Below are 72,089 nucleotides of genomic sequence, written 5' to 3'. Positions count from 1 at the left end.
CCGTGAACGATTTTCACGGAAGCAACGCGCAGCCTGAACCTCGTCTTCACAGAAGACGGCCGACGAACAACCGACGAACAGCAACCAACGAACACCAGTTCCTACATTGGCGACCCTGCCTTTGCGAACGTATTCGCAAAGGAAGCGCAGCCTGGAGGTGATCCCGTTTTTCATGGACAAAACGCAGCTGGACCCCGATTTTTGTGAACAATTTTCACAAAAGAAGCACGCCATGGAAGCACCAGCCGTTCCGCTGTCGCTACCGCAATTCAGGGAGAAACAACTGCCTTCGTGCTTTGTAAAAGTAGAAGCCCTGTTCGCTGAGAACATCGATGCGTCGCAGACCACGCACTTGCTTACGGTCTCCGTATCCGACTTTTCTACCGCCACGCGGGTCGTCCGCCTCTACGTCCAACGCAACAGCAAGTATAAATCTCTCCAAGCGCGGGGTACAGCATGTTCGGGCCCACAAGATCGGAGCGTGCCCTGCGGGGATACCACGAGGACTCACCCCCGCGACCCACGAGGACTCGCTCCTCTTGAAACACGAGGACTCGCTCCTCTCGAAACATGGGGACTCGCTCCTCCCGAAACATGAGGACCCATCCCTCGCGAACCACAAGGACCCATCCCTCGCGAACCACGAGGATCCATCCCTCGTGAAACACGAGGACTCATGCCCCGCCGACGACGCAACAGCCCATCAGCCTGCTGGTTGTGTTACCTACCACACTTTTCGGCGAGACAAGAAGCGTGCCGCCCTCCCAGCTGTTTTCTCCTATAGCAAGAACAACTACAAGTGTTGCCGCCCTCCAGGCAGAGTTTACTCCTACCGAAATTAACAACAACCAGGACCGTTGCCGCCCTTTCTCAGTTTTCTCCTTAACAAACGCAAACATCTACTGACGCTGCACACATCGAGGACGGGTCCAACTGGCATCTCGCGGCCGCGATCAGCCACGTGAAAGTTGCTGTCCTCACCGATCACTGATCAACACAGCAACTTTTCACCCTCCGTTGTGTTATCGTCGTAGCACTATGGCACGCACCGTTCCGTGCGTTCCAGCCTCCCGAAGGTTTCGCTCACCTGTCGGCGACTTCACCGACCTCGCCTGTCAAGTCCTTCTGGATCGCTCGTTTGGCGTTCCTGCAGAGTTCGTCAGAACAAGGACTTGTTTCAACATCAACGGAGACATCGCCCGTGTCCGCCCAACCTGCCCGTCACTCTGACAAGGCCTGCTGTTTCGCACGTCTCCACGGTCCTTCACCTGACGGATACGTTTTATTCGCCACGACTTGCGTAAGGATCTGCTCACAACCAGCATCTTTAGACTTAGCTCGTCAAGTCGAGACAGCACGCCCGCTGAGACCACCAGCTGGTCAGACCATCTCATCTTTGGACTTTCATTAAAGCGAATTCTGGGGGGGCGCATGTGGCGGTACCACTGGTTGTCCCTTACTAACTATGTACATAATTCACTTTAACCTAACTAGTTTGTATGTAACTGACCTGTTTGGGCCGTTGCCCCTTTAACTTACCTGTTTGGGCCATTGCCCCTTTAAGACGCGCCCTAGCGCGCTGACGTCACGTCACGTTTCACGTGACGCACCTAAACGTGTCGGCCGCCGGCCTATTTCGGCCGTCCGCTCCCTCAACGGTCACAACGGCCAGCCACAGTGCCGGGTGCCTCTCCCGCTCCTGCGACTTTGGCCGCAACGGCCAGCCTCAGTGCTGGGTGCCTCTCGCACTCGCGGCTTCGGCCGCAATGGCCAGCCTCAGTGCCGGGTAGATGCGTCGACATATCGGCGCGGGTCACGTGACTGCCCCAAGCGCGGGCGAATGTGCTGACGTCACGACGCGGTCACGTGACGCCCGAAGAGCGGGAAAACACAGCCAAGCGTGATGACGTCATCACGCTATCCACAGGACTGCGGACTCAGTCCTCGTGGCATCCCCGCTGGGGAAAGACCTACTCTACAGCGCTCCTGCAACCATCTCACTTACCTGCTGTATTTCGTCTGCTTCTTGTATTAAAGAACTTATTTATTGTTCTCCTGAAGTCGAACTCGATTATTTAGTAGGCATTCGTCCAATACCTGCTGAGGTCAACCCGAGTTCCTACAATATGCTACATAACTGTCGGATGCTTACTTGTAATTTCTTACTGATTTTTAAGTAAAAGAAGTTTTCCACGGGTTCATTGTGTTTTGTGTTGTTTGGAAACTGTTGGACGGGGCGAGGGGTGATTTCCGCACATCTTACAAATTGCATGATCAGTTCTCTCCCTCTACCTGATGTTCTGTGCTCTCTTCTATCTGCAAGAAGGGAAAGAACAGACCTATGAGTGAATGTAATGGCATGTGTTCATCCAATGGATGGAGTGCATTTGGTGAGGGTTACTATGAGCGAGTGGCAGGAAATTTCATAAGGTGAGGGTGAGGGGGGGGTGGTGGATGGATAGATGGTGATGTGAGGAAGTGCATAGAAAGAGAAGGATGGGTGCACCAGCAAGGTAAGAGGGTGTGAGGAGTGATGTGATGGAGTAGGCTTGAGAAGGCAGAGTGAGAGTGTGGGGTGACGTGCACAGCAGGATGTAGGTGAATGTGTCACTGTACTCACCTTTCCTGACCTGCTTAGGTCATTAAACTGTTTCCGACACTGAATCCAGGAGCGTGACACTAAGCTCCTGCTGCTGACCTCCTGTGCCACCTCCAGCCACACCTTCTTGGTCTCAGCTGCAGGCTTCTTCTTCCTGTTGCTAGGGAAGAGTATCTCTCTGCCAATTTTCACCTAAATCAAAATCGGGAGAGGTGCCTAACGGGCGGCCAAATTGATAGTACCTGTATTACATTATCACCCAATGTCTTGTCTGGAGAAGCACAGAAAAAGTAAGTCTTTCTAGTATGTTCTGTAATATATGAGTTTGATTTTCAGTAAAGTTTACCAGCCTTCAGAAACTGAAACATAACCGACATTTGCACTATAAAGCTGCTCCTTAAGACATGGAGATTTTGGGAAGTGGCCATACTGACACATCAAAATTGAGTGTACTTGCCTAATACTGACAAATTTGGATAGCACTGTACATGTCAAAAGATAGCTACAGTCTGGTCTGACTAGAAACAACTGCTCTGTTCCAATTTGATCGGGGATTATTATCTCCACATAAAGTAATCTGGTTCTGGTTTGATACTTGTGTGCTGTGCTGCTAACAATTTGGTATTTCAATTGACAAAAATGGTAGTGTTATTTCAGCATGATGGCTTGTGATGTTTATGTAATGTCTTTACACTTATATGATATTAGACACAGTGCAGATGGTTTATATGAATAAACCAAGCAATGTATCCTTTGGAACGATTAAAATGAGCTTTGAAAAAGCATTATAGTATGTCTGTTCTGAACAAGGAATAAGCAAGCTGGTCCTGGCAGTTTATAGTGAGGAAAGTGTGCTTGATAAAGACAGTGATGTTTAAATATATTACTGCTATATATTCATAACCAAATCTTGTCACAATAGCTCTATCTTTTGAACATGTGCTGATTGTTGCTCTATTAATAGCATTTTACATTAAAATTGTGATTATTCCCTCAAAACAAAGTCATCTGAAGTCAATCTAATTCCATTCATATAGGAGAGTTATTATGGCTGTTGGTAACTAATACAAACACAGTGGCCCTGATATTAATATGAAGGTAGCTTCCGAGCGGGGAGCGGGGGTGGGTGGTTGAAATAGCGTGGGCAAAACCCAGAAGTCAAGTGAGGGGGTCGGAATCTGCGGTCTCAACTCAATTGTACCAATTAATTTTGACTTCCGGGCTTCACGTCTCCAAGCTGCGGAGTGGGCGTGATGCACACCAAGGTGATGCGATCTCAGCTGTATTTAAAGGGACAGTGAACAAATGGAAAGTGGAGGTGTTCAGGATGGAAGGTGCACATAGAGCAAGGGCAGTACCCAGATGCAATGACACATCGCTGGAATTACTGCTGGATGCAGTCAGGAGCAGGAGAGACATATTTTACTCCAGCAATGGGAGGAAGAAACCTGCTGCTCTCATCAAGAAGGCATGATTGGAGGTAGCTGAGGAGGAGAGCAGCAGGAGTGCTGTGCCAAGGTCTTGGATGCAATGTAGGAAGCAGTTTAATGACCTAACTCACTCAAGAAAAGTGAGTAAATTTGCTGATTCACCTACATCCTGTGGTTTAAGCACCCTGCCCCCTTCACTCTTCTTGCTACGCATAATTCATCACATCACTCCTCACACCAACTCAAATTTCAACAGCACCCAGCAGCACCACTCACTTTATATGCACTTCATCGCCTCCCCATTTAACTATCCATCATTGCCACTCACCACAATCCTTCTGCAATGTGGTCCATACATCTCAGTCACCCTCACCAAATGCACTGCAGCAATCTGGTGAATACCTGACCTTCAGTCACTCACAGATCTGTTTTATCACCTCTTGTAGGAGAAGAGAGCACAAAACACAAGGGAGAGGGAGAGGACTGTAGGTGGCCTGGCACAAATAGTTCAGCTCATAGATGCAGAAGAGGAGGCCCTGGAGATAAGTGACACATCTGTATCCTTCTCAATCAGAGATGGAGAGACAGGGAGCTTACAGATAGCTGGTGACAAATTCCAAATATCTTTGACACACATATGCTGTCTTTAGTTCATCTGAATGACCGATGAGAAGATTGAGTATGGAGACTGTCAAGGTTGTGACTTTGCCACAAGTAAATCTTTTGTCTTCCAGGGCCTTCATGTGTACAGCAAGTGTTGCAGGACATCCATGAGGATGATTTCTCAGAGGATCTCATTCCTTCTGAGGGTGCACTGTCACAGGAACTACAGCCATGCAGCAGCGCAGATACCCACACTTCAGTGGGTCCACTTAGAGAGTTAGTTGGGTTTTCACCTGATGATTCATACCTCACAAGTGAGCATGAGCAGACATTGGTGGCAGGGACAGCTGTGGAGAGTCCTCATCGGGGGGCACAATCCTTTCCAAGCTCTCCTCAGCTGGACACAGATGTTGAACCCCGGCAGCTATCAATGAGAAGGAGAATGCTAGACGTGCATCAATAACTTAGCCAGGTACTGATAAATGTTCCATGCACACTCTACACAATAGCAGAGAGGATGGAGTAGTCCAACTCGATTGTTAGTGGATTGGTGGTGCAGGGAATTGAGCTTCAAGCATGGCTGTCAAATGAGTCCATGCAGGCCATGGCCACTGCCATGCAGGAGATGGCTGCTGCCTTAAGCAGGATGACAGGTACCGTATTCATGGCCTTGTAACATGTCACTGATTCCTACCTAGCTGGTCTGCTGCATAGTGGTAAGAGCGCTGGTTCAGGAGAGGGATGATGGCAACAGGGGACATGGAAATGGGAACTCCACCCAAATCGCTCCAACTTCTCACTCGTGCTGCACAAGTTAAATTTAGAGCCAAGTTAAAAAACAATTTGAAAATTCCTCCTTAATGTCTCCTAAGGATATTAATTATACCAATAAGTACCCGCCTGCATGCTATAATTAAATTCCGACTTCGGCAAGTAGGCTTCTCGTCGGCATCCAAACATACTTCCATTAAACCCTATAGTGGGCACGTTGGAGCCAGGTTGTGCCCCCGCTTTAAAAATAAAAAATTTTAACCCCCCACCTGCTCCCAACTCACCCATTCTTCGGGGTTAAATTCCCCCATTGACACATAAGTAGATGGGTCAATCCTTTAACATTTTAATGAATTTATGTTTTTGTTTCCAGTTTTTTAAGTAGCTATGAAAGATGTAAATTTAGGTTTGAAGTAATAAGAAAACCCCTTGGCCTAGAAATTCGGTGGGCTGCGCCACCAGTTAGCGCCCAAAGAGGGCACTTAGTGGGTTTAGCGCCACTGGCCACGACTCCCGTGAAAATTAGCGGGGCGCTAATGGCGGCGCTAGCCGTTAGCGCTGTGCTGCCACCGATGATGTCATTGGTGTGCGCAGCGCCCCGCTACTGCCCCGATCGCAAAATTTGGTAGCGCCCCCTGCTGTAACGTTGGTCGCAATTTGCAACCGGTTCAGGGAGACCTACCTGTGGCGGTAGAGGCGCGGTGGTGCGGGGCGGCCATTATTTTTGCTGGCAGCCTGCCAGCACCTCTCCGCGCCGCCGTCCCCGGCCTCCTGAGCCACCCCCCCCCCCACGTTGTGCCGGCTGTGTCCCAAGAGTCCGGCACTTCTCCTCGGTGCCGGGCTCTTTTGCCGGCACTCGCGATTGCCGATCGCGCTGCAACAGGCCCCTCCCCTTTAAGAAGGGGAGGAAGGCCTGCAGTACCGCAGCGCGCCATGCCGCAGTGTGTGGCGCTGCAGCACATTGTGCTGCGATTTTCAGTTGCAGCACCCCAAGAGGGATGCGGGGCGCCTCGAGTAGCTCTGCGCTTCCGTCTGGGGCGCTGAAACTGACTTTCTGGCGGGCGTTAGTGACTCCTTCCGGGGCGGTACTTCTGGCGCCCTGGCGAGACTGGTGCCCCAAACGGGGCGCAAGTGAATTTCTAGGCCAATTTTGGTCCTGTGCCAGTGATGCATTCTACTAGGATTTTCTAGAAGTATTCACTAGGGAGGATATTGCAAGGTCTGAGCTCCCTCTCCACCACTTTATAGCCCCCGCACAGGATCAGTAAACTCAATCTTCTCTTGTTCCGTTCGGCTTGTATATTCCAAACCTCCTGGTTAGCTGAGCAGCCAGTGATGTTTGCGGAGCTACTTGCTGCTGCTCTGCACACCTCCCCTGCGCTTGGAGATGAAACAGCAGGTTCCCAGGGTATAGAAGCACTGGCCCTTAACCCTTAACTCTGTTCAGGTGGGTGGAGTGTCCGCCTCAGGTGACTGCGCTGACCTAGCATTGGATGGGCTGATTGGTCCTCCTCTTTTCTAAGCAGTTTGGCTATTGCTTCTTCAGCAATTAATCATTTCCAAATAAAACCTCAAAAGGCAGAGTTGTTCAAACTCCTACTTCTTTCATGCAGGAGATAGAAACATAGAAACATAGAAGATAGGAGCAGGGATTCTAGCCAAGTCCTGGCCAAAGGTACATCTGTGGCCCCTGAATATAAGTTGATTTTTTATTCATTTTGTAGGTAGGTGAACCTGCACCTCCCATCTTATAATTCCAGAATCCAACTTGAACCCCTTCTGGGTGGAGTAAAATGGTCAAGGCTCACAAACTCAGTACAACTCAGTATGCCTTTAACTATTTACTGTATTGTATTACAAATAACATACAAACGTCAATGCACTGTTCCCTTCTAACTCCAAACGATACTAACATATACTGTCCCCTTTAACTCTTCAATTTCAAATACCACTCACCCCGACGATCATGTGGAGCAGTATGTTTCCATCTGTACGGGTGATCAAATCCATCCACAGTTCCCTTGCAAATTGCTACCCTCTGTTTCTAAACACACCCTTTAATAATACCAAAGATCAAATTGACAATAGATTGACGCAAACCCTTCCCCTTTTGATTGTACCATCTTAATCTTGTCTTTCTGCCATTCTGTTCAATTTCAAACCATACAATACAAAAAGAAATGTCTTCATCCTGTTTGATGTTCGACCATTATCACACAAAGAAACATTTTGATTAGACGCTTCCTTGCTTATCATCAGTTTGAAAGGTTAGTGAATGGGTTTCAATCCAACGACAATCCTGGCATTAACATTTCCAAAAGATGAGGGAGCCGTCCCAGACTCGGTGGAACCAATTGTAAGTCTGGTTAACAGCTGGACCAAGGAGTTTCACTGGACAGGATAGTCAGTTGAATTTACACAAACACATGCCATTGTGTGGTTTGATTGTTCCAGCCACTTCCTTGGTTAACACCTACCTACAAAATGAATAAAAAATCAACTTATATTCATGAAGTAAAAGGCGTCGTATCTGTGGTTCTTAACCTGTTTAATCCAGAGTGTGTATTACAAATTCCTTTTAAAAGCCTTGTTTGTTCCTCATGTTATGCTGGGATACGAAGTTTGGTCAGTTTCTTATGATTGGTCAATTTCACAAAACTGCCTTTACAGTACATCGGTTTGACCCTTTAATGTTGGTATCATTTAAGTTGAATGCTTGCTGCAGGAACTGGCTACAATTCACAGGATGTGGGCATCACTGGCAAAGCCAGCATTTATTGCCCATCCCTAATTGCCCTTAGAAGTTGGTGGTGGGCTGCCTTCATGAATACAACTGCGGCACAGGGCAGTTAAGAGTCAACCACATTACTGTGGGCCTGGAGTCACAGACCGGGTAAGATGGCAGATTTCCTTCCCTAAAGGACATTAGTGAACCAGATGGGTTTTTACGACAATCCACTAGTTTCATGGTCACCATTGCTGATACTAGCTTTTTATTCCAGATTTATTTAACTGAAGTTAAATTCTCCAGCTGCTGTGGTGGGATTTAAACTCATGTCTCCAGACTAGTCCAATAATATAACCACTATGTTACCATACCCTCACATACTGGTTGCTCCATTCAGTTGTGTTTGAACTAACATAAGATTACACTCTATGTTATGTAACAACTTTGTCTACCTTGTGTTCACCTTGTAGAAATTGTGATATCTTTTCCATGTCAGTGATCACTGCCCAACCAAATGTTTCATACCTTAGGGATGCACTTAGATTCCCTGACTGTATTGCAAACTAGCAATTGTTTGCTTTGTGACCCAAACGGTCACGCTTAAAGGCCGCGATTTTGCCGGCACTCAGAGGGTGGGTTTGGAGGCGGGTCAGAGGTTAAAATATTTTTGATTGACAGCGGGTTCCGACCACGCCGTCAATCCGCCTCCATGCAACTTTGCCAAGTGCCGGCTCTGGGAGTCCCGATTGGTCCTGCCACCAAGCGGTGGGAGAGGCTGTTAACTGCATGGATAATCCAATTTTAGCAGGGCCTTGCCATTTTATTACATTTTCAGCATGTTCCACGCCGTTCGCAAACCACGCCAGCTGATTGTGCCGGGTTCACCAAATACCTGACTTCTTGACAGCTGCAGCTCCAGCATAAAAATGGAGCTCTAACATGGCTGACTTTCAGATGACAGAACTTTGTTTTTTGAAGGTGTTGGAACACTTTTTGCAGGTCTACTGATCTTGTAAGTAGTGAAGCTGAGATCCATCTCCACTGTGACCTCCTGGGAAAACCCTCTCCCCACATTGACTGAGCACTTATAACTTCTAGTCCGCAACTGAGATATCTACCAGCAGCATGGGAACCATTTATACCCTGTCATCCTGGTCCTCAGATTCGGAGGAAGAGCAGCCACAGCAGCAGCAGAACCAGGCACAACAGCAGCACCAACAACAGGAGCGCCAACCTCCTCTTCACCCACCTGATGCTACACAGGGCAGAGACCATCAGCGCTAGACTGCACCTCGTCGCAGGAGGTACCCCCAATACAGGGTTTACAGGCCGAGGATGAGCTTCCTCAACTTGACTGAGCAGCAGTGGCAAAGGAGGCTGAGATTTTCACGAGAGGTAGTCGGTGACATCTGCGCAATGCTGCACCAACCTGGAGCCCAGAGGAACTGGTGGACACCCCTTACTAGTGGCTGTGAAAGTCACCACCGCCATCAATTTCTTTGCTTCACGGTCCTTCCAGGGCTCATCAGCAGACATCAGCGGCATCTCCTAGTCAGCCGCACACACTTGCATCACACAGGTTACCGATGCCCTCTTTGCAAAAGCGCACAATTACATCCACTTCTCCACAGATGAAGCAAGTGTAACCGCGCGTGCAAATATGGCAGGCTTGCCAAGGGTGCAGGGCGTCGTAGACTGTACACATGTGGCCATTAGGGCATCCCATCACAACCCAACTGTATTTGTCAAACGCAAGGGCTTCCACTCCCTTAACGCCCAGCTGGTGTGTAACCACAGGAAGAACATTATGCATGTTTGCGCAAAGTTCCCTGGCAGTTGCCTTGAATTGTTCATCCTGCTGCAGTCTACTGTGCCTCAGCTCTTCAATCCGCCAACACAACTTTCTGGATGGCTACTTGGAGACAAGGGCTATCCCCTGAAGACATGGCTAATGATGCCGTTAAGGAGGCCATCAAATGAAGCTGAGCAGCGCTACAATGCCAGCCACATTTCCACTAGAGGCATCATTGAGCAAACCATCGGTTTGCTCAAAATGCGATTCAGATGCCTTGATAGATAAGGTGGAACCCTACAGTACTCACCAGCCAGGGTCTCCAGAATCATCGTGATCTGCTGTGCACTGCACAACATCATACAACAGCGTGGTTTACCGCTGCCTGAGGAACAAATGGCTCAGCGCACAGCCTCAGAGGAGGAGGAGGAGGAAGACCTTGCGGAGGCAGATGTGCCAGTTCCACCAGCACGCGAGCACATTGCTGCCCATGATGCAAGGGATGCACTAATCTATGCCAGATTCGCTTAAGTTTACGAAGCAAACACATGTGGCTGCCACCTTCTCAACACACCATATACAATGTACAATAAACTGTGGGTTCCTATCACTCTCACCACCATCATTACCGATGAAAGGCGCCCTGACACCTCACTGTGACACTTCCATTTCTGGGCATACATAGGCCAACTCCTTGAATGTTTGCCGTCACATTTGTTTATTACAATTGAAATGCCGATCATTATCTTTAAATATGTATTGCATCAAAACACCCAAGTGACTACCCTTGTGACTATTTGTGTGTTAACTTTCTCTTACTCGTGCTTCTACATGGTGCTTCCGTTGTGGCTTCAGCAGATGTGGAGGCACCTTGCTCACTTTCATGTTGTTCCTGCTTTGACACCTTTGGTAGGCGTTGCCGAGCCCTCCCAGGGTTTGCGTGCCTGGGAGGGCTCGGCAACTGTCTGCTCCTCCTGCGGCTGTGCAGGGGCTGAGATGGCCATCTCAGTTGGGTGAGGAATCTGGTGGGGCTCTGACTGAGGACTCCGCAGTGGCATGGTCGTGTGAGCGCTTGGAGAGGAGCCCACACTTCCTTGTTGCCTGCCACCAACATCCCTCTCATGGGTCAGCCGCACTTCAGTGCTAGCAAGTGGCTGTAGAGCACCTTGCTGCACATCAGGGGGGCCATAAGGACCCATCTCTGTACTGCCAGTCCTCACAACAAGGACGTCCATGAACCTCTGGTGTCTGTCCTCAATGGATGTCCATCTCTCCTCCATAGCAGACAATCTATTTTGAAGAGTGACCATGTTTTCGTTATTGTGGCGAATTATGTCCTCCATGGCGGTTGCCGCCCTCTCCGTGGTGGAACGTTCATACGCCATTGCCTCCACAAAGGCAGTGCTCATGTTAGTGATGGACTCCTCCATTCTCTCCACACTCACAGTTACCCCGGATGCAAAACCTGCCAGAGACTCCTGCACATGTTCCTGGAGCTCCAGCACTGCTCTCTTTCTGAATGGCCCCAGAGGCACAGGGTCCACATGCAGCTGAGCAGAGCTGGGAGTGTCCTGTGGCCTCCGACAAGGACTCTCCACTGCTGTCCCTGTCTCCACCATCTGCTGATGCTCACTTGTGAGCTGTGATACACCAGGTGACAACACTACTCTATCTCGTGAATGTCCCACCGAGGTGTGCGTATCTGCGCTGGTGCTGGGTGCGCTGAGTCCTGGTGACGCTGCTCCCTCAGAGGCTCCAGGTTTATCTGAGGAGTCATCCAGCCCTTCCTCTTGGACAGTGGGGAGGGGGGTCTCTCGATGGTTCTGTGGGGGAGTAAAGGCATGAGTTAGACATGTGATATTAACGTAGCAGGCACATCAACTTGTGCAGATGATCATAACTCAATCTCTATGAACATCAGAAGCCATATCAGTCACTCATGCAATGTAAATGAGAGGGTTGCAAATCTATCCTGTCACCAGCTTGCTATACTGCGTCCCCCACTTCCAGATCCTCAGTACCTCCTACGATGTCCAGAGCAGCCTCCTCAGTGGTGGTCAACTGGGCAATAGAAGGTGGCCTCCTCCTGTCCTGGCCCTCTCCCTCTTATTGTGGGCTCTCTTTTCCTGCAATGAGGGACACAAGTGGAGTTGGTGTGAGAATGTTGGAGTGAGTGTAGAGAATCCATAGCATAGATGCTTAGAGGGAGACAAAGATGGAGTGAGATGCCAATAACAAGGGCCCTCCCTGTGCGCTGTTAGTTGTTGTCATTGCATAACAGTGATAGCGAGTGTGAGGGGTACATAGTGGAATAGTGAAGAGAGGGATGGTTAAGGGTGCAAGGGATGTAAGGGTAAAGTGGGATGTGCAGGAGTAGGTTGACAATGCAGAGTGCTGGTGATGAGAAGAGATGGGGAGCAGATTGAAGGTAAGTGTGATGTTATACTCACTTTTGCTGAGCGTAGCAGATCATTAAACCTTTTGCGGCACTGAACCCAGGTGCGTGAGCACAAAGACCTGGTGCTCACCTCCTCAGCAATTGGCAGCCAGGCTGCCTTGGTTTGCTGAGGAGGCTTCCTCTGTCCGGTTGAGGGGAACAGTACCTCCTGGCACCCTCTCACTCCCTCCACAAGAGCATGGATGGAGTCATCATCAAATCAGGAAGAGGCATTGGGTCTTGTAGCAGTCATGGTTACAACTGGTACAACGAGAAGCAGCAGGAAAGGATGGATGAGAAACAATGCTGCATGGGCCTCGTAAATACAGCTGGCTGACAGACGTCAGCAGAGGCGAGCAGCAGACATGAACCCACTAATTGAGCTGGGCGGCGCGCACGGAGACATTAATCAGGCCACTTAAGGGAAAATTTTAATTCCTAGGCGGCTGAAAGCAGCAGCGGGACCGGAATCCGCCGAACATCAAAGCCGCCTCCAACCCTCCTCCACTGATAAAATCCCGGCCAAAGTATCTGATCGCTCCAGCTTCTGTGACCTGCTTGTGTGTACTGTGACAAAGGCTTGCATTGCACAGGCTGGTCACACTGGTGCAGTGTGTTGTGTCCGTCAGTAGTAAGACACAAGACTGCAGGAGAACGGTACAACGGGTGTTTCCTCAACGTGGCTCACTCTGGAACTGAACTGTACAGATTACTACTCAGTGCTATATACAGGTGTGGTCACTGCCGGTACTACAGTATACATGAGCTGTAAAAAGTAGTTCCCCCCTTAAAGGTATATACATTACAATTCCTCCCCTTTTAGATTAACAGTACCATAACACTCATTTAACAATTAAATATCAAACTAATTACAATTAACACTTTTAACATACAACGTTAGCTGAAAATAGTCCATTTATATATTCAGCCTTTGGGGCGGCTTCCTGATCCTTTCTGGATAGCGCCTTTCCCGAGTGTCTCACTCTTGGTGCGGAGGCGATTCTGGCACCCTGTCGTTGGTTGGGTCATCAGCTTCCGATGCTACTGTTTCTGGGGTAGATGCGACCTGTACGTCGGGTTCCTCACCAGGTACGTATGGGCGAGGCATAGGGTTGACTTGTTCCTGTGACTCTAGGATCTGGTCAGCATGGCGCCTCACGATGTTCTCCCCAATGTCCACTGTGTACATTAGTGGGCCCTGCCGTGTGCATATCGTTCCTGGCTGCCATTTTTCTGTTTGTTAGTCGCGGGCCAAGACTGGTTCCCCTACATTGAAGCTCCTTGTTGGCTTCTCATGGATGTGCTGGAATTGCTTACTCTCAACATCTCTTCGTACGTTTGGTCTGAGCAAATCCAGGCGAGATCTTAACCTTCGGTTAAAGAACATCATGGCCGGGGCCTGGTTGGTGACTGCATGTGTCGCATTCCGGCAGGCGAACAGGAAATTGTCCACCTTATGCTGCAGCGGAATGTTGTCATTGTACATAGCCTTTATTGCCTTCTTAAAGGTTTGTACGAACCTCTCAGCCAATCCATTTGTGGCTGGATGATACGGGGCGGATGAGTAATGCCTTACCCCATTTTTTTTCAAGAAGCTCCGGAACTCTTCGGACACAAACTGTGGTCCGTTATCGGAGCAAATCTGTTCTGGCAAGCCGTTCCTGGCAAAAATGGTCCGTAGGACTGCAATAGTTTTCTCCGTGGTGGTGGAGATCATTTTGATGACCTCAGGCCATTTCGAGTGCGCATCCACGGCTATTAAAAGCATTGAGTCCATGAATGGACCAGCAAAATCAATATGCACCCGTTGCCATGGAGATGAGGGTCACTCCCATGGGTGTAGAGGGGCATGTGGTGGTGCATTTTGGACTTTCTGGCATCCTGAGCAGCTCTTGGTCAGGTCCTCGATTTGTTTATCGATTCCCGGCCACCACACATAAGCCCTGGCAAGGCTTTTCATTTTTACCCCTCCCAGATGACACTCATGAAGCTCATTGAGCACTCTATCCCTTAACTTGGGTGGAATTACCACTCGGGATCCACACATCAAGGTCCCCCGGCACACTGACAGCTGTTCTCTTCTTGTCGAGAATGCTGGCAACAGTGAGTCGCCATGTGCTGGCCATCCCTTCACCGACAAATCATATACCCGAGACAGTGTCGGGTCATTTCGGGTCTCCTTTTCTATACGAGCGTTAGTTACCGGTCGGTATTCAACTATAGTCGAATGAAATATTTCGACAGGATCCACTGCTGGTGCTTCCTCCACAGTAGGCAGTGGCAGGCGTGATAGCCCATCAGCATTTCCATGCTGTTTCGTGCCCTTATATTCAATCTCATAGTGGTGCGCCCCTAGAAAGAGTGAGCATCTTTGTAGTCATTGCGCAGTCATCACCGGAACGCCCTTCTTCAGGTTAAAAATGGAGACAAGAGGCTGGTGGTCAGTCAGCAAGGTGAATTTCTGCCCGTGCAGATAGTGATTGAACTTTTTCACTCCCCACACTAGGCTGAGGGCCTCCCTGTCAATCTGGGCGTAGTTACGCTCGGCTGAGGTTAGTGATCATGACGCAAAGGCTATTGGCCTCTCTGAGCTGTCCGAGAATTTGTGCGACAGCACTGCTCCAATGCCGTAGGGTGACGCATCACACGCCAACCGAATTGGTAGTGCTGGGTTGAAATGGGCCAATACCTCTTTCGATGTGATTAGTGTTTTGCTCTTCTGGAAAGCTCGTTTACATTCGTCACTCCACCTCCATGGCACTCCCGTTTGCAGTAGGGTGTTCAGTGGGTGTAATATTGTAGACAAATTTGGCAAGAACTTATGGTAGTAGTTTACCAGCCCAAGGAACGACCTCAGTTGTGACACGTTTTCCGGTGCTGGAGCCTTGACACCTGCCTCAATCTTTTCTGGGGACTTATGTAACCCCTCTTTATCGATAACGTGGCCACAATACGAGATCTGTTATTTTAAAAACTCGCATTTGGGGCAGTTAGCTCGGAGCCCATATTCCTTCAATCTAGTGAGCAGCTGCTCCAGGTTGGCGAGGTGATCAACTGTCATTTTCGCCCGTGACCAGGATGTCGTCCAAATAACACTGGGTCCCTGGGATCCCTTGCAGGACTTGTTCCATTGCCCTTTGCCAAATAGCCGGAGCTGATGCTACCCCGAATACCAGCCGGTTGTATTGGTAGAGACCTTTATGGGCGTTGATTGTGAGATATTTTTTTGATGCTTCTTCTACCTCCATTTGCAGCTACGCCTGGGCCAGATCAATCTTAGTGAAGCGTTTCCCTCCAGATAGCGAGGCGAAAATATCTTCAATCCGCGGAAGTGGATATTGCACGGTGTGAAGGACTGGGTTCACTGTTACCTTAAAGTCCCCACAGATGCGAACCTTCCTTGGTTCCCCAGGCGTGCTGCTCAACGACTTTTTCATCACAGGGACGATGGGTGTAGCCCACTCGCTCCAGTCTACCTTGGACAGTACTCCTGAACATTCCAAACTCTCCAGCTCTGCTTCGACGGCTGGGCGGATCGCATAAGGTACCGGTCTGGCCTTGAAAAATTTTGGACTTGCATTTTCTTCGATTTTAATTGTTGCTGTCATGCCTTTTAGTGTTCCGAGTCCTTGCTGGAACACTTCTTGCGCGTCGGTTAGGATCTTTGACAGTCGCCCAGGTGTGATGTCGTCATCCTTTTTGGCAGCCACAGTCAGTGCTTGTATGGAATGCCAATCCAGCTGTATTTTCCGGATCAATTCACATCCCAGTAATGGTGGTCCTCCATCTTGCAGTACATACAGGTCTAGTTTTGGTGTTTCCTTACCGTTATATATAACAGTCACCCTTATTTTTCCTTTGGGGTAGACCTTTTGCCCCGTGTATGTCTTCAAAATAATTTTTGTGTCTCTCAGGGTATGTGTGAGAATAGCCGCTCGTAGTCCCGTTGGTTTATGACTGTTAGGGCTGATCCTGTGTCCAATTCCATTTTTACCTGGACTCCTGCTATCTTGAGAGTGACCCAAATGGTTCGGTGATCCTCCGTTTTGATCACATTATGTAGTTTCAGACAACTCAGTTCCCTGCTTTCGGAGTCGGTATCACTCTTTTGTTCGTCTGAACTATTCTCCGTCACCTTATGTACCTTCTTGTACTTTTCTTTTGGAGATTTCTTATTGCTGGTTTTCTTTCCCGACCTGCAGACTCGTGCCATGTGTCCTACTTTTCCACACTGTCTGCACACTTTGTCTTTGAACCAGCAATCATTGTGGTCGTGTGTTGTTCTGCCGCAGCGATAGCACTTCTCTGTTCTGTATGACATTTCGTTTGTGCCATATTCTTGCGGTCTCTGTTGTATCTCTGCAGCGCCCCGTGCTGCTGCTTCATATGATACCGCAATGCTGAAAGCCTTGTCCAGCGTAAAGTCCTTTTCAGATAAAAGCCGTTTCTGGGTTCCTTCACTTTGAAGCCTACGCACAAACTTATCCCTTAAGGTATCTGCCAGTTCCGTTCCAAACTGGCAGTGTTTCGATAGTTTGCGCAGTTCTGTTAAATATTCAGCATTGCTTTCATCCTTATGCTGGTTCCGTTTGTGAAACTTGAATCTTTCTGCTATCAGCAGCGGTGTGGTGTTTAAATGTTCCTGTAGTATCGTCACTATGTCTTCAAAACTCTTTTCCAGTGGCTTCACTGGGGTTACTAGATTTCGTAATAAGCCATATGTCTTTGCACCCATTAAATTCAACAATACCGACGCTTTCTTGTCATCTGACACCTCATTTGCCTTGCAGTATACCTCTATTCGTTCGACATATGTGGTTCAATCTTCGACTTCATTGTCAAATGCGGTGATACTGCCACTCTTCGGCATTTTGGGTGTGGTTTAAAATGGCTTAAAATGGCGTCTCCCGCACTTTCCTTCCTCCCCCGCTGCTGCCAACGCCGCTCTCGGCGGTCCTCGTGGCAAAGGCAGTGCCCTGTAGGTTTCGCGCGCTTCTCCTGCGCTGCTGCCAATGCCGCTCTTGGCGGTCCTCGTGGCAATGGCGGCGCCTCGCGGGTTTCTGCGCGTCTCTCTCCCTCTCCTCGACGCTGCTCGGCCCCTGAACACTGGCTGCGCCCTGTGCGCTCTGCCCTCTCTCTCTCTCTCTCCCGTCGACACTGCTCGGCCCTTTGCTGTGCCGCTCGGTCGGGCTCCAGCCCGCCGCTGTCCGGGAAGGGTCTGCGCACTACCTGTTGCCAGCCCGTTTCGCTGGACCACCGTGACTGGAAAGCCAAGCCTGGCTCTCAACAACCTCCCCCGCAATTCTCGAGTCTCTGCTGGATGACTGGGCGGTTGCCCGTGGTCGACACCCGTGTCTCTGGCCTTGACCTCCAATCTACTAGTCTCCAGGAACGAATCCCTGGGAGGTGATGCATAGTTGCAGGTAGGATCGAATTTGCCTCATCGCCAATGTTGTGTCCGTCAGTAGTAAGACACAAGACTGCAGGAGAACGGTACAACAGGTGTTTACTCAACGTGGGTCACTCCGGAACTGAAATGTACAGATTACTACTCAGTGCTATATACAGGTGTGGTCACTGCCGGTACTACAGTACACATGAGCTGTAAAAAGTAGTTCCCCCCTTAAAGGTATATACATTACACAGTGAACTGCTCATTGGGTGATTTCATGTGACTGTTTCCTGGCATTCACAGGGTCACAGGATAATCAACTCATTCACCTAATTGCTTCAGTAGTCTTGCACTTCTGGTCAAGAAACCAAATCCTTAAATCATTTGGAACCACTTCTGGAAAATGATCAGTACCTTTGACAGCACTTCACAAGCCTGCGACCTCTACCACCTAGAGGGACAAGGACAGTAGATGCATGGGAACACCATCACCTGCAAGTTCCCCTCCAAGTTACACACCATCCTGACTTGGAAATACATATAGATACATAGATACATAGAAGATAGGAGCAGGAGTAGGCCATTCGGCCCTTCGAGCCAGCTCCGCCATTCAATGAGATCATGGCTGATCATCCAAATTCAGTACCCGGTCCCTGCCTTCTCCCCATATCCCTTGATCCCTTTAGCCTTAAGAAATATATCCAACTCTTTCTTGAATATACTTAATGAACTGGCCTCCACCACCCTCTGTGGCAGAGAATTCCACAGGTTCACCACTCTCTGGGTGAAGAAATTCCTCTTCATTTCAGTCCTAAATGGCTTACCCCTTATCCTTAGACTATGACCCCTGGTTCTGGACTCCCCGGCCATCAGAAACATCCTTCCTGCATCTAGTCTGTCCAGGCCTGACAGAATTTTATAGGTTTCGATGAGATCCCCTCTCAATCTTCTAAACTCCAGTGAGTATAAGCCCAATCGACACAATCTCTCCTCATACGTCATTCCTGCCATCCCAGGTATCAGCCTGGTGAATCTTCGCTGCACTCCTTCCATGGCAAGAACGCCCTTCCTCAGATAAGGCGACCAAAACTGCACACAATACTCAAGGTGTGGTCTCACCAAGGCCCTGTACAACTGTAGCAAGACATCCTTGTTCTTGTACTCGAACCCTCTTGCTACAAAGGCCAACATACCATTTGCCTTCTTAACCGCCTGCTGCACCTGCATGCTTACCTTCAGCGACTGGTGTACAAGAACACCCAGGTCTCTTTGCACTTCCCCTTCTCCCAAACTATTACCATTCAAATAATAATCTGCCTTCCTGTTTGTAGTGTATGTACCCGTCTACCTTTAAGAGAACTATTTTAGGTGTGGCACTACTTTGTTTGGCTTCTGTATACGGTAATACCGACGGTGACCACACCAGTATATAAGTGTTGTGCCCGGAGTTATTGGGCAGATTCGCCCTAACCTTCGAATAGTAAAGTCCTGTTTTAAGTTACTCTTGGAGTCTGTGTATTAATTAACTAAACAACCCACAGACTTTACAGTGGCGACGAGTCCGATCGTACCCTGCGGCAACAATAATTCCGAAGCAGTTAACGAGCGTCGAGAAGAGGCAATCGCCCTCGTCATTCTGCTGGGAGAAAACTCGAGTCTGCAGAGCTGGAAAGGAGGAAGAATTCAGAGACAAAGACCTAGAAATTCAGTGCCCTTAGCGCCGATTTTGCGGCGCTAGAGGGCCTAGCGCTGCAATTGGCGCCGGTTCCTAAATTGCCTGGGGCACTTCCGCGGCGGTCGACCGGTAGCGCTGCGCCGGCACCGATGACGTCATTGGTGTGCACAGCGTCCCGGTTGCCGTGGTAACCTGGCCCCAAGCCGAAATTCAGTTGCGGCCGCCTCGCCAGTGGCAGCCGCAACTAAGACTCCGGCAAACGAGTGTTGCCGGAGTCTGCGCCGGCACTTTAAGGAGGCGCGGCGGCCGGCCGCTTTCCCGCCGGCCGCCTGCCCGCAGCTCCCTCCCCGGACTTCTCCCCCCCCCCACCGGAACAGATGCAAGCCCGGCACTTGTCCGAGGTGCCGGGCTCATTTTTGCAGAGATTTGCGCGGGCCGCGGCCGGGTGCAGGCAGCTCCTCCTTAACGGAAGGAGGAGGGCTGCACTTCCCGAGCCTGCCGCACTGCAGCGGGCGCCGCAGCGCCGGAATAGCGCCGCAATGCGGCACGTTGCGCCAGTTTTCAGGCGCTAAAACCCTTCAGTAGCGCCGGCAGCCGTTTGGGCGCGGCGCTACTGAATTTTTGGCGCGCGCAAAGGGAATTAGCGCCGGCGCTAACTTCCGGCGCTAAAGCCCTGGCGCAGCGCAAACTCAATTTCTAGGCCAAAGACTTCCATCAGCAACAGGCACTGACTGTCCCTTCTGCCACGGTGAGGAGTGAGCCGATAAGCACGAGAAGCAAGGCGGCCACGGTGACTGTGAGTAAGGGAAAAGTAAAAAGAATAACCGGAGGATAAGGGCGGTGCACTCGACCACGGTCGAGGGGGAAAGGAGCCGGACAGAAGTCGGGCCCAGAGGCACTGAGACTGGGGCAGCGTATAGCAAGGAGGCCGTGGTACAGACAGGCTGGGGACGCAACGGCGTCGTGAGACAGCTAGACCGCGACCGGCGAAAAAGGCCGGGCAGCGACCGAAGCCACAAAGCGCTGCGACCGGGAGCGTAGGCGCAGGAAGATATAAAAACTCAGCCGCAGCCGGGGAGGGAAGCACCGGACTGCGAGACGGCTGGGCGAGGCGTTTGGGAGTCGAGCGAGCGGGAGAGGCAGAGCCGACCAAGGGAGACTGCGCGAGAGCCAGTCCAGCGGCTGAAACTGTTCTCCGTCAACGGGGTGTACCCAGCGCCGGTAGAGCCGAGCGAGCGGGAGAGGCAGAGCCGACCAAGGGAGACTGCGCGAGAGCCAGTCCAGCGGCTGAAACTGTTCTCCGTCAACGGGGTGTACCCAGCGCCGGTAGAGCCGAGAGAGCGGGAGAGGGACCGAGCCCGAGCAAGGGGAACTGAGCGAGAGCCAGCCCAGCGGCTGAACCTGTTCGCCGTCAACGGGGTGTACCCAGCACCGGTTGCCTTGCCGAGAAAAGGGAAAGCACTGAAGCCGACGCGCAGGCTGTGAATCTGAAAGCCAGCGGCCGTCGCCTGTGGGGGAAAGTGTACCCCTCCCGCTAGGGAAGAAACGCGGGAAGCCGCCATTAGGCGGGGAAGAAGACAGAAGCGGGAAACCGCCATTGAAGTGGGCGGGGAGAGAAGATAAGCGCGGGAAAACGCCATTATCGCGGGAAAACCGCCATCTTAGAAAAAAAAAATAAGTTAAAGAAATAATTCGGGGTGTTATCAGAAAGAGAGGAAGATGCCTAAGCGTGGTAACATCAACGATTTTAATGCCGAGGTAGAAGACTGGGCCACGTACGTGGAACGCATCGAGATCTATTGTGAGGCCAATAAAATAGAAGAAGATGACAAAGCTATAACCTTGCTAAACTCGATGGGCGCGAAGACATACGGGCTCTTGAAGCATCTACTATCACCAGCTAAACCGGCGGATCAGACTTTCGATGATATTGTGGCTGTCCTGAAGGATCACTTGAAACCCACACCGTTGATGTTGGCGGAACGATTCAAATTCTATGCGAGAACGCAATGGAAAGACGAAAGCAACACAGAATACTTGGTCGAACTGCGTAGACGAGCGAAATACTGCCAGTTTGGAGGGAATCTGACAGAGGCATTGCGAGACAAGTTCGTGTGCGGGTTGGCAAAGGAAGGAACGCAAAAGCGACTACTCGAAGAGAACGACCTTACACTTGACAGGGCTGTCCTTATTGCAGCATCGCACGAAGCCGCAGCGAAGGGAACTGCGGAAATGCAGCTAAAGACAGCAGCACTAAGTGTGGATCAAATTACCTCGACAACAACAAAATGCTATCGTTGTGGGAAGACAACACACGACCAGAACCAATGCTGGTTTAAGAACCAGGAATGTAGGAAATGTGGCAAACTGGGTCACATAGCTAAGGTATGCCGGTCAGGGAAGAAGACCAACAACCAAAGGACCAACAACCAAAGGAAGCCATCACAGGAAAAGTACAACAAGGTACACAAGGTGGCTGAGAAGAGTTCAGACGAACAGAATTCAGACTCAGACCCAAACGGCCAGGAGCTGGGTAGTCTGAGAATTCACAATGTGAGTAAGGAAGCTGACCTACAAACTATCTGGGTCATGCTAAAAATAGCTGGAATCCAAGTGAAAATGGAGTTGGACACTGGATCAGCTCTATCAGTCATAAATCGAAGGGATTACCACCGGCTATTCTCACATATACCCTTAAGAGATACCAAGTTCGTATTGCAGACATACACGGGGCATAAAGTATACCCCATGGGAAAGATAAGAGTCAAAGTGAGAGATGGGGTAAAGAACACCCAAGAATGAACTTATACGTACTACATGAGGGAGGACCACCACTTCTAGGACGGGAGTGGATCAAGAAAATAGACATGGAATGGCACTATCTAAAAGCCATAACGAGTGAGGACTCGGTGCAGACAATCAGCTCAGATTCTGAAACGGATGACGATAAGACCAACCCAAATATGAAAGACAAGGCTGAAATGGACTTGCCGACGAAGGTTGGAAAAACGAAGGCATGCATAAAGGCTTATGCTCCAGAGAAGAACAAAGTTTCAGAACAGAACTCCACCGAACAACGACAACCTAGTTTGACAGAAAATTCTGAGCCTGTTCAAGTTACGGACATATCCATGACGGAAGAACACCGAGCTCGGACTCAAACTTATTTCAAATTACGACAACAATTAGAACAATTGAGTTACCGTCTCGTACAAGAGATGAAAACAATGAAAAAGTTCTATGACACCGAATGGGAGAATCTGGAAAGACAACAGAAGCAGCTAGCTCAAGCAGAGAGCGACCATAGAGCCATCGTGACCAATTACCGATCACATCTCCCTTATACTGTTCAGGAGTTAGAATATTTGCAGGAAGAAGCAAATGAAGAGGAATCTTCAGGAAGCCAGGATTTTATTCCAGTTCTTCTCTACGACTCCTTACAAGCAGAGTGTGAGAAGTTGAAAGAACAGTATGAACAGGCCCAAGCTACAATCCTGGAAGGGGTTAACTCGGCAACCTCCGAAAAGCTAGTTTCAGTGGAAGCATATGAGCAACTGAAGGTTGAACATGAGCAGGAAGTCCAAAGGCTGCAGGAAATTCTTGATGAGCTCAAGGCCAAGACAGACTCATCGGTAGAAGTTCCATCCATAGATGAGAAATTAGAGGTGAAAGACATGGCAGAACATGAAAGACAAGATGTACAAGAACTCATAAAAATATTAAAGGAAACCCAAGACAAATATGGGGCGGCAATGACCGAGATTCAACAACTTGAAGAACAGATTCAACTGGGAATCCGTTCAGTGGAAGAAAAGGGAACTGTAAGAAACACAGAGACTGTAAGAATGGCCTCTGAACATGAGCTAGAGAGCATCAAGGCGCAACTTCTCCGAGCGCTGGAAGCCAAAGTACAAGAGGAAAAGAAGGTGAAAGCATTGGAGGAAAAGGTGGATGAAATGGAGAAGACTCTGACCCACAGTGTTCCCGTGGAAGAGTTAACGGTCAGCCAACTCCTTCATATGCTGAAGGACAAGACTCTACAATGGGAACAAACTGAACACGAGCTTCAATCTTCAAAGGGAAGGAGTTCGGAGCTCTCAAAAGTTATGGAAATAGCTGAGGTTGCAACACAGATTTTACAGGGATGCCAAAAGTACGCTGAATCACGTCAATGTGAACAGCAGAATGTTGAAACAGCTGCTCCAGTAGAAGGATTGAATAGCCTGATCAATCAATCCCCGAGGGAAGGGGAAGTGTTGAAATCACAAACGAGGTCATTAGTGAAGGATTTGCAGGAAACCCAGGAAGAGCGGGATGAATATGAACGCATGAAGAAGTCTCTTCAGGAAAGATGTCTAGGGAGGGAACAACAGTCGGCTAACGTCCAGTTGGGTACGGAAGAAGTAGCAGGCCCTCTCGCTAGACTAGCTCAGGACGACACCGAATATTACCATGACCTGTTGAGTGACACGGAATATTACGATAACTTGGTCTGCCCAGCTTGTGATGAAAACTTCCAAAGTGCAGAAATCAGGATGAAGCACTTAAAGTCTAAGGAACATAGGGAGATGGTGGCGCTACAGCTGGCAGCGGATAAGGGAGCCCCGAGAGTCTCCAAGAAGCAGAAAAGAAAAAGACGAAGCAGAAGACGATAACCATCTAAATCATTATCACTTCTATCAGATCATGCACGTGGGCCCCACGAAGAGGGCCAAATCAGTTGGAAAGTAGGAAAAATTACCAAGGCAGTCCAGCTGTTTGTAAAAGTCAGCACTGCTGGTTCAGCAGGACGGAAGTTCAAGCTGTTAAGCCAAGGGAAAGACTATTGGATGAGTCACGCTAGAAATGTGAACCGGCTACACCACAGAGATGTTGTTCGGACCGAGTCAAGACCAGAGACTGAATCTGTGAACTGTTTCCCGCAGAGACTATATCTGTGAATTGTTTTACATGAAGTTGATTATATGTTATGTTTAATGGGGAATAAGTATGTTGTAAGCTAAAAAGGGAGGATTGTAGTGTATGTACCCATCTACCTTTAAGAGAACTATTGTATGTAACCGTTCACCTTTAAGAGAACTATTTTAGGTGTGGCACTACTTTGTTTGGCTTCTGTATACGGTAATACTGACGGTGACCACACCAGTATATAAGTGTTGTGCCAGGAGTTATTGGGCAGATTCGCCCTAACCTTCGAATAGTAAAGTCCTGTTTTAAGTTACTCTTGGAGTCTGTGTATTAATTAACTAAACAACCCACAGACTTTACACTGTTTTTGCCACCAAAGTGGATAACCTCACATTTATCCACATTATAGTGCATTTGCCATGTTTCTGCCCAATCACCCAACCTGTCCAAATCGTGCTGGAGTTTCACGACATCCTCCTCACAGCATACCCTCCCACCCAGCTTTGTGTCGTCTGAAAATTTGGAGATATTACATCCAATTCCCTCGTCCAAATCATTAATATATATTGTGAACAGCTGGGGTCCTAGGACCGATCCTTGCGGTACCCCACTAGTCACTGCCTGCCACTCGGAAAACGACCCGTTTATTCCAACTCTTTGCTTTCTGTCCGCCAACCAGTTCTCTATCCAAGTCAATACCTTGCCCCCAATCCCATGTGCCTTAATTTTGCACGCTTATCTCTTATGCGGGATCTTATCGAAAGCCTACTGAAAGTCCACTGGTTCTCCCTTATCTATTTTACCAGTTACATCCTCAAAAAATTCCAGTAGATTAGTCAAACATGATTTACCTTTTGTAAATCCATGTTGACTTTGTCCGATCCAGTCACTGCTTTCCAAGTGCTCTGCTATTACATCTTTTATAATGGACTCTAGCATTTTCCCCACTACCGATGTCAAGCTTACTGGTCTATAATTCCCCGCCTTTTCTCTACCACCTTTTTTGAATAGTGGGGTAACATTAGCTACCCGCCAATCCATGGGTACCGTTCCAGAGTCTGTCGAGTTCTGGAAGATGACCAGCAATGCATCTACTATTTCTAGGGCCACTTCCTTAAGTACCCTGGGATGTAGATTATCAGGCCCTGGGGATTTATCGGCCTTCAGTCCCATCAATTTTCCTAACACCATTTCCCTACAAATACTGATTTCTTTAGTATATATTGTCGTTCCTTCTTCGTCGCTGGGCCAAAATCCTGGAACTCTATCCCCAACAGCACTGTGGCAGTACCTTCACCACACGGACTGCAGCGGTTCAAGAAGGCGGCTCACCACCACCTTCTCAAGGGCAATCAGGGATGGGCAATAAATGCTGGCTTTGCCAGCGACGCCCACATCCCAGGAATGATTTTTTTTTAAAATCAGTTGACTTGTATCATAATCTGTTGGACGTAGAGGGAGGAGTTTTAACATTGAAGTGTGTGTGGGTTTAGGTGCTGGTGGGGGGTTATGTTTGGCGAAAATTTCAGTGCGTCTTGAAGGTGGCTCCAACACGCCGATATCCTGGATTAACTCGGGCACGTTTGGCTGTGTGCGAGTAACCCCCTCTGAAGAGATGGGTTCGCGATTAAAATATTCAAATAAGATATTCCAACGGTATTTTAACCAGCATTAAAATTAGCTGCACATGCACGGGTTTCCTGGGATTCCTGAAACTTACCATTGAAACTGTGGTGAGAGACTGAAAGACAACTCATGGGGCTCATTAAAAATCAGGCTTAAGACAGCAATAAATAGTCAGTGCTCACAGCTGCTTTCTTACTTCTCACTGGGAAAGGTTTTTTTGAGAGTACTTGTATTGGGAGGCTAATTTGTGCACTTTGGAGGCATTGAGACTCGATGAGAATGTGTGGCGCCATAGCTGCTTTAGAATGGACCTCGGTCGAGGAGCAAGATGACCATCAGCAGCAGCTACAGGCTGTGGAGAGACCTGCAGGTGGTAAGCAATGAGGGGAGCAGCAGAGGGGTTGAGGTCGCAGGAAGCACTACCCTTGAAACAGGATCTACAGGCAGAGGCTCATTTTCCTTGACATGTCTGAACAGCAGTGTCTTAGGAGGCCCAGGTTGTCGCATCAGGTGGTGGCAGACAGCTGCAGCCTTCTAGAAGAAGTCTTGGTCCCTGCTGGACCTGGTGGCCATGCATTACCAGTGACTGTGAAAGTGACCACTGCCTTCAACCTTTTGCCTCTGGACCCTTCCAGGGCACTACCGGAGATGTATCCAGGATCTCCCAGTCGGCTGCACACAAATGCAGAAAGCAGGTCACTGATGGGTTGCTTGCCAGGGCTGGAAATGATGTCAACTTTGCCTGTGGTGACACCAGTTAGAACAAGAGGGCGCTTGGGTTTGCGTGGCTGGCTGGCTTCCCACAGGCCCTGGGCGTCATCAACTGCACACACATGGCAATTTGCACCCCCCCCAGATCACTCAGGAGTATTCGTAAACTGCAAAGGATTCCATTCCATCAATGTTCAGCTGGTATGCAACCACAAGAAAAGGTTTATGCAGGTGTGTGCCGGATTCCCATAATGCTTTCATCTTGTGGCAGTCCAAGCTCCCTGACCTCTTTGGACCTGCAAGCAGACTTAAGGGGTGCCTGCTAGGAGACAAAGGATATCCCCTTCACACTTGGCTGATGACACCTGTGAAAAACCCCACCAACGAAGTGCAAGAGCGGTATAACAAAAGACATATGACCACCAGATGAACAAGTGATCGACATGCTCAAGATTTGCTTCAGGTGCCTGGACAGATCTGGAGGCCCCTTTCCGTACTCACCAGCCAGGATCTCCAGAATGATTTTGGTGTGCTGTGCTCCATGATGTAACTTCTCCAAATTCCATATTTGGATTGACCCTTTAAATACTCCTGTTGAGATTGCGTCATGCGGGTCCGTACCACACCCGCATGCCGCACATTCAACACCAAATGCAGAAGTAATGGCCCAGAAATTCAGGTTGGGGGCTTCCCGCGGGTGTAAGCCCCCGACCTGCAATTACCTACCGCGCCAGCCGTTGAGCTGTGGGTCCCCGTAGAATTCCGATCCTGGGCCTGCTCCAACTGCTGGTGCGCAGTGCTTGCGTATCCCAGGGGCGCAGTTAGTTCGATGCGTCCCCTGGGATCACGTGGGCCATGGGGAGCCAATCGGAGCAGGGAAATGCCCATTCATAAGTTTGACAGGAAGAGCTGTCAAAACTTATAAATACTATGGCCCCAAAACATCACTAAATCTTCAAATAAATTTTTCTTAAAAATCACATTTTTTAAATAAACTATAAATTACATGAAATAACTATTTTAAACAATAATTAAAATTTTTGAAAAAATAATTTTATTTTCTAACAGGGCTAAAAATAAACTTACTTTACTTTAAAGTATTTAAAAATAATAAACCTGTGGAAAAAATGTTTTAAATTTAATTAATTCACCACTTACGTTGTAAAAAGCAGGCCTTACGCCTGCTTTTTAAATGTGTAACTTCTGGAGACTTACCCTCCCGGGAAAACCTGCAAAAAAAACCGAAGTTCAATGCACACGTGCAGCCTCTCCTGCGCACGCATTCAACCTCTTAACCCCTGCTTTCAGGGGAACCGAAGTGCCGGTTTCCCACGCATGCACAGTGCATGCAGGAAACCGACGCTTCCATTGGGCCTACGGGTAAGTACCCAGCGCGTACTCACCCGTGGAGACCCGAATTTCTGGGCCAATATAATTAGGGGGTTCCGTTTTAATATAACAGACTGATGCGCTGAAAGTTCTTCCAGATTTCCCACCGGATGTTGCACTCCCCCCTGCTCCGAACACTTCTTGGACATTATCGGGTCCATAGAGTTGCATTCTGTTAATGCAGGGAAATAGGTCTTTTGGCCCATCAAGTCTGCAGAAGTGTTTTCCCCTCATGAACCACACATGCCTAAATCCACTATCCTGCTCACTCTGTATATCCTTTAATTGTTCTCTTTTGCAAACAACTGTCAAATTCATTTTTAAAAGAATTTGTGGACTTGTTTGTGGCAGAGAATTCCACATTCTAACTGTCCTCTGTGTAAAGGTTTTTTTTTCTAAAATTCCTCTTTAATTTATTTGATGATCATCTTAAATTTGTGGTCTCTCCTTACTGCCTCGCTGATCTATGTAAATAATCTATCACTGTTTAGCTTGTAACCATGTATGTAGTTTTGGAAACCAGATTAATGCTCTCTCTGTACCTCACCACAATTTCCAAATAACCCCCAGCTGTATGACTAATTCTCTCTAAGTGCCATATGATGTTGTCAACAACTTTTTGAATTTATGTTTGTATGCTTCTGGCGCAAAATCATAGGCAGTAAAGACTAGGACATTTTACAACCTCATAGTCTGCACTATCCAATGGATCCACATGTGGAATTCTGCGAGTACTTTACCACTAAGTGGCAGCACTTGCCTCTCAGCCCCAGGACCATTGTCCCATGTATGGCAGTTTGCTTATAATTCAAAGGCCTTTAAGAATTAGGCAATAAAGCTGGATATATTGAGGCTTGTCATGTTGTTAGCGGCTCTACCTCATTAATGCTTTGCATAGTTGATTTTAGTTGGAAAATAAAGCCCATCTGCCTTGCTGCAAATGTTCTAAATGCTTCACTCGATTGTAGTTACTTTTTTTGCTGGAATTTCTCCCTTTGAAAGATTTTTGATATCCCAGTAAAGCTAGAAAACCTCTTTGTAATGGGTTCTTGCCAAAGGGTGGTCTAGAGGCTCAACAAAGCATAGTGCAGGACAAAAAAAAAACTCTCTTTGTAGAAGAAAGTCTCTTGCAATGGCAGTGCTGTCGCTCTCCTCCTCCTCTCTTCTACCTTGCATGATTGCAGCAAGTAACACTTAACAGATTGAAGCAAGTGGGAGAAACAAACTTTGAGGAATGTGAAGGTAATGTGAAATCCCGTGAGATATGGCGTTTACTGCTCTTCAGCACAGTTGCCTCGGCTGGAGGCCAGCAGCATCTTCATGAATTCAATCTCTGCGTTTAAAGACTTAGAGGACGGTTATTTATTCTTTAAGAGCTGAATGAGGATTTTGACACCAAAATTTAAGTTAAATTGCACGGTAGAGTTCTCGCATAAGCCTAACAAAGCTGTTCCACTAGGCTGAGAAGCACAGTAAAACCCAAGGGAGATGCAACTTCATTTGTTCTCCATTTCCATCATTGTTTTGTGTCGGGGCACTGCGGATGAAGTCAGCAATATCACATACAGCAAAAGGGAACACATTTACTAATTCAGACGAGAAAGATACCGTAAATGTCCCATGCTCATCATCAAAGTGCAATAATAAACTGGAAGGGGAGTGCTTGCCTGCGTGCCAATGAATAGCGGGCAGTTTCAGCATTCAGCATTGCTTTGTGTTAAATAATCCCTGGTGTCTTTCAACCTATGCTAAATATTCTCTATCGAATTCATTACTGCCTAATCTAACAAGACTGCAATACGGCATTCCATTTATTCAGAGGATGCTCCTGGCCGTTTCTCTTACTATTTTAATATTCAATGTTAGACATATAGAGAAAAGCAGCTTGGAGCATTGGAAGCTTCAAAGGACCCTCAGTGCCGAAAAAGAGGCAACTCTGCAATATTTTGGGGCTGCTGCATTGTAAATATTAATTTAAATTATCATTCCCTTCATATCTTTTGCTGTAAAACTATCAGTGATTGCACACAAATTAACCGTGCCGGGCTGTTTTTCAGGGTTTGATTTTAAATCAGAAAAATATATTTCTCTTGTCCCACAAATGCCTTTGTTGCAGAAGAAAAGCAAGGTTTTCAGTGTGTTCGTTGTGGTGATGGAAATATTAAGTGTGAGCAGCAGTAACAGTGATGCAAGACAATACAAATACATTATTCAGTGTAAAATTCAGAAGTGGGATGCAGAATTATGACTGTGTATCAATAGTTAACTGGGCACTTCTGGGAATAGTCTAGACACTCAGATTTCACAGATAATTTAATTCAACTAAAACTACCTTGCATTATTGAAGCTGTAACAGTCACTATGGGGAAACACTACAAGGTGGTAATATTACTATGCGTTGTTAAAGCAGACACTTAGGGGCGACCATATGAATTTGTACATTAATTACCAGATGTTCAGTGCATCTGAAGCATGCGAACGACTCTGAATGTGTGAGTGACCATGTGAGGAATTTCAACACTTGCTGCCCAGCTGGAATGGGACATGCAGTTAACATAGCTGTGAAAAGATTTACCATCCCATTCCTGCTTCATTCCGTCTGTCAGCACCTTAACTAGGCCCTTTGTTTTTTTAGGAGGCTGAGGCATTCACCTCACTCAGGCGGGAGCCTCATTAGTATCTGCAAATCATGTCATTAGGACCCCGATGAGCTAGTAACGCCTTACTGAGCAGGGTGCCTGTCTCAGTAAAACCTGACGGGAAAGAAGAGGGGGATCTCTAAGGTAAGCCAGAAACTTTCTTCAGTGGGGCAAGGACGAGCAGGAGTGTTGCTCCAGGCCCCACAAGGAAAGTCTGGGCCTCTGCTGCCCCATACTCCCTTCCTTCCCTGCCGCAAAATGGCCCCAATCCACTGCCTGCGACTTACCTTGGTGTCAGCTGTAATGTATGTACCTTTATTAAGGGAGAGAACTACTTTTTACAGCTCCTGTATACTGTAGTACCGGCAGTGACCACACCTGTATATAAACCCTGAGTAGTGATCTGTACAGTTAGTTCTAGAGTAACCCTCATTCAGTAAACACCTGTTGAATCGTTCCCTGCAGTCTTGTTGTCTAATTATTGAAGGACACAACATCAAGATACACGGACATAACATTGGCGACGAGCAGATTCGAACCTACCTGCAACTCTGCATCACCTCCCAGGGATTCGCTCCTGGAGAACAGTGGAAGGAGGTTGAGTCCAGAAGCATGGGCGTCGACCACGGGCAACCGCCCAGTCATCCAGCGGAGATTTGAGCATCGCAGGGGAGGCTGTCGAGAGCCAGGCTTGGCTTTCCAGTCACGGTGGTCCAGCGAAACAGGCTGCCAACAGGTACTGCGCAGACCCTTCCCGGACAGCGGCGGCTAGAGCCAACCGGGCGGCACAGAAAAAGGCCGAGCAGCGTCGACGGGGGAGAGAGAGAGGGCAGAGCGCACAGGGCGCAGCCGGTGTTCAAGGGCCGAGCAGCATAAATGGGGGAGAGAGGCGCGCAGGAAAACGCGCAGAGCGCAGCCGGTGTTCAAGGGCTGAGCAGCGTCAACGGGGGAGAGAGGCGCGCAGGAAAACGCGAGGCGCTGCCATTGCCACAAGGACCGCAGAGAGCGGCATTGGCAGCCGCGCAGGAGCAGCGCACGAAACTCACAGGGTGTCGCCGTTTGCCATGAGGGCCGCCGAGAGCGGCGTTGGCAGCAGCGCGGGAGACGCCATTTTAAGCCGCAGCGGGGAAGAAAGGAAAGCGTGGGAGATGCCATTTTAAGCCAGTCTAACCACACCCAAAAATACCAAAGAGTGGCAGTATCACAGCGTTCGACAATGAAGTCGAAGATTGGACGACATATGTCGAACGCATAGAAGTATACTGCAAGGCGAATGAAGTGCCAGATGACAAGAAAGCGCTGGTATTGTTGAATTCAATGGGTGCAAAAACGTATGGCTTACTACGAAGCCTAGTAACCCCAGAGAAGCCAGTAGAAAAGGATTTTGAAAACATAGTGTCAATCCTACAGGACCACTTAAACCCCACACCGCTGCTGATAGCAGAAAAATTTAAGTTTCACAAAAGGAACCAGCATAAAGATGAAAGTAATCCTAAGTGTTTAACGGAACTGCGCAAGCTATCGAAACACTGCCAGTTTGGAACGGGACTAGCAGATACTTTAAGGGGCAAGTTTGTGTGTGGGCTTCAAAGTGAAGGAACCCAGAAACGGCTTCTATCAGAAAAGGATCTTACGCTGGACAAGGCTTTCAGCATTGCAGTATCACATGAAGCAGCAGCACGGGGCGCTGCAGAGATACAACGGAGACCGCAAGAATATGGCACAAATGAAATGTCATGCGGAACAGTGAAGTGCTATCGCTGCGGCAGAACAACACACGACCATAATGATTGCTGGTTCAAGGACAAAGTGTGCAGACAGTGTGGAAAAGTAGGACACATAGCAAGAGTCTACAGGTCGGGAAAGAAAACCAGCAGCAAGAAATCTCCACAGGAGAAGTACAAGAAGGAACATAAGGTGACGGAGAGTAGTTCAGACGAACAGAAAAGTGATACAGGCTCCGGAAGCAAGGAGCTGGGTTGTCTGAAACTACATAATGTGATTAAAACGGAGGATCACCAAACTATCTGGGTGATGCTCAAGATAGCAGGAGTCCAAGTGAAAATGGAATTGGACACAGGATCAGCCCTAACAGTCATAAACCGAAGGGACTACAAGCGGCTATTCTCACATATGCCCTTGAGAGATACAAATATTGTCTTGAAGATGTACACGGGGCAAAAAGTCTACCCCAAAGGAAAAATAAGGGCGAACGTTATATATAACGGCAAGGAAACACCAAAAATGGAACTATATGTATTGCCAGATGGAGGACCACCACTACTAGAAGGTGAATGGATCCGGAAGATACAGCTAGATTGGCATTCCATACAAGCACTGACTGTAGATGCCAAAAAGGATGACGACGTCACACCTGGCCGACTGTCAAAAATGCTAACTGACGCACAAGAAGTGTTCCAGCAGGGACTCGGAACACTAAAAGGCATAACAGTGATGATCAAAATAGAGGAAAATGCAAGCCCAAAGGTTTTAAGGCTAGATCGGTACCTTATGCGATCCGCCCAGCCGTCGAAGCAGAGCTGGAAGGTTTGGAACGTTCAGGAGTACTGTCCAAAGTGGACTGGAGCGAGTGGGCTACACCCATCATTCCTGTAATGAAGAGGTCGTTGAGTAATACGCCTGGGGAACCAAAGAAGGTTCGCATCTGTGGGGACTTTAAGGTGACAGTGAACCCAGTCCTTCACACTGTACAACATCCGCTTCTGCGGATTGAAGATATTTTCGCATCGCTATCTGGAGGGAAACACTTCACTAAAATTGATCTGGCCCAGGCGTACCTACAAATTGAGGTAGAAGAAGCCTCGAAACAGTACCTCACGATCAACACTCATAAAGGTCTCTACAATTACAACCGGCTGGTGTTCGGGGTAGCATCAGCTCCGGCTATTTGGCAAAGGGCAATGGAACAAGTCCTGCAAGGGATTCCAGGGACCCAGTGTTATTTGGACGACATCCTGGTCACGGGCGAAAGTGACAGTGATCACCTCGCCAACCTGGAGCAGGTGCTCATTAGATTGAAGGAATATGGGCTCCGAGCTAATCATCCCAAATGCGAGTTTTTCCAGAAGCAGATCTCGTATTGTGGCCACGTTATTGATACAGAGGGGTTACATAAGTCCCCTGAAAAGATTGAGGCAGTAGTCAAGGCTCCAGCACCGGAAAATGTGTCACAACTGAGTTCGTTCCTCGGGCTGGTGAACTACTACCATAAGTTCTTGCCGAATTTGTCTACAGTACTACACCCACTGAACACCCTACTGCAAACGGGGGTACCATGGAAGTGGAGTGACGAATGTAAATGAGCTTTCCAGAAGAGCAAAGCATTGACCACATCAAAAGAGGTGTTGGCTCATTTCAACCCAGCACTACCAATTCGGTTGGCGTGTGATGCATCACCCTATGGCATTGGAGCGGTGCTGTTGCACAAATTCCCGGACGGCTCGGAGAGGCCAGTAGCCTTTGCGTCTCGGTCACTAACCTCAGCCGAGCGTAACTACGCCCAGATTGACAGGGAGGCCCTCAGCCTAGTGTGGGGAGTGAAAAAGTTCAATCACTATCTGCACGGGCAGAAGTTCACCTTGCTGACTGACCACCAACCATTTGTCTCCATCTTTAATCCAAAGAAGGGCGTTCCGGTGATGACTGCGCAACGGCTACAAAGATGGCCCCTTTTTCTAGGGGCGCATGAATATGAAATCAAGTATAAGGGCACGAAACAGTATGGAAACGCTGATGGGCTATCACGCCTGCCATTGCCTACTGCGGAGGAAGCACCAGCAGTGGATCCTGTCAAAATATTTCATTCGACTATAATTGAATGCCTGCCAGCAACTGATGCTGGTATAGAGAAGGAGACCCGAAATGACCCGACACTGTCTCGGGTATATGATTTGACGGTGAAGGGATGGCCAGCACATGGCGACTCACTGTTGCCAGCATTCTCATCCGGAAGAGAACAGCTGTCAGTATGCCAGGGGACCTTGATATGTGGATCCCGAGTGGTAATTCCACCCAAGTTAAGGGAGAGAGTGCTCAATGAGCTTCACGAAGGTCATCTGGGAGGGGTGAAAATGAAAAGCCTTGCTAGGGCTTATGTGTGGTGGCCGGGGATCGATCAGCAAATCGAGGACCTGACAAAGAGCTGCTCAGGATGCCAGAAGGTCCAAAATGCACCACCACATGCTCCTCTACACCCATGGGTGTGGCCCTCATCTCCATGGCAACGGGTGCATATTGATTTTGCTGGTCCATTCATGGACTCAATGTTTTTAATAGCCATGGATGCGCACTCAAAATGGCCTGAGGTGATCAAAATGTCCTCCACCGCCACGGAGAAAACTATTGCAGTCCTACGGACCATTTTTGCCAGGAACGGCTTGCCAGAGCAGATTTGCTCTGATAACGGACCACAGTTTGTGTCCGAAGAGTTTCGAAGATTTATGAAAAGGAATGGGGTAAGGCATTACACATCCGCCCCGTATCATCCAGCCACAAATGGATTGGCTGAGAGGTTCGTACAAACCTTTAAAAAAGCAGTAAAGGCCATGTGCGATGACGACATTCAACTGCAGCATAAGGTGAACAAGTTCCTGTTAGCCTACAGAAATGCGACACATGCAGTCACCAACCAGGCCCCGGCCATGATGTTCTTTAACTGAAGGTTGAGATCTCGTCTGGATTTGCTCAGACCAAGTGTACGAAGAGATGTTGAGAGTAAGCAATTCCAGCACATCAACGAGAAGCCGACAAGGAGCTTCAATGTAGGTCAACCAGTCTTGGTCCGCGACTACCAAACAGAGAAATGGCAACCAGGAACGATATGCACACGGCAGGGGCCACTAATGTACACAGTGGATGTTGGGGAGAACATTGTGAGACGCCATGCTGACCAGATCCTAGAGTCACAGGAACGAGTCAACCCCATGTCTCGGCCATACGTACCTGGTGAGGAACCCAATGTACAGGTAGCATCTACCCCAGAAACAATAGCATTGGAAGCTGATGAATCAACTGACGACAGGGTGCTAGAATCGCCTCCACACCAAGAGCGAGACACTCGGGAAAGGCGTTATCCAGAAAGAATCAGGAAGCCTCCCCAAGACTGAATTTATAAATAGACTATTTTCAGCTAATGTTGCATGTTAAAAGTGTTAATTGTAATTAGTTTGATATTTAATTGTTAAATGAGTGTTATGGTACTGTTAATCTAAAAGGGGAGGAATTGTAATGTATGTACCTTTAAGGGAGAGAACTACTTTTACAGCTCCTGTATACTGTAGTACTGGCAGTGACCACACCTGTATATAAACCCTGAGTAGTGATCTGTAGAGTTAGTTCTAGAGTAACCCTCATTCAGTAAACACCTGTTGAATCGTTCCCTGCAGTCTTGTTGTCTAATTATTGAAGGACACAACATCAAGATACACGGACATAACACCAGCGAGCCTAGATATTTTGACCTGCCCAAAGCCAGCTAGCTGCCTCTTTCCACCCATTTTGGGTGGTCGGCTGGCAGGATGAAAATGGGGCCCAGGAGTTAAATTTGCCCAGGCCTCAAATTGATGATGTCAGATGGACCTGACTCTTGCCTTGCCCCTCATCTGCTTGAAACCCACTCCTAGTTAAACTCTCCCCCTTGTCTTAGTTACACTGGCTACATTTTCTAAGTGAAATTAATTCAGAATAATGGAAACCCAGGAGAGATTATAATGTAATGGAGGTGTTCGGATTATTTAAACCACAAAAATAAAACTTGAGTGATTGTAGACATTTTCTGAACCTCCCAAGATTGGATTACAACCTTGGAATGATTGTCTGGCATCTGTTACTATTGATAATATACAGTGTTTCACAGTGATATGAGAAGGAGGGATTTCTAGGAATACAGGAACAGGAGTAGGCCATTTAGCCCCTCGAGCCTGGTCTGCCATTCATTGTGATCATGGCTGATTTGTGACCTAACTCCATATCCCTTAATACCTTTTGTTAACAAAAATCTATCAATCTCAGGTTTAAAATTAACAACAGACCTGGCATCAATTACCATTTGTGGAAGAGAGTTCCAAACTTCTGCCACCCTTTGCATATAGAAGTGTTTCCTAACTTCTTACCTGAAAGGCTTGGCTCTAATTTTTAGACTATGCCTCCTAGTTAGTCCCAGACTTGCCAACCAGCAGAAATAGTTTCTCTCTATCTACCCTATCAGTTCCCCTTATTGGCCCCGAAATTTGGGTCGGAGGCTTCCCGCGGGTGCAAGCTCCCGACCTGCACTTACCTAGCGCGCCTGCCGTTGTGTTGTGGGCCCGTGTGGGATTCCGATCCTGGGACTCCTCTAGCTGCCTGTGCGCAGTGCTTGCGTTTCCCAGGGGCACAGTTAGTTCTGTCAAGAAGACCTGTCAAATCTATGAATAGAGATCGGCCCCAAAACCTAACTAAAACTTCAAATAATTTTTTTTAAATCACATTTTTAAAATAACTATAAATTACATAAAATAATTATTTTAAACAATAATTTAAATTTTTGAAAAAATTAATTACAGTTTTAAATGGGGCTAAAAATAAACTTACCTTTTTTTAAAGTATTTAAAAATAATAAACCTGTGGAAAAAATGTTTTAATTTTACTTAATTCACCACTTACCTTGTTAAAAGCAGGCCTTGCACCTGCTTTTTAAACACGCAGCTACTAGAGACTTACCCTCCCAGAGAAACCTGTAAAAAAATCGGAAGTTCCAGGCGTACGCGCTGCCTCTCTGGCGCACGCGTTTGACCTGTGAATCCCTTCCTTCAAGGGAATGGAATTTCCGGCTTCCAGCGCATGCGCAGTGCATGCACAAAACCAGCACTTTCGTTGGCCCTACACGTGAGTACACAGCGCGTACTCACCCATGGGGACCCGAATTTCTGGCGCAATATCTGGAAAACTTCGATCAAATCATCCCTTAACCTTTGAAATTCCAGGGAATACAACCCTAATTTGTGTAATCTCTCCTCCTAATTTAACCCTTGGAGTCCAGGTATCATTCTGGTAAATCTACGCTGCAATCCCTCCAAGGCCAATGTACCCTTCCTAAGGGGTGGTGCCCAGAACTGCTCACAGTACTCCAGGTGTGGTCTGACCAGTGTTTTGTATAGCTGTAGCATAACTTCTGCCCCCTTGTATTCTAGTCCTCTCGATATAAAGGCTAGCTTTCCATTAGCCTTTTTGATTATTTTCTGTACATGTCCATGACATTTTAATGATCTATGTACCTGGACCTCCAAGTCTCTTTGGAACTTTACAGTTTCTAGCTTTTCACCAGAAAGTACTCTGTTCTATCCTTTTTAGGTCCAAAGTGGATGACCTCACATTTTCTTACATTGAAATCCATTTGCCACAGTCTTGCCCATTCACTTAATCTATCAATATCCCTTTGTAATTTTATGCTTCCATCTACACTACTTAGAATGCCGCCTATCTTTGTGTCATCGGCAAACCTGGATATGTGCCTCTCTATCCCATCATCTAAGTTGTTAATAAATACGGTGAATAGTTGAGGCCCCAACACAGATCCTTGCAGGACACCACTAGTCACATCCTACCAATTAGAGTATCTATCCGTTATCCCTACTCTCTGGGCGCAATCTTGCCAGCCCTGGGGAGGTGGGTTTGGAGGTGGGACTGCCGGGAAAATGTCAGATTCTGGGGGTGTCCATTCTGCCCCAACCTGCCTCCATGCCATCTTCCCAGTAGGCCATCTTAACAGGTAGTTAACAGGCAGTTAAAAGGATTATTTTGCCAGCAGTGGCGTGGGCTTCCTGACGTCGGGAAACCCCGCCAGGGTCACCGAGGCGAGCAGTGGGTCTGTGGGGGTCGGAGGGGTCCAAAAGTACGCTGTGGAGGTGAGTGATGGGAGCAAGTGTGGAGAGATAAGTATGTGAGGTGAGTGGAAAGTGTTAGAAAAAGTTTACTTACCTTTGTTTCTTCCTGCAGGCTTCAATTGTTGGGTATACGGAGACTCTCGCATCTCCGCGGAAGAGATGACAGATGGCTGCTGCATTCTCCAATGCAACAACCATCTAATTTCTGCTAAAAAAAGAGGTTTGATGAGTCTTGAATACAAGAACGCATCAAAAAACAGAGAATGTCAATGTTTGACAGCTTCACAGAGCTGTCAAATGATGACAAATCATCTGTCAAAAATTTTTGACAGATGAAACGTCAAACGCTGATGTTCTCTGTAACCGGCTTCCCCTTAATTGGCCTGCTAAGCCCGCTGGGCGGGCTTAACAAGGTCAATCAAGGGAAAACAGCGTGGGTTGGCCACAAGTCGATGGAGGCTGGACTGAAACCCGACAAGTAGCAATCTCGCCTCCAACGCACCCCCATTGGCAAAATCACCCCCGCTCAACCAATTTCCTAACCAGGTCAATAATTTGCCTTGATTTCCATGGGTTTCTACCTTAGTTAACAATCTCTTATGAGAGACTTTATCACATGCCTTCTGGAAGTCCATATAAATAACATCCATAGACATTCCCCTGTCCATTACTTTCGTCACCTCTTCAAAAAATTCAATCAGGTTCCTCAGGCATGACCAACCTTTCACAAATTCATGCTAGCTCTCTCTGATCAGCTGAAAATTTTCAAGGTGTTCAGTCACTCTATCCTTAATTATAGACTCTAGTAATTTCCCGACAACAGATGTTAGGCTAACTGGTCTATAATTCCCTGGTTTCCCTCTCTCACCATTATTAAATAGCGGAGTGACATACGCAATTTTCCAATCTGTTTACTTCCCAGTTTTCTTTGTGCTGGTAGCACCTGTCACTGTACACAATAGTTGTCTATGTGCTCCATGTCCTTGCAAATCTACAGGAGGATGACAATGTTTTGTGACATTACTGTACATTTATACAGAAATAAACCACAGCTAATTAGTGGTAAATGTTCCATTTATTATAGACTAGCTGAAGTGCCCGGCAGTGCCGAGGGGATTTTTGAGGGAATGTTGTTGTTGGAAGAGAGAGAGAGAGCGACTGGGGGGAAGAGAGAGAGAGAGAGCGAGCGACTGGGGGGAAGAGAGAGAGAGTGAGTGACTGGGGGGGAGAGAGAGAGAGCGAGCGACTGGGGGGGACAGAGAGAGCGAGCGACTGGGGGGGAGAGAGAGAGAGCGAGTGACTGGGGGGGAGAGAGAGAGAGCGAGCGACTGGGGGAGAGAGAGAGAGAGCGAGCGACTGGGGGAGAGAGAGAGAGCAAGCGACTGGGGGGAGAGAGAGAGAGCGAGCGACTGGGGGGGTGAGAGAGAGAGCGAGCGACTGGGGGAGAGAGAGAGAGCGAGCGACTGGGGGGGAAGAGAGAGAGAGAGTGAGCGACTGGGGGGAAGAGAGAGAGAGCGAGCGACTGGGGGGAAGAGAGAGAGAGAGAGCGACTGGGGGGAAGAGAGAGAGTGACGGGGGGAAGAGAGAGAGCGACTGGGGGGAAGGGGTGGGGGGGAGGGGGTGGGGGAGGGGGTGGGGTGGGGGGGAGGGGGTGGGGATGGGGGGAGGGGAGGGGAGGGGGAGGGAGGGGAGGGGGAGGGGGAGGGGGGAGGGGAGGGGGGGAATGGGGGGGAGGGGAGGGGGGAATGGGGAGGGGAGGCGAGGGGGGTTGTGGGGAGGGAGGGTGTGTGAGAGGGGTGGGGGGAGAGGGGGGAGGGGAGGGGGAGAGGAGGGGGGAGAGGGGGGAGGGGAGGGGGTGGTGGAAGAGGGGAGGGGAGGTGTGGGGGGAGATAGGGAGGGGGGAAGCTAGCAGACCCGATGGCTCCGCGGAGCTCTGTGCCACCCCACGCACTGACATGGCTCAGCCCAAGCCCCGCCCTCCCAAGCACCGGCCTCCCGCTCTCCGGAGCCCCGCCCTCCCGCTCTCCGAAGCCCCGCCCTCCCACTCTCCAGAGCCCTGCCCTCCTGCTCTCCGGAGCCCCGCCCTCCCGCTCTCCCGAGCTCCGCCTTCCTGAGCCCCGCTCCCCGCCCGAGCCAGCTTCAAGACCAGAGAGACCCTGCCACGCAACCTACCGCGTGAGGCCCGGCCGGACTCAAGTCGCGCTCCGGGCGGAAGATGACGCGGACGCTGACTCCCGCCCCACCCGCCTTTACTAAGATGGCAGCGGCGGCGATGCTCGGCTCAGGCCCGCCCCCTCCAGCCTTCACAAAGATGGCAGCAATCGCTGGCCTTTTGTCGATCGCGACGGGAGGCGCCTAGCTCGGGCATTGCTGGTCAACAGACGCCCAGGCTTTGAGGCCTGGAAAAACGGTGAAAGGTCGGAAAATTATAGCCGTTAGACAAAAGATTTACAAATTAATCAACTTTTTTTAAAAACAATTTGTCTTTTCAAAGCAACTTTTTTTTTGCTGGAAATGTAGATTTGAAAAGAAACACGCAGAAAGCGGGAAAAAGAAATGAAAAGTTTGGAATCAAGATGGCGGCGACTCACCTCGGTTCAGAACGATAAGGCCCGCCCACACACGCACCGATTGGTCGACCGTCAGGTCACCAAAGCGTAGGATTGGTCAATCGTCCCGTCACTCGACTCTAGGAGGGCCCGCCCGCACATGCCAGGAACCCGCCCCCACCACGCAGCGATTGGTCGACCGTCGGGTCGCTCAACCGTACGATTGGTCGACCTTAATGTCACTCGATTGCTAATGAGCGGATAAAGAGATGCTAATGAGCGGAATTTTGAACGTTTTTTGGATACCACAGGCGCAATTTTTGTCTCTCCGAAACATAAATATGCTTATGACCATTCCGAAATCGTAAGCTTTCTTTTGATGTAACGCACGTGTAGGTACGCTCTATAACTTTAGAGTGCATAGCCGGACAGACACACCGAAAGACAGACAGACAGATAGACAGACAGACAGACAGACAGACAGACAGATGTATCCTTTTATATATATAGATTTGTAGATACATAAGAAAGTGTCTCAGTACACAGTCAAATGACATGAATAAGGAGATTAAAGCTCTAATGGTTTGTGACTTCTCTCTTAACCCTGAGATTTGTTTCAGGCTTCAAACATTTTTCATATATTTGTTATTCTACATATTTCCTAAAAGTACAGGTGGATTCACTACAGGTTTCTTCCCTAAAGAATTGCAGGTGTGCAGGAAGCCAGTGAGTGCTACATCTGAGCAGCAACATTACTGATGAAATCAAGATTATGGGGCTCATTTTCCTCTCGCTGCCTCCCGTTTCGCCGATTAATGGCCCGGTAGCAGGACAATTAAAAAAAAAATACCTGCTGACTTATGGGTTGAGGCCCACCCCTTCCAATTTTCGGTTAGATCTCGATTCAGGCAGCCAGTGCTCCCACCGGAAGCGGGGGAGGGGTAAGGAGTGGGGGTACCTTACTAATGTAAGTAAATTAGGGTCAAATGATGCAGTTAAGACCCCAGAGCCATTTTCACCTCTACCCCATTGCTATTGTCAATTCCTCAAACTGCCCACAAACCAAGTCGGGAGGCAGCTTTTTCCAGAAATATTTAAAGTGATACTGATCAGGTCTCTGCTAAAATGCTGCAATGGTTTGTGGGAGATGAATTAGATAGTGTTTCTTTTAGGTATTAGTACTTGTAATGGCTGTACAATCTTTTGAACATCAACCAACAGGCTATTCAAAATGATTGCCGTGGTAAATGTGGAACTCTGTGCATTTTGAAAGTAGATTAACTGTTTCTGGAGTGCTGTGCATCCCTCTATGATGTTGCATGAAGTTTACAGTGAAGTGCTGTTAACATGCCTTGTAAATCAACATTGTTAACCTTGGCAACAATGCATAGCCCAGCAAATTTCTTCCTTATCTGCTTTCAACTTTGGCCATAAGTAAGACTGCAATAACACTTTCTGCAGGTTCCATCCAGGTTACTCTTGTGTTACTGTTGCCTGGTGAGTGCCCCTTTATTACAAAAAGATTCACCTTTCTTTATAGCAGAAGAACCACCAGAGCAGCACCTTAAGTCTCTAACTATATTTTTAAAATATCGAGCCAACCATTTTTGGAATCACTTTGGAAACAGTGATGTTTATAGTTCGACTTCAAAGTAGAATTTCCTATTGGAATCCTTGGTTTCCCAATACCCTTCTGCCTCAGCTTGCTGAACTTGAAAGGGAGAGAACAGATGCACAGGAGATTGGCATCAACCCAAAGTATCTTTGGACTATGAACTGAAGATGAGCTTGGCTCCTATGATTCATATTTGAGTGATTTGTCGTCTTTTACCTGGCTTCTTGAGTCCATTAAAATTGGATGCAGTCAGTATTGGCTTCACAGCTGCAGTGAACTCAACTGTTTTATGATAGGAAAAAAACTGGAACACCCTAAACATAGCATTTTGAAAATGTACTTTTCCAACTGAAAAACCAGCCAGGATAGTTTAACACAAGCTAAAGTTCAGTGTTTGCTATATTACACAATCCCAACACACAGTTTAAGTAGACACAAAGGGAGCACTATTATAGGTCACCTAACAAACAAAAGAAGAAAAAATGCATTATTTGGTGCTTTTCACCATGTGAGTTATTAGTACTATATTGGCTTTCTAGCATAGGGATAGAGGGCAACTAATGTATTATAGTTATGTAATGGTTTAGTTGGTATATACATGTTGATAATAAATGTAATCGTTCTAAATGTTGAAGCTGCAGTGTACTGAAATTTAGACCGTGGACACAAATACTTTCCCTGCTATAGTGTCTATTATCCCAGTTCATAGAAGATAGGAGCAGGAGTAGGCCATTCGGCCCTTCGAGCCTGCTCCGCCATTCAATGAGATCATGGCTGATCATCCAATTTCAGTACCCTGTCCCTGCCTTCTCCCCATATCCCTTGATCCCTTTAGCCTCAAGAAATATATCCAACTCTTTCTTGAATATATTTAATGAACTGGCCTCCACCGCCCTCTGCGGCAGAGAATTCCACTGGTTCACCACTCTCTGGGTGAAGAAATTCCTCCTCATTTCAGTCCTAAATGGCTTACACCTTATCCTTACACTATGACCCCTGGTTCTGGACTCCCTGGCCATCAGAAACATCCTTCCTGCATCTAGTCTGTCCAGACCTGCCAGAATTTTATAGGTTTCGATGAGATCCCCTCTCAATCTTCTAAATTCCAGTGAGCCCAATCGACACAATCTCTCCTCATATGTCATTCCTGCCATCCCAGGTATCAGCCTGGTGAATCTTCGCTGCACTCCCTCCATGGCAAGAACGTCCTTCCTCAGGTAAGGTGACCAAAACTGCACACAATACTCAAGGTGCGGTCTCACCAAGGCCCTGTACAACTGTAGCAAGACATCCTTGCTCCTGTACTCGAACCCTCTTGCTACGAAGGCCAACATACCATTTGCCTTCTTAACTGTCTGCTGCACCTGCATGCTTACCTTCAATGACTGGTGCACAATAACACCCAGGTCTCTTTGCACTTCCCCTTCTACAATCTATTGCCATTCAAATAATAATCTGCCTTCCTGTTTTTGCCACCAAAGTGGATAACCTCACATTTATCCACATTATAGTGCATTTGCCATGTTTCTGCCCAATCACCCAACCTGTCCAAATCATACTGGAGTTTCACGACATCCTCCTCACAGCTTACCCTCCCACCCAGCTTTGTGTCGTCTGCAAATTTGGAGATATTACATCCAATTCCCTCGTCCAGATCATTAATATATATTGTGAACAGCTGGGGTCCTAGGACCGATCCTTGCGGTACCCCACTAGTCACTGCCTGCCACTCGGAAAACGACCCGTTTATTCCAACTCTTTGCTTTCTGTCCGCCAACCAGTTCTCTATCCAAGTCAATACCTTGCCCCCAATCCCATGTGCCTTAATTTTGCATGCTAATCTCTTATGTGGGACCTTATCAAAAGCCTTCTGAAAGTCCAAATACACCACATCCACTGGTTCTCCCTTATCTATTTTACCAGTTACATCGTCAAAAAATTCCAGTAGATTAGTCAAGCATGATTTACCTTTTGTAAATCCATGTTGACTTTGTCCGATCCTGTCACTGCTTTCCAAGTGCTCTGCTATTACATCTTTTATAATAGACTCTAGCATTTTCCCCACTACCGATGTCAGGCTTACCGGTCTATAATTCCCCGCTTTTTCTCTACCACCTTTTTTGAATAGTGGGGTAACATTAGCTACCTTCCAATTCATGGGTACCGTTCCAGAATCTATCAAGTTCTGGAAGATGACCAGCAATGCACCTACTATCTCTAGGGCCACTTCCTTAAGTACCCTGGGATGTAGACCATCAGGCCCTGGGGATTTATCGGCCTTCAGTCCCATCAATTTTCCTAACACCATTTCCCTACAAATACTGATTTCTTTCAGTTCCTCCCTTTCATCAGACCCTATGTTCCCTGGCATCTCTGGGAGGTTATTTGTGTCCTCCTTTGTGAAGACAGAATCAAAGTATGTATTTAGTTGGTCTGCCATTTCCTTGTTTCCCATTATAAATTCCCCTGATTCTGGCTGTAAGGGACCTACACTTGACTTCACCAATCTTTTTCTCTTCACATATCTATAAAAGCTTTTACAGTCAGTTTTTATGTTTTTATGATAGCTTACTCTCATATTCTATTTTCCCTTTCTTAATTAATCCCTTTGTCCTCCTTTGTTGACTCCTAAACTGCTCCCAATCCTCAGGATTATTGCTTTTTCTAGCCAATTTATATGTCCTCTCCTTGGATCTTATGCTATCCCTAATTTCCCTTGTTAGCCACGGTTGAGTCACCTTTTTTGTTTTATTTTTATGCCAAACTGGGATGAACAAATTCTGTAGCTCATCCATTCGGTCTTTGAATGTTTGCCATTGCCTATCCACCGTCAACCCTTTGAGTGCCATTCCCCAATCAATCCTACCCAACTCGCTCCTCAGACCATCGTAGTTTCCTTTATTTAAATTGAGGACCCTTGTCTCTGAGTAGGGGTGTGTGGAAATAATTGAGACATTTGCAACCAAATTGGTGGTAACTAGCTCTGTATGTTACATGTTGATGGGACTTTCAAAATCTGTTGGTGGAAGAACACAATTCATTGGTTTGGCTGATTTGGCAAAGTTTGATTGGCAGATTTGGACTGTGGGCTGATGGTCTCAGATGTTACAGGTGGACAATAGTGTAGCCAGAGGAGACAGGCTGGAGGGTCTGTGCTATTAATCTATACACAGCGTATATTTTGGAGGAGATTTTTTTTAAATTGTGTCTATTGGAAATAAAAACAAAGTATTGGAAATACACAGCAACTCCATCAGCATCTGAGACAGAGAAAAAAGAGTTCTGATAATGGGTCAAACTGGAATTTTAACCTGCACTTTCCTCTTTTCAGGGGCTAAAAGGCCTGCTCTGTATTTTTTAAGCATTGTCTGTTCCCATGTCATGTGTACCTGAGCAATCAGGAACATCACGTAGCCTGGATATTAATTAAATAAAATAGTTACTTTTTTAATGTTTTAACGGCTCGGATTTTGCAGTGAGAAATGACTGTGAACTGTCAGCATTTGCCCTCATTACCCCTCTGAAACTGACCGCATCTTCAGGATGTAAAGCATGCGCATCCTAACACGGAAATCCTGAAGTTGCGGTCAGTCATTCACTGCTCCGACACAGGTTGTGCTGTGGGCACCATCCCCCCCAGCCCCCGCCCCCCACCCGCCACCAACTCTTCCTCACTCACAATGCCGGGAATCAGTATAATCAGTGAAATCAGTGGAACTGACGAAAACTTGTGCTTTTTCGTGCTAATATCGCTGTTAAATACCACTTTAAATGTTAAATAAAAACAGAAAATGCTGGAGATACTCAGCAGGTCAGGCAGCATCTGTGAAGAGAGAAACAGAGTTAACGTTTCAGGTCAAGACCTTTCGTCAGAACTGGAAAAAAGCAGGAAATGGAACAGATTTTTAAGCAAATTTAGGGGCTGAGAAGGGGAGGAGGGGATGAAAGAACAAAAGGGAAGGTCTGTGATAGCATAGAAGGCAGGAGAGGTTAAGAGACATTAAGAGATATTCAAGGCAAAAGCAGATGGTAATGGGACAGGTTAAGAAACAAAGGATGGCTCTAGATGAAGTGTGAATTGCGCTTGCAGAATGAAAGACAGCTGTCATGTGGGAGAGAAGAAAAGACACAAACAAAAGGTATGGATAAAAAATACATATAGGATAGGGGCCGAGGTTATGATCTGAAATTGTTGAACTCTATGTTGAGTACAGAAGGCTGTAAAGTGGCTAATCAAAAGATGAGGTGTTGTTCCTCGAGCTTATGCTAAGCTTCAGTGGAACAATGCAAGAGGCCTAGGGCGGTGAGTTCTGAGTGGGAGTGGAGCGGAGAATTAAAGTGACAGGCAAACAGAAGCTCGGGGTCCCCCTTACAGACTGAACGGAGGTGTTCCGCAAAGCAGTCACCCAATCTGCGTTTGGTCTCCCCAATGTAAAGGAGATCACATCGTGAGCAGCGAATACAGTATACTAAATTGCAAGAAGTACAAGTAAATCGCTGTTTCACCTGGAAGGGGTGTTTGGGACCTGGACAGTGGGAAGGGGGGAGGTATAAGGGCATGGGTTGCATCTCCTGCGCTTGCACGGGAAGGTGCTGGGCGAAGGGGAAGGGGTGTTGGGGGTGATAGAGGAGTGGACCAGGGTGTCACGGAGGGAGCGGGCCCTTCGGAATGCTGAAAGGGGAGGTGAGGGGAAGATGTGTTTGGTGGTGGGATCTCGCTGGAGGTGGCGGAAATAGCGGAGGATGATCCGTTGAATGTGAAGGCTGGTGGGGTGAAAGGTGAGGACAAGGGGAACTCTATTGTGGTTCCGGGAGGGAGGGGCAGGGGTGAGGGCAGATGCGGGAGATAGAACGGACACAGTCAAGGGCCGTGTCGACCACAATAGAGGGGAATCCTCAGTTGAGGAAAAAGGAAGACATTTCGGAAGCACTGGTATGGAAGGCAGCATCGTCAGAGCAGATGCGGTGGAGACGGAGAAACTGGGAGAATGGAATAGAGTCCTTACAGGAAGCGGGGTGGGAGGAAGTGTAGTCCAGGTAGCTGTGGGAGTCGGTGGGCTTGTAGTGGATGTTTGTCAATACCCTATCCCCAGAGGTGGAGACGGAGAAGTCAAGGAAGGGAAGGGAAGAGTCAGAGATGGACCATGTGAAGGTGAGAGAAGGGTGGAAATTGGAAGCAAAGTGAATGAAATTATCTAGTTCAGGGTGAGAGTAGGAAACGGCACTGATACAGTCATCAATGTACTGGAAAAAGAGGTGAGGGAGAGGACCTGAGTAGGACTGGAACAAAGAGTGTTCCACATATCCCACGAAAAGACAGGCATAGCTAGGACCCATGCGGGTTCCCATAGCAACACCTTTGAGTTGGAGGAAGTGAGTGGAGTCAAAGGAGAAGTTGTTCAAAGTGAGAACAAGTTCAGCCAGGTGGAGGAGGGTGGTGGTGGATGGGGACTGGTTGGGCCTCTGTTCAAGGAAGAAGCGGAGCGCCCTCAGGCCATCCTGGTGGGGGATGGAGGTGTAGAGAGATTGTACGTCCATGGTGAAAAGGAAGCGGTTGGGGCCAGGAAACTGGAAACTGTTAAAGTGGCGGATGGCGTCAGAAGAGTTGTGGATGTAGGTGGGAAGAGACTGGACAAAAATGTTAAGTCTCAACAGAAAATGCTGGAAAAACTCAGCAGGTCAGGCAACATCCGTGGAGAGAAATTTGTGTTGACGTTTCGGGTTGGACCCTTCTTCAAAACTGGAAAGAAAAGAAACTAGATCGGAGGCAGGGCTGCGATCGGACAAAAGAATAAAAGAAACAAAAGAAGTAAAAGAGATTAGAAGCTAGACGAGATAGTAATAGGCTGGGATTAGGTGTAAAGTGTACTGGCAGGGCAAAAGATAGCTGCCAGGTGTGAGAGAGAAACAAAAGGAAAGGGGGGGGGGAAGGAGTGGAACAATTACAAGAGAAAATGAAATGGGGGCCGAGCTTATGATCTGAAATTGTTGAACTCGATATTGAGTCCGGAAGGCTGCAGACTGCCTAATCGGAAGATGAGGTGCTGTTCCTCGAGTTTACGTTGAGCTTCCGTGGAACAATACAAGAGGCCAAGGACGGTGAGGTCCGAGTGGGAATGGAGCGGTGAATTAAAATGACAGGCGACCGGAAGCTCGGGGTCATCTTTTCTTTTCTTTCCAGTTTTGAAGAAGGGTCCAACCCGAAACGTCAACTCAAATTTCTCTCCACGGATGTTGCCTGACCTGCTGAGTTTTTCCAGCATTTTCTGTTGTTATTTCGGATTTCCAACATCTGCAGTATTTTGCTATCGTAAAAATGTTAAGTCTTGTTGGAATAGGTGTGACTGGGGTTTTAACAGCGTATTGACTGCTAAACAACCGTTCTAGCCCTGAAAAACTAATTTTTATATTTGTGGAGTGTCCAATTCCCCCATTATAATAAAAATTACAATTAATTTAAAACTTTCATTGTTTTTTTACAAGTTTGTTCACGATATTTCAGCTTCTACCTTATCCCCATGTGAAAGTCTCAGGCTGTGATTTCCCCTACCTCGGCAGGTCCGGTGTGGCCGGGTTCGGTGGCGGGTTGCGACCCCACTGCTGGCTCCAGTCCGCTATCCAAAGTAATCTTATGTTGATTGGGCTTGTTAGGCCCGCCCAGCGCGTTTGCCAGCCAATTGAAGGAAGCGGGTCTGATGACGTCACTTGATGACGCGTCATCAGCCAGTTTCCTTAAAGGGACCATGGCCACATTCATTTTGACAGTTGTGCTGTCAGTGTTCTATGGCTGCACCCAGGCTCTCCCATGAGTCCCTCCATATGCTTATGGGGGAGTCATAGCACGCAGGGAGGTCCTCTTCCCTTCACATGGACGGAAGAGACATCCTCAGGAGATCAACGCAACCTGGTTGCACATTGCACAGGAGTACACAAGCAGGGATGTCGTTAGGAGGATCAGGCTGCAGTGACGCAAACCTTTCAATGATCTCAGTAGATCACAAAACGTTACTGCAAAGCCATACTCAACCTCATTCTGCTGTGCCTCTCATCACATCCCCATCACTCTGCCTTCCCTACCCTACTCTTGCACATCCTTACTCACACCAACCTACCTTGCACCTCCACCCATCCCTCTTTATCTACATCATCACTTCCCCATCTCACTCGCCACCCCTCACACTCACCCTCATCCTAGTCCAATCATACCAACTAACAACACACAAGGGTAGGCACTTGTGTGTTTTAGCAGATGTTCATGTGAAGTTTCTGCTAATGTGCTGTCAAACATTGAAATTTTTATTTTCAACAGTTTGCGTTCTTGGACAGATTTGTGTGCACATTTGGAAGTGGCTTAGTGAGTTGCAGTGAATTGTGAGACATAATGGTACCCCCCGCAATGGCGATGAGTGTGAAAGGAATGGCTTGGGCATTGTAGGGATGCTTTATGGTGTTGCTGTGGGGTAGTGCCAACCTGGCACATCATGTTGCAGCCAGGGTGAACAGAGTCAAGTGAAGTAAATCTGGCTATGGTGAGGCCATCCCTGGCATCCCGGGCAGTAATGTGGTCGGGTGCTGATGCCCTATGTCCTGTGCAGCATCAGTTGATTGTGGAGATGGTTGGTGTTGTTGTTGGTGCTGCTGGTGTGCCTGGTGCTGCTGGTGTTGCGGCTGATCATGGTGGGATTATGGGGACCAAGGTGAGATAGTTTCAAGGACACCGATGCTGATGTAATAGATGGCAGGTGAAGTTGAGATGACAGAAACGAGCTGTCAATGGTGACAGAGGTTGTTCCAATGAGGTGACACTGGATACAGAGTTTACTCCAAACACTTGCAATCTGCATAAAGCTCAATCTGTCTTCCAAATGCAGTAAGCAACAGCTTCTGACCTTGGAAAGTGAACAGCTATGAGATGGGAGCTTTTATAGCACATATGAAGCTGTCAATTAAAGAAACGATTTCATGGTGACGCAGCTCCTGACCTGATGAGCTGCTGTGATCCCCAAGCAGCGTGGAACCCGTAGACAAGCTCGTAAAATTTAAAGGTAAGCTCAAAATAGATTTTAAGTGGCTGTTAACAAGCTCTTAATCACCTAAATTGCCTTCCCCGCCACTTGGTGTCAGGTCTGTTCAGCGATGACAGACCCGACATCTGGGAAACGAGTGCGCCAGCGAGTTGACAGTGGGTTCCCTGCCCACTGTCAAAACATTTTTTTCACACCCAACCCACCACCAAACACGCCCACTGACACCACCCCCCCTCCAAAAAATTCCCCCCATAGTCTTTATTTTACTCTTTGTAACATTTTTTAAAAGCCTGGATAAAAGCTGCTTTTCATTTCCTGGTTTGCTGTCTGTGAGAATTCTTCAATGTGATTGGCTGCTTAGACAGCTTGTTGACGCCACTGCAGCTTTTCGCTGGGAATTCCCATTACAGAGTGCTACAATCTATTGCATGTTGAGTAAAGCAAATTTCTCGCCACAGAGAGTGCGAGATCTCTGTGGGAAGCTTTCTTTGAGGCCAGCGGCGAGTGCCTTTACTTTGCTGCTGACCGCAAATTACGGACCAATGTCTTGACCCAAAAGAGGTAAAGAAAGTTCTGAGTATGAAGATGAGTCATACAAATGAAGTCTGCCTGGACAAAAGATTGTAAGAAACACAGTTACACTACAAAGTTGTTGGCCCGTATTTTCCGATCAGAGGCTTCCTGCGTGCGGAGGCCTCCGATCTGGAAAAAATCAATGAACTTACTTGAGGGCTCCCGAGGTGCGTACACTTCTGCTCCTGGGCCTCTGCAAACTCGAAATGCGCAGGGCCCATGTATCCCAGAGGTGCATGCAGTTCGCAAGCATCCCTGTGATCACGTGGGCCATGGGGAGCCAATAGGAGAAAGGAATCTCCCTTCATACACTTGACAGATAGACTAGGGTCCTCAATTTAAATAAAGGAAACTATGATGGTCTGAGGAGCGAGTTGGGTAGGATTGATTGGGGAATGGCACTCAAAGGGTTGACGGTGGATAGGCAATGGCAAACATTCAAAGACCGAATGGATGAACTACAGAATTTGTTCATCCCAGTTTGGCATAAAAATAAAACAAAAAAGGTGACCCAACCGTGGCTAACAAGGGAAATTAGGGGTAGCATAAGGTCCAGGGAGAGGGCATATAAATTGACCAGAAAAAGCAATAACCCTGAGGATTGGGAGCAGTTTAGGATTCAACAAAGGAGGACAAAGGGATTAATTAAGAAAGGGAAAATAGAATATGAGAGTAAGCTTGCAGAGAACATAAAAACTGACTATAAAAGCTTTTATAGATATGTGAAGAGAAAAAGATTGGTGAAGTCAAGCGTAGGTCTCTTGCAGTCAGAATCGGGGGAATTTATAATGGGGAGCAAAGAAATGGCAGACCAACTAAATACATATTTTGGTTCTGTCTTCACAAAGGAGGACACAAATAACCTCCCAGAGATGCCGGGGAACATAGGGTCTGATGAAAGGGTGGAACTGAAAGAAATCAGTATTTGTAGGGAAATGGTGTTAGGAAAATTGATGGGACTGAAGGCCGATAAATCCCCAGGGTCTGATAATCTACATCCCAGGGTACTTAAGGAAGTGGCCCTAGAAATAGTAGATGCATTGCTGGTCATCTTCCAGAACTCGATAGACTCTGGAACGGTACCCATGGATTGGCGGGTAGCTAATGTTACCCCACTATTCAAAAAAGGTGGTAGAGAAAAGGCGGGGAATTATAGACCGGTAAGCTTGACATCGGTAGTGGGGAAAATGCTAGAGTCCATTATAAAAGATGTAATAGCAGAGCACTTGGAAAGCAGTGACAGGATCGGACAAAGTCAACATGGATTTACAAAAGGTAAATCATGCTTGACTAATCTACTGGAATTTTTTGACGATGTAACTGGTAAAATAGATAAGGGAGAACCAGTGGATGTGGTGTATTTGGACTTTCAGAGGGCTTTCGATAAGGTCCCGCATAAGAGATTAGCGTGCAAAATTAAGGCACATGGGATTGGGGGCAAGGTATTGACTTGGATAGAGAACTGGTTGGCGGACAGAAAGCAAAGAGTTGGAATAAACGGGTCGTTTTCCGAGTGGCAGGCAGTGACTAGTGGGGTACCGCAAGGATCGGTCCTAGGACCCCAGCTGTTCACAATATATATTAATGATTTGGACGAGGGAATTGGATGTAATATCTCCAAATTTGCAGACGACACAAAGCTGGAGGGGAGGGTATGCTGTGAGGAGGATGTCGTGAAACTCCAGCACGATTTGGACAGGTTGGGTGATTAGGCAGAAACATGGCAAATGCACTATAATGTGGATAAATGTGAGGTTATCCACTTTGGTGGCAAAAACAGGAAGGCAGATTATTATTTGAATGGCAATAGTTTGGGAGAAGGGGAAGTGCAAAGAGACCAGGGTGTTCTTGTACACCAGTCGCTGACGGTAAGCATGCAGGTGCAGCAGGCGGTTAAGAAGGCAAATGGTATGTTGGCCTTCGTAGCAAGAGGGTTCGAGTACAAGAACAAGGATGTCTTGCTACAGTTGTACAGGGCCTTGGTGAGACCACACCTTGAGTATTGTGTGCAGTTTTGGTCACCTTACCTGAGGAAGGACGTTCTTGCCATGGAAGGAGTGCAGCGAAGATTCACCAGGCTGATACCTGGGATGGCAGGAATGACGTATGAGGAGAGATTAGGTCGATTGGGCTTATACTCACTGGAGTTTAGAAGATTGAGAGGGGATCTCATCGAAACCTATAAAATTCTGTCAGGCCTGGACAGACTAGATGCAGGAAGGATGTTTCTGATGGCCGGGGAGTCCAGAACCAGGGGTCATAGTCTAAGGATAAGGGGTAAGCCATTTAGGACTGAAATGAGGAGGAATTTCTTCACCCAGAGAGTGGTGAACCTGTAGAATTCTCTGCCACAGAGGGCGGTGGAGGCCAGTTCATTAAGTATATTCAAGAAAGAGTTGGATATATTTCTTAAGGCTAAAGGGATCAAGGGATATGGGGAGAAGGCAGGGATAGGGTACTGAATTTGGATGATCAGCCATGATCTCATTGAATGGCGGAGCAGGCTCGAAGGGCCGACTGGCCTACTCCTGCTCCTATCTTCTATGTATGTATCTATGTATCTGTCAAATATATGAATGGAAATCACCCCAAAAACACAGTAAAACATTAAATAAATTTTAAAAAACCATCACATTTTTAAAATGAGTTGAAATTACAATAAATTAAATATTTTAAACAAAAATTAAATTTTTTGAATAGTTAATTTATGTTTTTTATGGGGCTAAAAATAAACTTACCTTTTTAAAAAGTATTTTTAAATGATAAATGAGTGAAAAAATTTAAAAAATTTTTTTTTTCAACTCTTATGCTGGTAAAAGCAGGTCTTATGCCTGCTTTTACCAGACATATGATGTCGTGTTTTCAGCAGGCAGAGGTTCTCCAGAAAGCGGAACTATCCACCCACAGAGGCCCTTCTCTAGGGCAGGCGTCCAATCTGTCAAGAAGATTCTTGACAGATCGGAAATGCCGGTTTTCAGCGCGTGCACTTGGCATGCCTGAAACCGGCATTTCCGATGTCCCTATGGGTGTGTACACAGCTCGTACACACCCGTAGGCATTGGAATATCCGCCCCTTATCTAAGACCGCATTTATGCTGCCGCTCTTGCATTATTGCAAAGTGGTTTCTGCTTCATAGTGATGCAAAAGTAGCCATATATCTGACCTTCAGTGGCTGCACCATTGGTCCTCCTTCATCCACTACCATTTACTGTCTGCCACATCATCTCCACTGCTGGAGCTGTTTACAAAAGCTTTGTTTTCTTTTTTGGTGCTAAATACATCTTTTTTCTTCAACAATCCTTAACTCTCTAGGAAGCTCAAGTGTGCCCAAGATTTGAGTATTGTTCCCATTATCTGGGAGGCTGTGAATATAATTCTCACATATTCTTGAACAGGTTCCAAGAAAAAGCTTGTTGTCTGATAGTCAATCCTTTTCACAGTCAAGCCTCCAAGCTTTCTCTATGTTATTGGTACTAATAAGATTATTCCTCATGCAAACTTTCCTTTCTCATACCTTGTAAACTCCAAAATGTTGTATTGGTGCACTTAATATAAGCTTTGCTGAGTTGGTAACACTGTCGCCTCTGAGTCAGATGGTTGTGGCTTCACATCTCATTCAAGGACTTGAGCATATTATCTATGTGGACACATCAGTGCAGCACTGAAGGAGTGGTGCTATCCTTTGGATGAAATGCTAAACTGCTGCCCCATTTGCCTGCTCAAGCGAACATGGAACTAATTGAAGAAGAGCAAAACAATCTCCCGGTGCCCTAGTCAACATTACTCCCTCAACTTACACCACCAGAAACACTGCTTTGTTTATGGACCCTTGCTTTGAACAAATTGGCTGCTGTGTTTGTTGACATAACAACAACATTCCAAAAGTTATCAAGTGGTTGTGAAGCATTTTGTGATATCCTGTGAACATATTGGCCTAGAAATTCATTGACGCCACTTTTGGGGCGCTAAAGTGGGGCGTCCGCTAAAGTTTGCGGCCGCCGCCAAATCGATGCCACTTCTCCGATATTCATTAGCTTCGCCCTAGGAGTTCGGGCGAGCGCTAAAACTGCTGCTGGACGCCTCTCTTTGGGCGCTAAGCCGGAGGTGGTGATCGATAGCGCCGAGGCCGGGCGCAGCACAGGTGCGGCCATCTCGTGATTGACAGCAGACACCCTGGCACCGGCCAGCTCTTAAGGGGGAAGTGTCGACTGTGTCTGCTGCCACGCCCTGGATAGTGGAGCCCTCCAGCTAGGCCTGAACACTGCTGCTGGACCCAAATAGCGCCTGAAGACATGGAGAAGGCCCGTGAACGTGCGCAGCGCTTCTCAGAGCGTGATCTGAGTGTGCTGCTTGTTGCTGTGGAGAAGAGGCGCCATGTTTTGTACCCGGACAATGGCAAGAAGGCGACGGTCCGCGTCTACAGGAGAGCCTGGAGACATGTCGCCAGCAAGCTGTCAGCCAACAGCGACGTCCCCAGGACTGGTGCCCAATGCCGCAAAAAGTTAAATGACCTCACACGCATTGTCAGGGTGAGTACCCTTTCCAGTGACCTCCTCATCCTTGCATGTGCACCTCACATTATGGGCAAAGGGACCTGAAAGCTCTAATGGCCAGCCTTCATCCAGCAGCTATGGGACAGGCATGAGCATCAATTGAACATTCTGCACTTAACACACTGGCCAAGCTATTCCACCATGGGAGGCATTGCACACCAGATCATGGCGACACACTGGCCAGGCTATTCCACCATGGGAGGCAGTGCACACCAGATCATGGCGACACACTGGCCAGGCTATTCCACCATGGGAGGCAGTGCACACCAGATCATGGCGACACACTGGCCAGGCTATTCCACCATGGGAGGCAGTGCACACCAGATCATGGCGACACACTGGCCAGGCTACTCCACCATGGGAGGCAGTGCACACCAGATCATGGCGACACACTGGCCAGGCTATTCCACCATGGGAGGCAGTGCACACAAGATCACGGCGACACACTGTACTTAGAGGCCGTCCTTTCTCTTGCAGGCCAAGCTGGCGAATAATCGCAAGAGCCGGACTGCGACCGGGGGATGCCGACACTCAACTGTAGGACGGCACGCGCCAGGAACCCGCCGTCCAATTGGTCGACCTCGACGTCACACGGTCGCTAATGAGATGCTAATGAGCGGAACGCTGAACGTTTTTCGGATACTGCGGGCGGGATTTTTGTCCGGCCGAAAGGTAAATACACCTATGACCGGTCCGGAATCGCAAGCTTTCTTTTGAGGCGACGCACGCGTCGGTACGCTCTGTAACTTTCAAACGTATAGAGAACGGACAGACAGACAGACATCGGGACAGACAGACAGAAGAGCCGCTTTATATATATAGATATCTATAATTTGGGTGAGCTTCCAGTGCCAGTCATGCCTCTTGAGGCAGCTCACTCATTTCCAGAAGATGAATTTTGGGCTGCTTGCCTCACCAGTAGGGGCCCTAAGGCAAGTCCCGGGGAGGGGAGGAAAAGACAATGGGAGGGGGGCCGATTGCAGGCCAGCATATTTTTTAAAAGTACAGTCACAGCGACCAGGGAAGATTCCTGAATGCGTCTAATTTAGCAGAGGGGCTGTAAAACAGGCATTGGACACCTCATTTACATATGTTTTAAGTGTCCATCAGGTGAGCCTGAAAATTCGCCCAGCCTAATATGGGATCGGAAAATTTTCAGGCGTCCTTGAGACATGAGGCATTGCCTCCAGAAATTGGTGCTGTTTACATCTGTTTTCTTCCCAGAAAACTAGCACAATGAGGACAAATTTCACGTCCATTGCACTGAGTCCTACTCATTCTTCAAGACGTTGGGGGAAAAATTGAGTCGCACCCCCTTTGGGGAGCTAACTTCGTCAGGGAGCTACTTTTAGGGCCCCGAAAAAATTAGCACCCCCGAGTCCGAAATTCATTGGTAGTGCCCCAAGAGGGAAGCGGGGTGCTAATTGAAGCGCCCCGCCTCCCTCTTGGGGTGCTGCGAGTGAATGTCGCGGCGCTATATGCCGCAACGCCATGTACTGCGGCACATCACGCCGTGGTACTACAGGCCTTCCTCCCCTTCTTAAAGGGGTGGGGCCTTGCGCAGTGCGACCCAGGGCTCAGCTGGGCCACCAGGTATCGGGGTGCTGGCAAAAGAGCCCGGCACTCAAGAGAAGTGCCGGGCACATGGAGTGCAGCCAGAACTCCGCGGGGGTGGGGAGGCTTCAGAGGAGAACGGGGACGGCAGAAGGGACAGGTGCTGGCAGGCAGCCAGCAATAAAAATGGCTGCCCGGCATCTCCCCTTTACTTTGCACCGCCCTGGCCGCAGGTAGGTCCCCCTGATCCTGTCGGACATAGCATCCGGTGGTAAGTCAGGTGGCGCTATCGGGGCACAAGCGGGGCGTTGAATTTCGTGGGAGGCGTGCCCGGGCGCTAGTTGCTTTGCGCACCTTTAGCACCCTCAGGAGGCGAAAAGCAACCGAATTTTTCGGCCTTTATCTTTTATACTTTGCTCAGTTTCCCCCTTACAATCTACAGACTTTTAATTCTACCCAACCACTTTAACTATCTTGTCTTCTATATTATTTTTAACCTTGGTGTGCGATGGAGCTTATAAGGGCTGGATGTTCCACCCGGAGGCAAGATGGAGGTGGGTCCGTTGTTTGGCGGGTTCCGGTTCCACTCCCAATTCCAGCTGCCTTGCAATAATGATTTTCCCCAGATTGGCCTCATTAAGGCCGCCATGCGCATTTGCTGGCCCAATTGGTGAGTGCATGTTGGCAGATCGCGCTTGATGACGCACTGGGAGCCTTTATATTTAAGGGAGCTATGTCCCCTGTACGGGGTGGCGTGTGCGCCCAGTCAGCTTCACCTCTGACTGTACCTTGAGCGGTTCGAATCGCTCCCACACCCCTGGGTTCTAGACACCGGACTTAGGTACAGGCGGCAATAAAGAAAATCGAGTAGACAAGTGGTTTGGTGTAAGAAAACCAACATTTTATTAAAAGCAGAATACAACAATCGTATGAAAATTACTGGTATGAAAAATACAGGCATAAACAATTACACTTATATGGGATTGGGGAACACACGGCACATCGAGGGAAAACAACTACATTAACCAACCCCCTTATCCTTATCCCACCCCCTATACCTAACTAGATTAAGCTATGAGGGGCCAGGAACTTATGCTCACCAATCCAAAACCTGTTGCTTTAACGGTTGTGAGTTTTGAGGTCCGTGCTCCCTGCCCTTTGGGGTACCCCGTCGCCATGTGGTCTCAGGGCGCGGCGTTGAAGTTGTTGATGCGAAGCACCCTCCTTTTCCTCAGCTACCGTCGTCATCTCGTCGCGATGGGTTTTCTTCTTCTTCTCCCTTGGGCGGTCGCCGGCGGTAATGTTACGGTCGGGGGTCGATTGGCGGTCTTTATCGTCTAGATGATTTTACTATCCACGCTTCGAACGCCAGTTTATTCTTTAACCAGGCTACTATTGTCCATGTGACAAACGCCAGCTTATAACTAGGCTGTATGTCTCGATTCTTCTACCCATCCTTCGAATGCCAGCATATTCTTAAATTGGGGTTACACTATATGTCAACTTATTCATCAAACACCAGCTTATAACTGGGCCCCAAATGAGTACCCCGTGCTTTTTGACTGGCTGGCCTGGATCCCCATCAGGACCAACGGTAGGACCTCGGCCCATTTTCGAGGCGAGTCCACCGTCTCCTTCCTCAACCTTTCTTTTAGGGTCCTATTCATTCTTTCCACAATCCCTGATGACTGTGGGTTGTGGGCCACGTGTCACTTCCCCTCGATGCCTAGCAGCATAAGGGTATTCTGCATCACCTGTCTGGTGAAGTGACTCCCTTGGTTGGACTCCACATACTGTGGTAGGCCCCACCGCAAGAACACCTCCTGGACCAGGATCCTGGCAGTACCCAGAGCTGTGGCTGTTCTGCAGGGGAAGGCCTCTACCCATTTCGTGAACACATCTACCAGGACTAGGTAGTACTGATAGCCTCCCTGGGCGGTGGGCAGGGGCCCGATGCAGTCGACTTGTATTGACTGCCATGGTCCCTCTACCCTCCTGATGTGTCCCATAGGTACCTCCATTTGTGGGGGTCAGGGTTATTAGCAGCGCACACAAGACAGCCGGCACAGAACTCACGGGCATCTTCCCTGAGTCCTGGCCACCATCCCGCCTGTTCCACCCATTGCCAGGTGGTCTCAGGCCCAGGGTGTCCCACTCCTGGACCCTCATGGGCCAGTTGAAGGAATTCCCTCCGGTGTTGCTGCGGCACAACCCATTGTTCCCACCCCGGAACAGCATGCCCTCTTTTCACGGAGAGGGTTGCTGTGCCGTAAGGACCCTCTACCCTTTTTCCCTCAGTAACTGCGCTGAAGACTGCCTTGAGGACGGGGGTCTTGGGCTTGGACCGCCTTAAGGTCTGGGGCTGAAGCTACCCCTGCACTCCCTTGTGTCCCGTCCCTACCTCTGACTGCTGCCATGGGTCTTGTAATATTTGCAAAATTTCTGCATCTCCCCGAAGGTTATCTATATATATAAACGGATACATCTGTCTGTCTGTCTGTCTGTCTGTCTGTCTGTCTGCCTGTCTGTCTGTCTGTCTGTCCTTCGGTGTGCGTCTGTCTGGCTATGCACTCGAAAGTTATAGAGCGTACCTACACGTGCGTCACATCAAAAGAAAGCTTACCATTCCAAAACGGTCGTAAGCGTATTTACGTTTCGGCCGGACAAAAATTGCGCCGGGCTATCCAAAAAACGTTCAAAATTCCACTCATTAGCATCTCATTATCTGCTCATTAGCAATAGAGTGACGTCGAGGTCGACCAATCGTACGCCGGGTTCCTGGCGCGGGCGGGCGGGCCCTCCTACAGACGAGTGATGGGACGATTGACCAATCCTACGCTTTGGTGACCTGACGGTCGACCAATCGGTGCGTGTGTGGGCGGGCCTTATTGTTCTGAAGCGAGGTGATTAGCCGCCATCTTGCTTCCATTCTTTTTCCCGCTTTCTGCGTCTTTCTTTTCAAATATACATTTCCAGCAAAAAAAAAAGTTGCTTTTAAAACACAAATTGTTTTTAAAAAAGTGAATTAATTTGTACATCTTTTCTCTAACCTCTATAATTTTCCTACCTTTCACCGTTTTTGTAGGCCTTGAAGCCTCGGCCTCTCCTCCGCACCCACGCCTGAGCTAGGCACTTCCCGGCCCCAGTCAACAAGCGGCCCCCGATCGCCACCATCTTTGTGAAGGCTGGAGGGGCGGGCCTCAGCCCGAGCATCGCTACCGCTGCCATCTTAGTAAAGGCGGCTGGGGCAGGAGTCAGCGCGCTGCGACTTGAGTCCGGTCCGGCCTCACGCGGTAGGTTGCGCGGGCGGCGTCTCTCTCTCTGCTCTTGAAGCCGGCTCGGGCGGGGGGGCGGTGCTCGGGAGATCGGGGGGAGCCTCGGGAGATCAGGGGGGGCGGGGCTTGGGGGATGGGGGGGCGGGATGGGGGGGGCGGGGCTTGGGAGATCGGGGGGGGCGGGGCTCGGAAGATCGGGGGGGTGGGCCTCGGGAGATCGGGGGGCCTCGGGAGATCGGAGGGGGGCCTCGGGAGATCGCGGGGGGTGGGCTCGGGAGATCGGGGTGGGGCGGGGGCTCGGAAGATTGGGGGGCGGGGCTCGGTAGATCAGGGGGGCGGGGCTCGGGAGATCGGGGGGGTGGGGCTCGGAAGATCGGGGGGCCCTCGGGAGATCGGGGGGGCCTCGGGAGATCGGGGGAGGCTCGGGAGATCGGGGGGGGCGGGGCTCGGAAGATCGGGGGGGGCGGGCCTCGGGAGATGGGGGGCCTCGGGAGATCGGGGGGGGCCTTGGGAGATCGGGAGGGGCCTCGGGAGATCGGGGGAGGGGGCCTCGGGAGATCGGGGTGGGGCCTGGCCTCGGGGAGATCGGGGGGGCGGGCCTTGGGAGATCGGGGGATGGGCGGGGCCTCGGGAGATTGGGGGGGGCCAGTCTCGGGAGATCGGGGGGGGGCGGGTCTCGGGACATCGGGGGGGGCGGGCCTCTGGAGATCGGGGGGGGGGGCCAGCCTCGGGAGATGGGGGGGGGCGGGGCTCAGAAGATCGGGGGGGCGGGCCTCGGGAGATCGGGGGGGGGGTGCCTCGGGAGATCGGGGGGGCCTCGGGAGATCGGGGAGGGGGCCTCCGGAGATCGGGGTGGGGCCTGGCCTCGGGAGATCGGGGGGGGGCCAGCCTCGGGAGATGGGGGGGCGGGGCCTCAGGACATCGGGGGGGGGCGGGGCCTCTGGAGATCGGGGGGGGCCAGCCTCGGGAGATCGGGGGGGTGCAGGCCTCGGGAGATCAGGGGTGGGGGCAGCCTCGGGAGATGGGGGGGGTGGGGTGGGGCTCGGGAGATCGGGGGTGGGGCTCGGCGGGGGCGGGGTTTGGGATATCGGGGGCGGGGCTCGGGGAGGCGGGGGGCGGGGCTCGGGCTGACGGGGGCGCTCCCCTCCCCCTTCTCACCCCTCCCCCTCCTTCCCCCCTCCCCTCCCCGTCCCCCTTCTTCCCCCCTCCCCTTCTTCCCCCTCTTCCCCCTCCCCTTCTTCCCCCCTCCCCCTTCTTCCCCCCTCCCCTTCTTCCCCCCTTCTCCCCCTCTCCCACCCTCCCCCTCTCCCCCCTTCCCCTCTCCCCCTTCTTCCCCCTCCCCCTTCTTCCCCCTCCCCCTTCTACCCCCTTCCCCCCTCCCCCTTCTTCCCCCTTTCCCCCACCCCCTTCTTCCCCCTCCCCCTTTCCTCCCCGCCTCCTCCTTCCCCCCTTCCCCCCAGTCGCTCTCTCTCTTGCCCCCAATCGCTCTCTCTCTTCCCCCCAGTCGCTCGCTCTCTCTCTTCCCCCCAGTCGCTCTCTCTCTCTCTCTTCCCCCCAGTCGCTCTCTCTCTTCCCCCCCAGTCGCTCTCTCTCTTCCCCCCCAGTCGCTCTCTCTCTTCCAACAACAACATGCCCTCGAATAAGCCTCGGCACCGCCGGGCACTCCAGCTAGTCTATCTATATATATAAAAGGATACATCTGTCTGTCTGTCTGTCTGTCTGTCCTTCGGCGCGTCTGTCCGGCTATACACTCGAAAGTTACAGAGCGTACCTATACGTGCATTACATCAAAAGAAAGCTTACGATTCCAGAACAGTCGTAAGCGTATTTACGTTTCGGCCAGACAAAAATTGCGCCCGTGGTATCCAAGAAACGTTCAAAATTCCGCTCATTAGCATCTCATTATCCGCTCATTAGCAATAAAGTGACGCCGAGGTCGACCAATCGTACGGCGGGTTCCTGACGCGTGCGGGCGGGCCCTCCTACAGTCGAGAGATGGTATGATTGACCAATCCTACGCTTCGGTGACCTGACGGTCGTGTGTGGGCGGGCCTTATCGTTCTGAACCGAGGTGAGTCGCCGCCATCTTGATTCCAAACATTTCATTTCTTTTTCCCGCTTTCTGCGTCTTTAAAAAAAAAGTTACTTTTAAAACACATATTGTTTTTTAAAAAAGTTAATTACTTTCTAAATCTTTTATCTAATCTCATTAATTTTCCTACCTTTCCCCGTTTTTCCAGGTAGGCCTCGAAGCCTGGGCATCTGTTGCCAGCCATGCTGGACCCTAGGCAATTGTTTGTGGCAAGCTCCTCCCACCCCTCACCCCCCACCCCCCCGCTGGGCCCGATTCCAAACCAGCGGCCAGCCATCTTGGTAAAGGCTGGCTGGGCTCACTGCAAGCTCCTGGCGGTTCATTGGGGTGGTGGGGGGGCGGGGCTCGGGAGGGGAGGGGGAGCGGAGAGGGTGACCCCGGCAACCGGGCTCGCCAGCCGCAATCGGCCGCTCAGGCCCAGGCCCGGAGATCGGGAGGCGGAGAGGGGAGGAGGGTTACCAAGGCAACTGGGCCTGGCCAGTCGCAATCGGCCGTCTCAGGCACTTCCCCCCAGCTGCCTCCCTTTCCCCCCCTCTCCTCCCCCCTCCCCCTCCCCTTCACCCCCTCCCCCCTTCCCTGCCCCCCTCACCCTCACCCCCTCCCCCCTTCTCCCTCCTCCCCCTCTCCCTCCCCCCTCCCTCCCCCCTTTCTCGCTCTCTCTCTTCCCCCCCAGTCCCTCTCTCTCTTCCCCCCCAGTCCCTCTCTCTCTTCCCCCCCAGTCACTCTCTCTCTTCCCCCGCAATCACTCTCTCTCTCCCCCCCCAGTCACTCTCTCTCTTCCCCCGCAGGCGCTCTCTCTCTTCCCCCCCAGGCGCTCTCTCTCTTCCCCCCCAGTCGCTCTCTCTCTTCCAACAACAACATGCCCTCGAAAATGCCTCGGCACCGCCGGGCACTCTAGCTAGTTATCAATAAAAGGGACCCTGCATGGACATTTTAAAATTAAAATGAGTACCCAAGATGGCGTCTGTACCTCGTGGCAGAAAGCCTATGAGATTCCAAAATGGATTCTGTAGCGCAGACAGCTTGGGAGAAATCGAAACTAAGGCTGCAGGCTTTCTGTGAAGAGAAACTTTGTATTTTGGAACTGTAATGATCAGTAACCTGTCATTACTGGAATGGTACACTAGGTGGTGCTGTATGTATATAAGAGTGGGCTACCCAAAATGCACCAGGCTACCCACAAGGCAGCAGTCAAGATGGATGCCTCTACAGATACTGTACCTAGTCCACATGTGCTCAATAAAGTGTCTAGCAAAAGCTAGCTGTTCTTAATAAAAACGACTAGTTATTAATGAATATAACATGGTACCAGGATTGGTAAGATCTGCTGAATATTGTGCAATGCGACATGGAGAATTTGAAGCCATTAGAGCATTTGAAACTCACAGGAAATGTCGAATACAATTGGCAGACTTTTAAACAACAATTCGAACTCTACATTGCTGCCATCGGGTACGGTACGAAGCCAGACGCAAGGAAAATAGCGTTGCTGCTCACGGTTGCAGGCCCACAGGCGATAGAGGTATTTAATACATTTGTATTTAACCCAGAGCAGAACAGAGAAAAATTAGACGATGTGCTAAAGAAGTTTGATACACATTGTACTCCCAAACAGAATGAAACCTATGAGATGTACATCTTCTGTTCTCGGACACAGCAGCAAAATGAGATTTTTGATAGCTTTATCACAGAATCACAGAAATCCCCACAGTGCAGATAGAGGCCATTTCGGCCCATCGAGCCTGCACCGACACATATCCCACCCTATCCCTGTAACCTCACGTATTTAATCCCCTAACACTAAGGGTCAATTTATCATAGCCAAATCAACCTAACCCGCACATCTTTGGAATGTGGGAGGAAACCGGAGCACCCGGAGGAAACCCACGCAGACACAGGGAGAATGTGAAAACTCCACACAGACAGTCGCCCGAGGCCGGATTTGAACCCGGGTCCCTGGTGCTGTGAGGCAACAGTGCTAACCACTATGCCACCGTGACTGATCTGAAACTGAAAGCACAGACATGTAATTTCTCTGAGCTGAAAGCATCCATGATTCGTGACCAGATTGTGTTTGGTATTCATGATAAAAAAGTCAGGGAACATCTGTTGAGAGAAACCGACCTAACATTGGAAATTGCTGTGAACATATGCCAAGCCAGCGAGCTAGCTCGAAAGCACGCGAAGACTTTCAGTGAAATCAATAATGATGCGATTGTAATGAGTGATAATGCTGCTGTCGGTGCTGTGTCCTACAAGGGGAAGAAACGTGGGCAGAACAGAAATGAAAAGCAATCGGAGGATGAAATTTTTAATTGTAAACGCTGTGGTTACAAACACCAGTTAAGACAATGCCCAGCATTTGGATAAATGTGCACAAAGTGTAATGGAAAGAATCACTTTGCCAAACAATGCTTCTCAAAAGTAAAAACAAAGAAAGGGCAACGAGTTAATGTGATTGAGGACACTGATTTAAGTGAGACATTTTTTGTAGGAATGGTGTCATGTGACAATGTCAAAAATGATACAGAAAATGTGCAGCCCTCAGATATGGACAATGCTGAACATAAAATGAATGCAGTAAAAGAGGACAAATGGATGATCCCACTGCAGGTAAATGGAGCATTAGTTACATTGAAACTAGACACTGGGGCAAAAGCAAACTTAATCAGTATGAGTGACATTAAAAATATGAAAGAAATGCCCAAAATACAGAAAAAGTCAGTACTACTGAAGGACTATAATGGACAGAAAATAGATAGCTTAGGTGTATGCAGACTTAAAGTGACAGTCAAAGACAAAGTGCATCATCTCATGTTTTCTGTTGTGGCTGAAGGACTTGATTCACTACTGGGTGACAAAGCTTGTGAAGACTTAGAACTGGTCAAGAGAATCTACCGTATAAACTGTGCCATAAGCAGACCAGATGACTCAGTGGATTCTGTAGTGAGTAATTTCCAGGATGTGTTCAAATGATTTGGAGTCCTACCATTCACATACAAGATCCAGCTAAAGGAGGATGCTCAGCCAGTGGTACATGCTCCACGAAGAGTTCCAGCACCCCTGCGTGACTGGCTCAAGAATGAACTGGACAGAATGACCACACTAGGAGTCATCAGGAAAGTCGAAGAGCCAACAGACTGGGTTAGCTCCATGGTATGTGTAAAGAAAAAGAACAATGATCTAAGAATATGCATGGATCCAAAGGACTTAAATGCAAACATAAAACGTGAACACTACCAGATTCCCAAGCGAGAAGAAATCACCAGTGAAATGTCAGGTGCCAGATACTTTACAAAGCTCGATGCCTCACAAGGATTTTGGCAACTAAAACTGGATGAAGAGAGCACCAAATACTGTACCTTCAACACACCATTTGGCAGGTATTGTTTCCTCAGAATGCCTTTCGGGATAATATCTGCATCTGAAATCATTCATAGAGCGATGGAACACATAATTGAAGGTCTGGAAGGAGTTCGGGTCTATGTTGATGACATCATCACCTGGGGCTCCACACTGAAAGAACACAATGAGAGACTGACTAAAGTGCTACAGAGCATATGCCGGAATGGACTGAAGCTCAACAAAGCCAAGTGTCAGTTTGGCATCCAGGAAGGCACTTTCACAGGAGATAATCTATCTGGTAAAGGAATAGAGCCAGATATGGAAAAAGTAAACGCCATACTCAAAATGCCCCGGCCCACTGACAAAAAAAGATTGCTACGCATGATGGGGATGATAAACTTCATTGGAAAGTTCATTCCTAACTTGTCAGCCAAGACAGCCTGTCTGCGAGACCTGCTACATAAAACAAATGAGTTGGCATGGACAGAAAGACATGAACAAGAGTGGATAAACCTCAAAACAGTGCTGACAACCACACCTGTACTCACCTTCTTTGACCCAATAAAAAAAATCAAAGTGTCAACGGATGCATCAAAAGATGGCCTAGGTGCGGTCTTGCTACAAGCAGAGGGTGAAGATTGGAAGCCTGTTGCCTATGCCTCCAGGTCTATGACTGATACTGAGTGTCACTACGCCCAGATTGAAAAGGAATGTCTAGGCTTGGTAGTTGGACTAGAAAAGTTTCATGGCTACATATATGGACTTCCCACCTTCACAGTTGAGACAGGCCACAGTCCACTGGTTGCCATCTTAAAAAAGAACCTGAATGAGATGTCTCCAAGGATTCAACGACTCATGATGAAGCTGCAAAGATATGGCTTTGAACTGATCTACACACCAGGCAAATACATAGTGTTAGCAGATGCACTATCCCGAGCACCCACAATGAGTCATGTGAGCTCTACTGAAGAAGACGTGGATGTTCATGTGAGTATGGTCACTGCTGCGCTGCCCGTGTCAAACACAAAATCAAAGCAAATAGCAGAAGGAACAGTAAAAGATAAAGTATTACAAACAATAACAGAGAACATTCATCATGGTTGGCCAAAACGTTCCTGTCCAAAATATTTTCACATAAGGTCAGAATTCAGGGTCGCAAGTGGACTATTACTAAAACAGAACAGAATAGTCATTCCACAGGTTCTACATCAAGACATGCTCAAAAGGATTCATGAGGGACACCTCGGAATTGAAAAATGCAAAAGGAGAGCAAGAGACACTGTTTATTGGCCTGGCATAAATTAGGACATTGAGAACATGATAGGCAAATGTGAGACATGTCAGAAACACCAAAACAAACAAGCAAAGGAACCAATGATAGTAGCTGACATACCAACAGCACCAGGGCAAAAGGTTGGTATGGACCTTTTTCATTTAAATGGTAAAGACTATCTAATAGTGATTGACTACTATTCTAACTATCCTGAGATGGCGCTGCTCTCAAGCACCACAGCAAGCAGTGTCATAATGCATGGGAAATCCATCTTCGCCAGACATGGAATTCCCAGGATTGCCATTAGCGACAATGGTCCATGCTTCAACTGTAAGGAGTGGCAACAGTTTGCAGCACATTATGACTTTCAACACATATCACATCCAGTCCTTTGTATGCTCAGTCGAAGGTAAGGCAGAGAAAGGTTTTCAAGTTCTCAAGCAGCTACTGAAGAAAGCGACAGAAAGCAAGTCTGATCCTTATCTCGCCCTGCTGAGCTACCGAGCCTCACCTTTAGACTCTGGTTCTTCACCTGTTGAACTCCTAATGGGTCGCAAGTTGCGTACCACGCTACCCTGCTGTGCAAAAGAAAAGCAGAGTAAGGAACTGAGACAGAGACTTCAACTGTTAAAGCTGAAACAGAAATCATACTATGACAAGTCATCCAAAACTCTGAAACCATTGACAAGGAATGATGTTGTCAGGATTGAGGATCCAGATGCATGGAACAGGAAAGCTACAGTTCTTGAGGATGTAGGACCAAAGTCATACACTGTTAGAACTGAGGAAGGACAGATTCTCAGGAGGAACCGCCATTCCCTCCTAAAAACACAAGAGACTATCGAAGAGCAATTCGATGACGATGCCACAACTGAATCTTGTCACTCACCACCAGAACAATCTAACACAAATACACATACAGGCACTCATGAAAACATATCAGACTTACCTGTGCTGAGAAGATCCACACGTGAAGTAAAAAAGCCTGATAGACTTAATGTTTGAGTACAAAGAGAACTACATTGAAAATATATTGACTGTTGAAGATGTTTATGTTGTTATTGATTGATATTGATTGATACTGATTTTGTTAACGTCAAAGAAAGGGGGATGTAATGATCAGTAACCTGTCATTCTGGAATGGTACACTAGGTGGTGCTGTATGTATATAAGAGTGGGCTACCCACGATGCACCAGGCTTCCCACAAGGCAGCAGTCAAGATGGATGCCTCTACAGATACTGTACCTAGTCCACATGTGCTCAATAAAGTGTCTAGCAAAAGCTAGCTGTTCTTAATAAAAACGACTAGTTTTTAATGAACATAACAGGAACGAGACAGGACTCTGTATTATGTATTAAACCAAATTGGAGGCAGATCTAAATTCAGTGAGGCCTATAGTTAAAGCCATCAAACAGTCTGCATACATAACCAGAAACAGATTAAACCCAGCCATCGAGGCTGGACAAGCCCATCAAAGAACTTTCAGGACAATACAAGTCAATTATCGGGCCGGTGAATGCGATTACCGGCCATCCAAAAAAACGTCAGTATAGATTGCTACCATTGTTTAAACTAGACGGCCAAGTTTAAGACAAAGAGCTAACCTGATTTGGCGTGAAGATAAGGATTTTCGAAAGGGGTATAATTAAAGGCCCCGGGTAGCAAGCGCGCTCTCTCTTGCTCTTGTCCTTGACACTGCTCTCGTGGCTTCGGCCTCTTGGGCTGCCGCTCGTACTCGTGCCCTGGCCTCGTGGTGGGTTCTCTCCCCGGAGTAGATTTTCAGTAGCCAGAAACACCATACCAACTGCTAGGAAGGGGAGCGAGGCCCAAGTCCACAGCCATCCAGGATGCCCAGGCCGCAGAAAGGGGCGAGACGAAGTTGAGCAGGTAGCCCAGGACTCGTATAGTAGTCCGACGAGATGAGACGAGTGAAGGCGAAGAAGACGATAATAACTCGATAAGGGCAGAGCAGGGCAGCGAAAAACGTATCGATAATTAAACTAAGCGCATGGTTATAAGCTGACGCTTGGGGAAGAAAGTCCTTGAGGACGGTGGGGGCAAACACCTTGAACACTGCAAATAAACGCAGGTGTCCACGCCATGACGAATATGCTAGCGTTCGAAGGATGGGTAGTAAAATCTAAGCAGTAAAAACTGCTAATCGCCTCATCGACGTAACGTTACCGCCGACGTTCGCCTGAGGGAGAAGAAGAGGAGAACCCATCGAGACGAGACGACGACGGTAGCGGAGGGGAGAAGGTGTGTCGCAGTAGCCGACCCAGCACTGCACCCCTGAAGACCACGTAGCAACGAGGTACCTAGAAGGACCAGAAACCAGACTTCAAAACTCGCATTCGTTAACAGTTGGCTTTTATCTTTGGATTGGTGAGCATGAATCCTGGCCCCTCATAGCTTAATCTAGCTCGGTGTAGGGGGTGGGATAAGGATAAAGCGATTGTTAAGATAGTTGTTTTCCCTCGATGTGCCGTGTGTTCCCCATTCCCTGTATAAGTGTATTTGCCTGTAATGTTATAGTGGTAACTTCTTTTAAGACTGTATTAATTTTTCCTGTTCAATAAAAACTTGGTTTTTGCTTGCATCCAAACCACCTGTCTACTCAAGTTTTCTGTATTGCTGCCTGTACTTAAGTCCGGTGTCTAGAACCAGGGGCGTGGGTGCGATTTGAACCGCTCACAAACAGTCAGGGGCATAACTGACTGGGCGCACGCGCCACACCCGCCACCCCCCCTACAGTCTGGACCCATAGGGGTCCCAGAAAGTGCCTGTGCGGGCACCCACATTGGCGAGCATGTCAGTCTGATGGTTGCCTTGGCTGCGGGGTTCTGTGGAGGAATGGGCCTTCACCTTGTGGATGAAAACCTCCCCTTCCTCCCCCATTGCTGCTAGGATCTTTTCCAGCAGGGGTTTCACTGTGAGGGGTCTCCCGTCGGTGGAGGGGTATCCGCGGCGGGACCAGATGGCCAGGTACTCCGTACACGAATTGCACGTAAACATGCTGTCCGAGCAAATCGTGTATGGGGTAGGGAAGATTTCGGGGTGTGTAACGACGTACACTACCGCAGACAGTTCAGCCTGCTGGGTGCTCATGGTGCTGGGGAGTTTGATTGCCAGGGCAATGTCTGCCGCTGGGTCATAAACTCCACACCCCGTGAGACGCTCGCCAGCAGATACCGTGCTGGAGCTGTCCACATAGATCTCGCAGCCTGTGGAATGTATCCTGGCCCGTAAACCTATGTCCACTTCCCAAACCCCTTCTATGGAACACCGGTGGGCTGTTACAGGATATACCAGGTTGGCTGCGAGCTTTGGCTCGCAGAGACCTTTTACCTTGAGGTCCATCTCTGAGAGGAGCAGGGTCCAGCGAGCAATGCGGGCACTGCTCACCATTCCATCCTTGATCCTCCCATCCAGAAGCATCTGGGTGGGTGTGTGATGGGTGAGGAGGGTGATGGCAGAGGTGCCTGTGAAGATCAGCGATCTTTTCACAGCCCAATGTGTGGCCAAGAGGTGCCTCTCACAGTTGGAATAGCTCCTCTCTACATCCGTGAGTATCCTGGAGGAGTAGACCACCGGCCTCAGCCGGCCATGCTGCTCTTGGAGCAGCACAGCACTCAGGCTGTCCCCGCTGGCTGCTACCTCCAGGAAAACTCTTTCCCCCCATCTATGGCCCCTAGAGCTGGTGCGGTCTGCAAGTCCTTTGTTGAGCCTGACAAATGCTGCCTGGCAACCCTCATCCCAAACCCACTCCACTCCCTAGTGTTGGAGTCGGAGCAGAGGGGCCGCTGTGGTTGCATAGTCTTCAATGAAGTCCCTGCAGTACCCGGTTAGCCCTAGAAATGACCTCACACCCGTACCACCGCCCTCCTAGCCTTATCTATGGCCCTTTCTCCAGCACGTACCGTCAGGCCTAGGAATTTCACCTCCTGCTGGCCGATCTGTGCTTTCTTGGGGTTTACCTTAAAACCTTTTTGCCCGAGCAGCTCCAGCATTTCAGCCAATAGTGGGCCATGCTCCTCTCTCGAATCGGTGAAGAGAAGCAGGTCATCCACATATTGTACCAACTGTCTGGGCTGACTGAAATCCTTTAAACTGTTTGCCATGCACTGATGGAAAATGCTGGGGCTATTGTGGAAGCCCTGAGGCAAGCAGTTCCACGTGTACTGTTGCCCTTTAAACGTAAAGGCAAACTTGTACTGGTCCTCCCTCCTTAAAGGGATGGACCAAAACCCGTTGGAAATATCCAGCACCGTGAAAGTGGTCGCGGATGCTGGGATACTTCCTATCAGGTCGGCAACTGCTGCTACCGTGGGTGCACAGGCTGGGATGTTACTGTTGAGCACTCGATAGTCCACCGTGGCCCTCCAGGAATTGTTCGGCTTTCTAACCGGCCACAGTGGAGAGTCTACGTGGGTGGCAATCGGTCTCAGAACTCCCTGCTGTACTAAAGAGGACATGGCTGCTTCCATGTCTAGCTCCGCTTCCCTGGGGAAGTTATACTGTTTCTGTGGTCGGGTCATGGGGTCCCCGTCTACGCTGACCTCAAACCCGTTGACCCTCCCGCAGTCGTGTTTGTGTGTGGCAAATGTGGCCAGGTGGGCCTGCACAAATGCCTGGAACTCCTGTGGGGTG

Source organism: Somniosus microcephalus, chromosome 8 (genome assembly GCF_052327205.1).
Source record: "Somniosus microcephalus isolate GS21.2 chromosome 8, FLI_Smic_1.0, whole genome shotgun sequence".
Classification (NCBI taxonomy): Eukaryota; Metazoa; Chordata; class Chondrichthyes; order Squaliformes; family Somniosidae; genus Somniosus; species Somniosus microcephalus.
The sequence above is the reverse complement of the archived record's forward strand: the minus strand, read 5'-3'. Positions refer to the sequence as shown.